Source organism: Limanda limanda, chromosome 10 (genome assembly GCF_963576545.1).
Source record: "Limanda limanda chromosome 10, fLimLim1.1, whole genome shotgun sequence".
In the NCBI taxonomy this organism is placed as follows: domain Eukaryota; kingdom Metazoa; phylum Chordata; class Actinopteri; order Pleuronectiformes; family Pleuronectidae; genus Limanda; species Limanda limanda.
In genome coordinates, this window is record NC_083645.1 from 13,335,687 (window position 1) to 13,399,959 (window position 64,273).

At 41.8% G+C, this 64,273-nt stretch overlaps 7 protein-coding genes and 1 pseudogene across 13 annotated transcripts; 4 read left to right on the forward strand and 4 right to left on the reverse strand.

Annotated features, from left to right (window-relative positions):
* Positions 1 to 10,094: 10,094 nt before the first annotated feature.
* On the reverse strand, positions 10,095 to 20,098 carry ctbp1 (C-terminal binding protein 1). Of its 4 annotated transcripts, none has more exons than XM_061079563.1 (11): positions 20,030 to 20,098; positions 18,941 to 18,989; positions 18,512 to 18,652; positions 15,264 to 15,418; positions 12,952 to 13,096; positions 12,644 to 12,850; positions 12,147 to 12,361; positions 11,369 to 11,499; positions 11,138 to 11,265; positions 10,470 to 10,593; positions 10,095 to 10,334 (listed from the first exon to the last, which is right to left on the reverse strand). In XM_061079563.1, the coding sequence occupies exons 3-11, from the start codon at positions 18,570 to 18,572 to the stop codon at positions 10,148 to 10,150; spliced, it is 1,353 nt and encodes a 450-aa protein (XP_060935546.1). In that variant the 5' UTR covers positions 18,573 to 18,652; positions 18,941 to 18,989; positions 20,030 to 20,098; the 3' UTR covers positions 10,095 to 10,147. The 4 variants fall into 4 exon arrangements, with proteins under 4 accessions (XP_060935546.1, XP_060935547.1, XP_060935545.1 ...); XM_061079564.1 differs by lacking the exon at positions 20,030 to 20,098 and adding an exon at positions 19,715 to 19,781; XM_061079562.1 differs by lacking the exon at positions 20,030 to 20,098 and adding an exon at positions 19,667 to 19,778.
* A 520-nt stretch (positions 20,099 to 20,618) lies between these two features.
* On the reverse strand, positions 20,619 to 26,125 carry LOC133011908 (protein FAM53C-like). The gene is made up of 5 exons (XM_061079838.1): positions 26,090 to 26,125; positions 23,957 to 24,206; positions 23,807 to 23,867; positions 22,898 to 23,724; positions 20,619 to 22,022 (listed from the first exon to the last, which is right to left on the reverse strand). The coding sequence occupies exons 2-5, from the start codon at positions 24,038 to 24,040 to the stop codon at positions 21,831 to 21,833; spliced, it is 1,164 nt and encodes a 387-aa protein (XP_060935821.1). The 5' UTR covers positions 24,041 to 24,206; positions 26,090 to 26,125; the 3' UTR covers positions 20,619 to 21,830.
* A 452-nt stretch (positions 26,126 to 26,577) lies between these two features.
* On the forward strand, positions 26,578 to 32,394 carry phykpl (5-phosphohydroxy-L-lysine phospho-lyase). The gene is made up of 13 exons (XM_061079069.1): positions 26,578 to 26,878; positions 26,974 to 27,092; positions 27,173 to 27,332; positions 27,996 to 28,070; positions 28,156 to 28,243; positions 28,329 to 28,445; positions 28,891 to 28,973; positions 29,066 to 29,291; positions 29,700 to 29,854; positions 31,302 to 31,391; positions 31,495 to 31,628; positions 31,772 to 31,816; positions 32,181 to 32,394. Exons 1-12 carry the CDS (start codon positions 26,820 to 26,822, stop codon positions 31,813 to 31,815), a joined length of 1,350 nt encoding a protein of 449 aa, XP_060935052.1. The 5' UTR covers positions 26,578 to 26,819; the 3' UTR covers position 31,816; positions 32,181 to 32,394.
* Positions 32,395 to 32,764: 370 nt separating this feature from the next.
* On the reverse strand, positions 32,765 to 36,405 carry hnrnpaba (heterogeneous nuclear ribonucleoprotein A/Ba). 4 transcript variants are annotated; one of them, XM_061079071.1, is made up of 9 exons: positions 36,336 to 36,405; positions 35,567 to 35,833; positions 35,022 to 35,190; positions 34,771 to 34,929; positions 34,559 to 34,687; positions 34,378 to 34,468; positions 34,091 to 34,246; positions 33,905 to 33,990; positions 32,765 to 33,463 (listed from the first exon to the last, which is right to left on the reverse strand). In XM_061079071.1, the coding sequence occupies exons 2-8, from the start codon at positions 35,815 to 35,817 to the stop codon at positions 33,920 to 33,922; spliced, it is 1,026 nt and encodes a 341-aa protein (XP_060935054.1). In that variant the 5' UTR covers positions 35,818 to 35,833; positions 36,336 to 36,405; the 3' UTR covers positions 32,765 to 33,463; positions 33,905 to 33,919. The 4 variants fall into 4 exon arrangements, with proteins under 4 accessions (XP_060935054.1, XP_060935053.1, XP_060935055.1 ...); XM_061079070.1 differs by having other exon boundaries at positions 32,765 to 33,990; XM_061079072.1 differs by lacking the exon at positions 36,336 to 36,405 and adding an exon at positions 36,283 to 36,331 and having other exon boundaries at positions 32,765 to 33,990.
* A 1,030-nt stretch (positions 36,406 to 37,435) lies between these two features.
* On the reverse strand, positions 37,436 to 39,148 carry nme5 (NME/NM23 family member 5). Its single transcript, XM_061079124.1, has 5 exons — positions 39,023 to 39,148; positions 38,367 to 38,572; positions 37,835 to 37,935; positions 37,631 to 37,749; positions 37,436 to 37,534 (listed from the first exon to the last, which is right to left on the reverse strand). Exons 1-5 carry the CDS (start codon positions 39,146 to 39,148, stop codon positions 37,436 to 37,438), a joined length of 651 nt encoding a protein of 216 aa, XP_060935107.1.
* Positions 39,149 to 40,960: 1,812 nt separating this feature from the next.
* Positions 40,961 to 45,647, forward strand: LOC133012079 (palmitoyltransferase ZDHHC7-like). The gene is made up of 5 exons (XM_061080043.1): positions 40,961 to 41,304; positions 41,547 to 41,643; positions 44,443 to 44,524; positions 44,680 to 44,810; positions 45,468 to 45,647. Exons 1-5 carry the CDS (start codon positions 40,961 to 40,963, stop codon positions 45,645 to 45,647), a joined length of 834 nt encoding a protein of 277 aa, XP_060936026.1.
* Positions 45,648 to 46,597: 950 nt separating this feature from the next.
* Positions 46,598 to 49,037, forward strand: LOC133012314 (transmembrane emp24 domain-containing protein 6-like; annotated as a pseudogene).
* Positions 49,038 to 53,527: 4,490 nt separating this feature from the next.
* Positions 53,528 to 57,933, forward strand: LOC133012286 (transmembrane emp24 domain-containing protein 6-like). The gene is made up of 4 exons (XM_061080264.1): positions 53,528 to 53,734; positions 55,195 to 55,321; positions 55,399 to 55,553; positions 57,712 to 57,933. Exons 1-4 carry the CDS (start codon positions 53,528 to 53,530, stop codon positions 57,931 to 57,933), a joined length of 711 nt encoding a protein of 236 aa, XP_060936247.1.
* Positions 57,934 to 64,273: the final 6,340 nt, after the last annotated feature.

The following is a 64,273-nucleotide window of genomic DNA, read 5'->3' on the forward strand; positions in this document are numbered from 1 at the left end:
GACAGATCCTTCGACCTTCTCTCTGAACTTGCCACTGTGACACAAAAACACACTGAAGAGAGATTTCTTGAATTCCCACAGCCAGCACAGAGCCCATGCAGCCAGCTGATGTGTGCCGCTGGAAACACATGCAGCAGTAATAATAATAACAGGCCATATGGTATTTATTGAGTCATACAGAGGCACTCTCGTTTGACATAAAGTTTACACTCAGCTGCACTCACTCCACAGACCTGTTATCGTCACTCAGCTCAGACAGACACATGCAGCAGCTTCTTTTTTTTTTTGTCGGCACATGACACAATAATACGAGGGGATGTGGAGTTGAGCCAAATGTACCCGCTGCCGCCCCATGGGCACCTTCACTGTGCAATTACAGCAGCCTCATGCAGAGATAATACACACATTAGCTCCAGCTCATATACATAGGCATGCAGGTATGCACGCACAAACACAGATTTGTGCACACAGAGGGGGGTATGTTCATTTTAACTAGGGGATAGCAGGGAGGTAATTTGCTGTATTGGCAAAGATTTTTCTGTAAAATCTTTTGTTGGGGTGTGGTGGTGGATTCAGGAGTTGTCTTTAATTACCCTTTTTTTTTAACACTCCCCTGAACAATGTGCACCGGACTGCACCATTTCTCTGTCATGCTCGGACAGACTAGACACATTTGGTCAGGCATGCATTACAACAGGAGCACAGAAACATGACTGGTGGAGGGGAAACCATGAGCGGTGGAGGCAGCAGCACCTCAGACAGAGAGAGAAGTGACGAAGGAGCATGTGCAGTTATGTGTGCATTCTTTTTATTGAAACAAAAAACAACAGTACAGTTTTGTGGTACTTGACTTGAATGGAGCCATTTGAAGCTGCTTTATACTTGATCTACTTCTAGGGCTCAACATATACACCTGAAGTTAGTGGTGATTAACTTGCAGAATTCAATTCTACATAATACTAATATTTATGTGTGTGATAGATGAAACCAGTCTCAAGCACTTGTGGTTTACATGGTATTAAGACTGAACTGCTGCAAGATTAAAATTATGTTGACATGTTAATGCATTAATCATAATAATCCCATAGATATAAGAATATATCACTCTCAAACATAATTCACACTCATTTTGCATTTAAATCTATTTTTAGGCAATATTCTATCATAGAGTAGAATCATTGAAACTGAACTTTAATGCAAAGCTGTTACTTGTAGTATTCTAAACTGTTGGTTACTTCTTCTTCTTCTACCACTGCACTGCTTTAACTCAGAGACACAAGACAGAAAAAACTGATCTGGATCTTATGATGCTAAAAGAAGTCAGCCCTCAGCGAGAGGCCGGCAGTGCAGAGAATGAATGGAGGCTCAGTGAGAGAGAGAGAGTCCTACCTGTGTTGGATCAGAGAGCGATAGAAGCCGCAGCGGAGGATACAGATCCACTCACTCCTCTCTTCCTCTCGACTTTCAGGAGCTGTCTTTTGCAGCCTTATCAGCCTTTATCCCTCTATCCTCTGTCTTTATCTCTGTCTCTTTCTCTCCTCCTCCTCCCTCCTCACTCTCTCAATGTATCTCCTCATATTACCCTCCTCTCTCTTTCTCTCGCTTTCTCCTCCCCCTCCTTCTCTTTTCTCCCCCTACCTCTCCTTGTATGGAAAGGCGGTGAGCTGCCTCTCTCCTCTCCGCCACTGTCCCCTCTTCTCTCTCCCTCACCACTTTCTCTCCCAAGTCTTTCAATGGCTGTGTAAACTTCAGCAGCTCCTTTATTGACTATAGGTTATCAACACCACATTGGCCTTTAGTAACACACAGCACTCAGTATGTCCTGGCCTCTGTTCTTTAGTGCACAATGTCAGAGGTGGGGGGTGTAGAGTTGCTGAATAATGGCAGTAAAATCAAGGGGGAGAAATGAGGAATAGGGCTTTTACGCACATGGTGGAGTTCGGGCAGAGGCAAAGGCTTTTTTTTATTATTTCTGTGGGTAATTCACTGATTGGACAATGAAGAAAATCAAAGTGGTTTAACCCACCCCGCCCCCCTTCAAATAGTTCTTCTGTCCTGTGGCAGATCCAGCTGTGATCTCAGCTGAGGAACCCCTTCTCTTCAGGTCAGAGTGTATGTGTGTGTGTGTGTGTGTGTGTTGTATGTGCGTGTGTGTGTGTGTGTGTGTGTGTGTGTGTGTGTGTGTGTGTGTGTGTGTGTGTGTGTGTGTGTGTGTGTGTGTGTGTGTGTGTGTGTGTGTGTGTGTGTGTGTGTGTGTGTGTGTGTGTGTGTGTGTGTGTGTGTGTGTGTGTGTGTGTGTGTGTGTGTGTGTCAGAGATGTGTGACCACCAGTTCCCACAGCTGGTACACACATGGTCAACCAGGGAGGTTTCTGTTACCGGCCGCAACTCACTTATCAACGTGTCAAGGCTTAGACTAAACGAAGCAGTGTTCTCATGTGCGTATGTCTGTGTGTGTGTGACAGGAAATTTAGTTACTTTACTGATTATTATCCATGGCTATGACGCAAGGAAGCAGTCAGCCTATATTTCATCAAACAACACACATGCACCGCCCGGTCCTCCCTGTGATCTGGTGTGTGTGTGTGTGGATTAGGCAGTCAGTCCTTGAAGCCTGCACCATCAACTCAACCTGGCTGACATCAACCAGACCCCGAGAGACGACTCTGAAACTGGAGAAGTGCAGACCTGTAAAGCGCCTCGGCCACGTCACTGTGTGGCTCGGCCGTGCACCTTCAAGGAACGAGTGGAGACGAAGAGGAGAGGGGGAAAGGAGGAAGAGGAGAGGTGGACGAAGTGTGGATTAGGTTACACTTTGTTCTTTGTGTCCTACAGTCATAAACAATCAAATAAACAATTATATCCTCTGTCTGTCTGTCTGTCTGTCTGTCTGTCTGTCTGTCTGTCTGTCTGTCTGTCTGTCTGTCTGTCTGTCTGTCTGTCTGTCTGTCTGTCTGTCTGTCTGTCTGTCTGTCTGTCTGTCTGTCTGTCTGTCTGTCTGTCTGTCTGTCTGTCTGTCTGTCTGTCTGTCTGTCTGTCTGTCTGTCTGTCTGTCTGTCTGTCTGTCTGTCTGTCTGTCTGTCTGTCTGTCTGTCTGTCTGTCTGTCTGTCTGTCTGTCTGTCTGTCTGTCTGTCTGTCTGTCTGTCTGTCTGTCTGTCTGTCCATCGAGCTAGTTCTAAAGTAGATTACAGAAAAGCAGACTTGCTTGCTGATTGATGACAGTGAGCTCAGTGCATCACTAGCACACTGTCAAATACACTCTCTGTGTGTGTGTGTGTGTGTGTGTGTGTGAGCACAAATCTCTCAAAATGTGAACTTACACACGTGGCTGCAAACCAGGAATCAAGTATTACTTTGATTGCACATACATTATCATACCACACTCTGCAGTGCACACACACACACACGCACACACGTACTAAGGTCACCAGATACAGCAGCAATATAGCTACAGGTTGCCTGACTGACGCAAATCTCCAAGATGGTTGAACGTTCTCTTCCTGTCAATCACACGCTCACGTCACTGTTTTACTCGAGCCAGGTGAGTGAAGCAATGAGAGGAAAACCATGAGCTAATCACAGATAGTTTGGCCGGGGGTGTACCAGCTCCGGTGTCTCGGCTTCACCGCTGCAAACTTTTTTAGAGCATTTAAGACAGACAGACGGACAGAGAAGAGGAAAGAGCAGCATTAAGAGCAGATGGATAATATTGACTGTGAACTGTGATCCAATATTAGAAAGGAGAACGGAAAAAATATACAGATGGTTTTGTAGCACAGTTGTTAAATTGTTTTTGTGTCCTATACAAGGATGAGGCAAGAGTATTCTGCATTTGTTTTTTTGTCAAAAATAAGATAAGAAAAGACTAAAATCAACAATCTGTCAGTGCATCTCTCTTATTCGTCTGATATCTCCGTTTATATACACCGGTCCACAAACAACACACAATGGTTGCATATGGGATATAGGTCAAGGGGGAGATCCAGGGATGGGGTCAGATGGGGGGAAGGAAGAGCCCCTATCCCGTCAGTACTATACTAGCTAATAAATAGGAACGTTTTCGAAGAATTTTTGATTTTCTAAGAGCTATAAATCTAACAGTCAACAATTAATGACTTAAATATGCACCTTACTGGCACAGTGCAGGGATGTTGCACATACAATTGGCCCCTCTGCGCATATTGAGCCTCTTAGCCTTCCAGTGTCTGGAATAATATTGAATCATACCGAAAGACAACTAAAGACAAATATTTACCCACTCAGCTTTGGGGTTGGCAGTGCGATCCCTCTGAGTGGGACAGGCCGTCCGTCTGGAGACTAATTCATCACACAGACATTGGAACACACACATCCTGATCTGTCAGACTGTTCCTTCTCCGCACCGAGACTCAAATCAATTTTATTATGTAGATGTTATCATCGCTGGGCCTATTCAAATGATCTTACGCAACCTTTGACCCACCTGAAGCTGTTTTCTCCCTCTTTCTGCAACCATTCACTAAAGTCAGGATACGTTACCTATGCAGGATGATGGTGATTACTGACCCAGCAGCAGTGCGGGAACCAGTGCTCTCACCTTACTGGTTTGACCACCGTCTTCCCAGAACTGCTGAAATCTCTGAGAGATTTGAGCCCACCTCATATCTCTCCTCTTGAACTAAACAAACAAATCAAATAAATGTGGCTGCACGGCATGGAGGCTGACAGGGCAGTGGCGGTGGGAGAGGTGGATGATGCTCCCCTGCACGATGGAGCACATTCCAGAATCGGTCCTGGGCAGAAATGGGCCGAAATGCATTTGAAGTGCGTGTGAATCAGGTTTGTTAAATACTGCTCACATCCTGGGCCTCCTTCAACTCTGCACAGTTCTACACACGCTGTTATGTAATACTGAACGTCGAGTGTCCCTCACATGGCTAGAACACCATGGAGCAGTATGTTCGGTGATTTGCTCTTTTGTGGACTGATCTCTCCGTCTTTTTAGTCCTGGCAATGGTCTCTAGACTCAAATACAACTACTGATGGTCCCCAGAGGATATATATAATTTCTTGTCTCTTGCACACAATGAACTTTTTGAGCAACTTAAAAAATATACTTTGATTGGAGACAAATTAGTTATATTAATGTCCAACTATTTACTTAGGTAAAGTATCTTTTTAATTATTCTTTTCTCAGTTTTCTAACGTCCTCCTCAGCTCTACGTTGTGTTGCTGCTCGTCAGCCGCTGTTGAAATGGTTCATATAAAGATGCCAGGCAGGGGTTAACTCAGTGCTTGCTTGAACCAATAAATCTGCTCAACATTAACATGTTAGCATTCGCTTTGAATGTTGGCTTGCTAGTGTTTGCTTTCACTCAAAGATTGAGATTTGCTAACTTGTTTGTCTTGTTAGGTAAATACATGGCATTAGAAGCCCAGTGACAGTCCTGTAACTGTTAACAGGGAGCTTTGATTTACTACTAAACCTTCCTTAAGAAAGAAGCAAGTTAAATGTGAACATTAATCACTCAAACTGACAAATTGCCTCACATGATGTCACTTGAGTTGGCGCTGGTCGGGCTTGAAGACTGTTGAGTTGTGAAGTTTCAAACCTCTCTAACACGCTCCCCATCTCTGCTTGAGGCCGGAGGCTCGACACTACATCAGCCACAATGAGCATATATACACCCGATCCTCGAACTGAACTGCTCGTGGTTGAGTTGCATTGTGGGTACAGTGAGTATCAGGTTTAAATAGGAAAGAATATGTGGAAAAAGACAATATCCCTAGTGCAGCTGCATCAATTTGGCTAATTTTAATTGTCCGTAATGGGTCCAGCAATGGAGAGCGGTGCTTAATGACATTAGTGGAAATTAAAGGACAGAAAATAATCACAGTTGTTGCACAATCTGAACATTCGCGACAGACGGATCTGAGGGTCCCAGCCTTCAGCCGGAGCTGCACCAGCTCGATCCAGGGAGTGGACCTCACCCCTCAGTCCCTTCACTCCATTTTAAGAGCAGACTCCTGGTTCCACGCATGTGGAAGCAATTTTGGGGCTGATAATACTCCACCCTCCCCTGCCCTGTGGGTGTACACAGAAACCCTCTTTCCCGCACTCCCCACCTCGTCCTCCCACTTGTAAAGCTGTGCCTGTTCTGGCACAGCACAACCCCCCCTGCTTTATAAGAGAGCTGACAATCTGTGGTAGAAAACTATTTAGTTAATGGTAAAAGCAGAGTAAACATAGCTCATGTCCTCAAGCTGCTGAGTGCAGTCACTGGGAACTACATAATGACAACTGGCATTAATCGTGATCAAGTCGCTGACCACGATAATCAAACAGATACTTCTTCAAATTAAACGAGCAAAGGCAGATTGCACAACACAAAGGATTCTGAGCACCAGGAGAGAGAGTGCTATCTGAGAAGTTAAAAACAGCAAAGGTTTCATTTTTTAGATTTTATTAAAATACGGTGTGGAGTTTACCATCGGAAGTTACCATCACAAACATGATTGTTTCTAATAAAAAAGTAAACAAAACAAAAATAAAGCTTAAGAGCCTAGTTACAGGAGACATTTTTTCATTGTTTGTTTTTTCTTTTTGCAGTCTGGTGAAAGAAAAAAAAAATCACAATGAGAGTGAGTGGAAAAAAAACATGTTCACATGTTGTAAAAATACATTTCCCAATTTTAACATTACACACAGTCACTTTCAAACATTCATTCATTCATTCCTTGTTAGATGGTTAGATGTCAGTGCTAAAAGAAAGCAAAACAGAAAAAGAAGTTCAGACCTGTGCACGAAGGGGGATTGGAGGGTGAGGAGTTTCCACAAGATCAAAAAAATAAAGGAAAAAACGCAGGAGGCTGTTCTACATTCTGAGGGCAGAAAACTTGGGATGAGGGACACAAGACAGAGGGCGACTGCTGGAGGATATGTGTGCATTTGAACCCTGAGAGAAATAGTGACCGATTCTCACCGGAATTTCTGTTTTTTTTTTCCTTTTCCTTTCTTTATTTTCTTTGAAAGACCACACCAGTGTCCGCGATGCCCTCCCACTATGGCAGCACTGTGAAAGACACTTAAAGTGCCACAGAGAGGTGGTGGTGTGTGTGTGAGTAGGGAGGGCCATTCTCACACCCAAGAGTGAAATATCAGCTGTGGCTTTGTGAGCATACACACTGTGCTTATCTTTTAGCCTGTGCATGTACACTACCGGGCTGACTTAACTATTAAAAGCTCAGAGACAAAAAAATTATAATAATAAACCTGAATGCACATTAAGAATTCACACTGGAGTTATGATCCGAAAATGGTCAAAACAAGGCTTAATGTGGTTCGTTGCTAAAGAGAAATGCAAGGTGCTGCGGATTGAGGCCTGTCGGGGTCTGAAGAGCTTTTTGCGGAGTGGCCGTGATCGTGGCCCGTACTTTGTGACTGGGTGCGTCTCCTGACTTCCCCTGCTGTGGTCAACTGTATTAAGGCAGTGAGTGGTTCCATGGCGACTTTCTATAACAGCTACTTTAACAGGGAGAGAATAAGTAAGGCCCAGAGGATATCACTTGGAAAGGACAGTTGGGATAAGACAAATTATATATATATATTTTCTTTTTTTAAATCACCAGGAGAGGGATCTCTTGTTTTCTCTGAAATGTCTCAGTACAACATGTAGAACACAGACAGCATATTCATAAAAACAAAATCCTACAATAAAAACAGAATGGTTTTCATAACTGTGCACTGCTGAACTGAAAAAAAATATATATATATAATCATCATCATCAACAGCAAAATTTAAGATTACTATAATGCTCATAATCCAAACTATGGGGGTTATCTTTTTTAAAAATATATACTCATCACATGACAGAGGAACCTAGCATCTCAGGACAAGGACATGCTCCATGTCTCTCAGACTCTGAGGGAAAAACTGTACATCACTGGAAACTGACACGACAAAAATGGCAACTCGAGTTGAAAACACTCTGAAGGGGGAGAAGGCCGGGGAGCAGAGGGGAAACAGCATGATGACACCAATTTTTTAAGCCAATAGGGTTTCCCCTAAAAAAAATGACCTCACATGCACTAAAGATTAGAGCAGCTCGACAATAAAGAGGGGAGGGAGGGGGTAAACAAAACAAAACAGCATCTACAACTACTGTTCTAAGAAGAACTAGCAGACCACGGTGACCGCCTTTTGTTTTTTTCTTTTTCCTCATTTTTCATTTGCCAGTAAGTTGGAGGTTGAAACACAGCAACTACAGTCTGAAGTCTAATGATGGGAAAGCGTTGTGCTGAATCTTCCACAATGAGGAAATAAAGCTAAAGGGAAATAGACACACACTGGTTTTGAAGCCTGAGTATTCAGTGACCTATAACGAACCTACAAGAGTTTGTCAATTTATTTCACGGGGCAATGCTTTTTTATTTATTGTATCATTACTGCTACAATTTCACAACCCTTCTGGTGAAGAACAATAAAGAAGTATCTAGAAAATCTGTACAAAAAAATAAAAGGGTATGCACGGTACATTCAATATCTGTTACTGAGGTACTAGAAAGGTGTTCCCTTGACACCAGGGCAACAGCGTTAAAGAGTTACTCCTAGGGACTTTTCCTTTGGAAAGACAACAGCTTGTTATCATAGCAGGGTGAGGGAACATACAAACACTCATACAAAACCACCGGCAGGCACGCAAACACACGCACACACATGCGCGCACGCCACTGTCATCAGTAAAGCCAGCATGCAACAAACGCTGTCCCCTTGCTCTCACAGGGAATCTAATCTCGACTGTCCCCTCCCGCTTAAAGGAATTGGTGGATGCATACTGGTTGATGAGCAGATGTGTGGGGTCGGTGATGACACAGGGAGAATAGTGGAGGGTGGGTGTGGGATTGCAGAGTGGTGGAGGTGGTGGGGTGCGGTGAGATCTTAAAGAATAAGGCGGTAGTCAATCCCTGGTCACCCATCCTGTGTTCTGAATGTCGGCAGTGTGTGATCATCACTAAAGCTAACTCGTAACTGTCCATCTGTCTGTTTGGGAATAGCTCTGAGCGGTTAGACAGTGCCCTCTGCTGGTGAGGCCCCTGTCATGATTCCTTTTTTGCAGCGAGAAAAAACTGCTGCATTTGATACTATATGTGAACCATGTGTTCAGACCCAGCACACAGCTGTGGCTGCTGACATGATAGAAATTCATGCCTAGGTGCAGTTTGATATGAGTCTTTCAGCCATCGGGTCAAGACAGAGGAATCCGTGGGGGACAACACCTGTAAACACAGGGCTTGAACAAGAAAACTGAGACAATGATCTGGTATCTCACTACAACAAGGCTGTTAACTAAAAACCATGATCTGAGCAGATAAAACACTTTAAAGGTCTGGGAGCTCTCTGCACTGACAGCGTTATAAATCCCCCTGCTGACCAAGCCAACGACAGAACCAGGGAAAGAGCTCAGGGTATAACTGGGCTCAGGGGTGGATTGATGCCTGATGGGGAGAGACAGGATGTACTGGTTGGGATTCTGTCTGATTTACTTAAGTAAAAATTTTCCCCCATGTCAAGAAACGTAGAGGAGGAGAGAGAAAAAAGAAAAGAAGAAAGTGAGAGCAGTAACATGAGCCATTAATGTACAAAGGGGGGGGGCTTCAAACTTTCTGCCTCTGCCTCTACTGGTCAGAGAGGGACTGGAGACTGTAAAGGTCTCATGTCAGAAATGCTTTTTTTTTTTGATTTTTTTTTGATTTTTTTTTAACGAACAAAAACATTAACACCTAGAACCACAACAGAACAACTTTTCATTAAAACAACAGCCAACTAACGAAATAATCCAATCCGTGAATCCTTGAGAACAGAGTTATTGCTGACGTTGTGAGGAGGTGATGGTGGGTCAGTGGATGACATGAGGACAGGGATGGAGGGATGGAGGGATGTGTGTGTGTTCTGGAGGGACGGGAGTGGGATGGGGGGGGAGCTGGGGATGGGTCACTCCTGGGCTGGTTATGTGATCTGAGAAACAAGACTGTGTTGATCCACGTCAGGTCAAAATGGTGCCGCCCGATGTATCCGAGGGTGGTGGGCTGTGTCTGATGTTGGGGGGTGGGGGTTGGGGGGGGTGGGGTTCCAGAGGTGACGGAATGTGCTGGCGGTGGCAGGAGGGGCTATTGGTCAGAGGGGATGTCTCTGTCGGCTTCAGCCTTGGTAGGCTGCCCTGGGGAGGGGGCATGAGGAGGGTGAGAAACAGGGGCGATGCCATGCTGCAGGGTTCCTGTCACCAGGCTCTCAACCCCTGTGCCCGCCCCCGGGAGACCCCCTGCTGCTGCAACATTGATCAGACCTGGAGGAAATCTGAAATACAGACAGAGAAGCCAAAGAATTATATGACCGCGGATTCTTGCTCCTTCCAGACTCATGTCCAACCTCATAACCTTTGTCTGGTGTCTAATCCCAGTTTCACTCATCTCCTACATCCACTCCTCTCACCTGTAAGTGGCTCCATTAAGCTCTGGGTGGACAGTGGCTGCCTCCATGTTGGGCCACTGAGACTGAGAGGCGGCCATCAGGTATTCCTTATTCACACAGTTCTTCAGACTGTCAGGGATGCGCCCTGGAGCAGGAGACACAGATCATTACTACCTCATAGAACTGGAGAAGAACATGCCACTGACGGCATCCTACTAGGGATAGACTGACCAATTTCTGGTTTAACAGAATTTGCTAATATAAAATTATTTGAAAAAAATAAAAAAGAACAGTCATATATAACACACACACACACACACAATTCTATTGTTATGGTTGATGAAGATTTGATATTCTTTGTATGATAAGTGAATATTTTTGAGATGTAAAATTGCTTTGAAACTCATTTCACTATATTGTATCCTGTAATGGAAAAATGTGTATCAATTTATACAAGAGTTTATGTAAAGATTGGTTAGTGTAAACTACAGCACACTGAGACCTATACAAAATATACATGTCACCAAAGGATTTCTCTTAAACTCATTTTGAAAACCCAACAGAAGTAGTGTTAAATGAACGTTGGCTTCGATAGCATTATTAACTTGACCTCAACACTGATACAAATCAGTTCCTTTCAGTAAATCAATAGGCTTTCTTCCGTTCAGTGAGAAGCGTGCATGCTTTACCAGTGATGGCGCGCCGCACTTCCCTGGCTGCCTCCTCGCGAGCCTCCACCGAGGCCTGCTCGCTGTACCAGGATGTGTGTGGAGTACAGATCAGGTTGGGAGCATCCTTCAGAGGCCCTGTTGAAAAACTGTTGAGGGGAAAGGCTGTTACAGAGGAGTGCTGAGGTTGTGTTATCATGCACAACAGTGACCACACGTGGTGCCGCTGTGGCCCCAGTGAATCGTGGCTACCTGAATGGTTCTGTCTCGTGGACATCCAGAGCGGCCCCTCGTATCCGGCCCTCCTTCAGGGCCTGCGTCAGTGCTTTCTCGTCAACCAGGCCGCCTCTGGACGTGTTCACCAAGAAGGCTCCCTGACGCATCTGCGGCAAAATAGTCAACAAGGTTTGTATGTGATTATCAATGTTGGACTCTACACCAGTAGCCGAGCGCTCATGCCAGTTGTTTTCTTCCGGAAGGGAGCCATGTGATAGAAGGCTGAAGGCCAAGTAGTGACAGAAAAAAATCAGTAAGAGGATGCGGGTCTATGTCATTGTTTCCCAGAATCTCAGTTTCTGCTGGTCCCGACTAAAATGCTGCTCTAGAGTTTTCAAAGTAAAGCCGTGCCAGCAGCGTTTCCAAACTTTTAGAAGCTATGAAAATCGGAAGAAGTGTGGATGCCAGATGCTTTCGTAGCAGAGTGGATGTGTTTTCATAAGTAAACATGGTAGTATGGATGTAAGCTTACTTAGCTGATTCCAGCAAAATGGTAACTATATTTATATAGAATAACAAAGTGCTGCAAGTAGATGCACTGTATGAATGTGTGTGTGAATGGATGAAAGTGAAACTGTACTGTAAAGCGCTTTGAGTGGTCATCATCAGACTAGAAAAGCGCTATATAAATACAAATCCAATACAAATCCATATTATTTCTTGTATGTATTCCACCCCTAATGCAGCTAAACCTCTGAGTGAGCAAACACGAAGCAAGAAGAAACATATTGAGTTGTGTGTGTGTTCTACTCACCTGTTTGATGGTGAAGTCATTAATGAGGTGGTGGTTGTGCTCGTTGAGGCTGCAGTGCAGAGAGACACAGTCCGAGTGGATGAGCAGGTCCTGCAGGGTGGCCATGCGTTGCAGGCCTAGTGAACGCTCCACGCCATCAGGCAGGTAGGGGTCATAGAATATCACGCCAAAGCCAAAGGCCTTGGCCCGCAGAGCCACTGCTTGGCCAACACGCCCTGCAAGACAAAAAGACACAGTAAGGTTATTAAAAGCCACTGTGGTACGGTTGTTGGAACCAAAATAGAAATCATAAATACCAAACAGCTCCCACAGCATACTGTTTGTCTGACCATCAACTCAGCTTGGATTAAACTGATCCACTGAAGAGCTTCGGCACAAAATGTTCGATCATAACTCACCAAAGACTAACGCAATCTCAAATCAAAAGCTACACGGGAATATGTGGCAATAATACTCCCAGGCTAATCAAGCCATGTGTGTCCACGCTCTTTACTCACCCAAGCCAATAATGCCCAATGTTTCTCCCCGGATACGAGCAGCTCCACCAGCCACCTCCCTGATCTGCTCCACACTGGAGGCCCGGGTTCCCTCCCTGAGGGCCTGGTGCATCCAGGTGACTCGCCTGTACAGGTTCAGGATCAGACATAGTGAGGTGTCGGCCGTCTCCTCCACTGAGGAAGCTGGCACGTTGCAGACAGCAATGCCTGCAATGAAAAGGTGAAAAAGATGAGAATCAAATACAAGACAACCGGTCACATAAGGAATCCATTGAACTACTTAGTGTGTTGCTCTGATGTGAGCTCACCTAGCTCAGCAGCTGCTTTGATGTCAACGTTGTCGAAGCCTGAGCCGATCCGGACAATTACACGTAGGCCTTTAAACTTTTCCAAATCGTCTCTGGAGAGAGTGATGGTATGGTACAGCAGAGCGGCCACTGCCTCATTTAGCACCTATAGAAGACAAATGCATTGTGAGTGATCCAAATCACAGTAAAAGTGCGCTTTACATACATTGGCTTAATATTAGTAATCTGTTGTGGAAGACTGATCTGCTTGACTGAATGAAGAAAGCTAATATTTTGAGTGAAGTGCAGATATTATTATGATAACTATTATTACGATTACTATGACGATGACGGTCATAGTCCAGGTTGCGTAGTTCCGATATCAGCATCAGAGAAGCCTCTGGTTCTGCAGAAAATGCTGGATCGGGCAACGACGAGAACACAAATCTATGATACTCCACGTCTAATGTGATAGTTTATCATTAGTAGCATCACTTCTTCTTCTGCGCTCCACTACAGCAGTGGTGCTGCCACTGGCAAGTACCGTTTTTAGAAAGGTGAGGAAGTGATTTCTTGTAGAGCAACATTAGCCCAAGCTAGCTAACATGTCAGTAATTTGGCAATATTTAACACTGGAAAATCCCACAAGTGAAACGATGACAGGTACAATACATTAGACCTTGTTTCAAGGGGTGTGTGGTCATAGATTGATTTATTTATGTTCTATTTAAGTCATGTCAAACTAGATAAATGATATTCTCTGACATTTATTCTCTGTATATATCAAATTATTTAACCTGAGCCATGCCATACAAAAATTAGCATGCCGCTAAATATGTTATACAAGTGGTTTGTTTCTATAAATTAGGGCTGCAACCACTAATCAATGTTATCGATTATAAAAATAGTTTGCAAATAATTTAGTAATCAATTCCCCGGCTCTGTTATAATGCACACACTGTGGCAGCGTCTCCTGAGCTGGGGGATGTAAACCAGCCAATCCCGTGCTTGTTTAGTTCACGTGACGTCTCCTCCCTGGACTAAATATTTGAAAACATCTCTCTCGAAACAGCAGAGACAAATCGTGTCAAGTTAGGGAACACTTTCCAATAAAGCCTTCAGAGATCGTAGCTGTTGTAAAGGTTACTTCACATGGAACAGCAAGAGAACATCACTGTGGCGTGAACCTGAAGAGAAGACGTGTTGAAGCCATTCTTCTTTTGAATTTACTGGATGACCTTCTACTACGATAGGTTCATACCACAGGGATGTTGTGTTGCATTGCCTTGTGAAATCAGCTTTGCACAAGTTTTCTTAGAGGTTTAACGTAAAACGTTCACACACTTTTAACATCTATTGCTCTCCCACTTCAACGAGGAGAAAGAGAGCAACCGTGGTCGAGAGACTGGAAGAGATGGAGCGCCAATAGCGAAAACACAAAGGAGTGAAACAAAAACACAAGCCGTAATTTTTGATTGTTGCACAGCGGTTTTGTTCTAAAGCACAAAAACAACCTGATGAAAGAGCTTTCAGTGATAACTTTTACATTAACACAAATGAATTCAGCCCATTGCAGCCGGTCTGCTGTGAGTGACAGACACACAACCAGTCACACAGACAGCTCAGCCATTTTAACTTTTCTTAAAATCAAGAATTTACAACAGCATCGTTTTGAATAAAAAGTATTTGTATGTAAGATACAAATATCATTCCGACTTGTTTCTCATTATAGAAACCTATAATTCAGCTGAATTATTGTATAATATTAATATTTTTTATTCCAGTGTTAGCCATCTACAATTTGATTCTGACTATTCATAATTCAAGTTCACGACATCTACAACACCATACTAATTAGTTCAAAATTAAATTTGAGCTATCTTAAATTGAGGCGAATTAAAGATATTTCGAACTTGAATTGTGACTAGTTCGAATTAAATCCGAACATATCCGAATCTGAAATTATCATCATAATTTAGTTGCATGTCTACAATACATATGAAAACAGCAGTGTACAAGAAAGTGAAGTTGCTTTTTCGAATAGACTGCTGGAAAGGGTCAAATGTAGTTTTGTCTTTTTATCCAATTAATAATTGATATGTAGAAAAAAGGCGACAGAATAATCGATTGTCAAAATAATCATTCGTTGCAGCCCTACTATAAATAGTCTGGTATCAGATCTGAACTCCGTACCGGTCAATACGCACAGATCCAGGTATCGGTATCTATGTCAGTATGGTCATAATGTCTAACTACCAGAAGGAATCTCTGTGTTTGTTCCTCATGGCCTGTGATTGTAAGTTTGGGTGCGTGTGCTGGTGCCTCTTCTCTACCTTCTCATGAATCTCTTGTGTGGACTGGGCATCGCAGAAGGCCACTGTGGCCACATCTTTGAGGATGGGCATTTCCACAGTGCAGTCACGTCCATCCAGCAGGGCTACCAGGGGCCGCGGGTGCATTGGCCCGTTCAGGATAGGGGGTCGGATACCTGCGTCAAGAGGGGGAAAAACAGTGCGTCGTTGTTGCATGTGAGCATTAAACATAAGTGGTTTAATATTTCCTGACAACTGCAAATCCAAGACAAAAACTGCCACTTGTAATTCAGAAGCATTTAAGTTAAGCTAGAGGTTTGTGACTAGACAGTCTGCATTTTCAACGTCTGGACTCCACCACGTGATGAAAGTCATCATACCCCCACACAAAACCCCCTTCACACATTACTACAGTTAATGGGGCTAACTGCCACACTTTTTTGGACAATAATAACTCAGACTTTTATAGCTGTCTTTTTTCCCTCCAACGCATCCACCTCCAGCAGCTGCATGAGGAAACTACCAAGATGCGTGGTGCGTACGTGCGTGTTTTCACTGAACGATATGTTCTTTGGTTACAAAAGTAATGTGTAACTAAATCTGTGATGGGGCAAGGAAGGTGTCCAGCGTCCTGGCCTATTTGTTGTTGAAATGCAGCTCTGTTTAGGAATGTGTGGAGCCAATATGCACTGTCAAGTCTTCATCAATCCATCACAGTTCTCTTGACTCGCCACATAAAGTGAAGGTTAGATTCCGGTAAATGAGGCAAAGATATTATGATCCAAGTTCTTACTCTGGGAACTTGACCGGCCTACTGTACCAGCAGAGCACACACACATATAAAAGGGGAGGGGGGGGGCTTGGACGGGAGAGGTGATGGAGTGTGGCGGCTGGGGGAGGGGTGGAGAAAACTGTAGGGTCTTGGAAAGGAGGTGGTGGGGGTTCATGCTGGGGTCTGAGTCATGACCTAAATTCTGTCTGGAAGAGTCCCTCCTTCCCATTTTTCTGATCCTCCACCTTTCTTCCAACACAAACAGATCACACTGATAACTAAATCTGCACATTCGGCTCAAGGGCATTATTGCCATTTACCATTTTGCCAAACAAAAGAAATGATGCAAATGAATACAAATCAAGGTCAGATCTCTGCCAAAACAGTTTTAAATACTGGGATATTTTAAAAATAAAGCGACACTAGTGGTTATATTAGTGTTGCCTTTCACACTTCTCCCATTCTCTCCCTCTTCCTTTACAGCAGATCTTGGCATGGACCAACCCCACACATGCACCAGTACACACTATCTTGTCCCTGCTGCGTGACAGGTGTGTGTTATGTCTCCGGGGTGGGGGAGTGTGTCTTGCTGGAACATTTCCATGGGCAGTGGGTAATGGTGAGACTGCAGAGGAGGGAAGGGAGCCGGTAGCTTTGGGTGGAAAACAAATATTTGCAAACACCTCCCCTGACGTCGGCGCATTTCCCAACGTGTGCATTAAATGCACATGGACAAACACAGACAAACATTCAGCCTGATACACGTAGTTAAATGTACAATAGATAGCCAGCGGTTTAGCATCACATTCACTGCAAATGGCTCAAGATAGCTAGCAGGCTTACTGCAACACGCTGAAAGCACAAAGAGACGCCGAGAATGTAGAAAAACCCAAAAGGGGCTCGTCACAAAGACCCTCTCCCAATAAGGACTTATGGAAATATACAAGTAGGCCTACACACAGAGTAATTTGAGTAAAGGACACTGGCATAACCAGGGCCTACAAAGCACAAGCATGGCGGCACACACAATACAATTCATTCAGTGATTCATTCATTCTCCCCCCTCCTCCCTTTCTTTCCCCTCACTCCCTCCTCCTCTTCTCTCTCCCTCTGGCCACAGTTGGAGGAATAAGAGGTGTGGGGGGAGGGGCAGCGAACGATGATAATGCAGCAAGCAGCAGTACTCCACCCAGAAGCAGCTACACACACACACTTGGTTATTCAGTTCCTTCTTTAACGCTGCTACGAGACCAGTACGCGCCGAGCGTCAAAGAGAAACTGGCCGCGCACAGCCGCACCACACCCAAACCTCATATTCCCCCTCCGCAGCTCACACATTCAAAAACACACAAGCCAGAATAGAAAACACATGAGCACCGGGCCTAACCTTGCATTCTGAAGTCTGCCAGCCTGTCTTCCTCTCTCTCTCTCTCTCTCTCGCCTTGCGCTCCCTCTACCGCTTTTTTTCACCCCTCTCTCTCTGTCAGCCTGCTCTTGGCTGGCTGGATCCCAGCTGTCATCCACGCCCAGCCCCTCCCCCACGACCAGCCTCCAATCACAAGGGGCTCCACGGCGCGCCAGCCAACCAGCACTAACCTCATTAGCATATCCGAGGCTGACGCCGAGGTCGGTTTGGGCTGTTGTCGTTTTTTAAAGAGACAGCTGGGCCGTTTCCCTGTGCCCGCGACCCTTCACCTTGTCCTCTCACCCGGCTCCCGAGACGCTCCCAGACCGTTCCCTCCATTTTAGTGCACCATTATGTCTGATTTCTCTTTTCCACCCTCTACTCCAGCTCGCAATAATGTCTCCGTAAGAAATCTTGAGTGGACCTGCCCAGATTGCATTTGCTGTTCCTGGCTAAATTAAGTTCACTTGTAATCTTCACAATGAGAGATGTTTAAGATGTGAATATTCAAATTGAACATTCCCTGCACGCATATTGAACCCAAAATAAAAAATAAATAAATCTTCTCCAATCTCAAACACGCTGAGTGGAAGTAGGAAATGCATAGCTGCATTGAAACCAGTCACTACACATGACCTCACGTCAAGAAAACCACAGACAAGTGTGTTGAGCAGAAGCATTTCATGAGCAAAAACATTAGCATTATCAAATATTCCCAAGGGGACTGGGATAATGTGTTAAAAGCAACAATCGAAGAGCAGAACTATTTTTTTTAAATCATCCCATTAGAATCTGGCAGAAACTTTGATCATCTTTCAAGTTTCAAGTCAAATCTGTCGTTGCCATGATCTGTCGGATAGTTGGCATAGTTACATGCTCAAATGTAGATCTGCAAAAATGCAGTAGCTTGCACATGTGGACAAAATGCATGCATATTTTACAATCGGGCTTAAAAGATTTCCTTCCATTTGTACAGGATGTTACAATTTGACTTATAAGGATATGGATAGCTATTATACAATAAAACTATCATACCTAACATCTAAGTATCGAAATACACTTTTTACTTCATTCAAAGGTATAAAAGCTCACCCTCACAAATGCGGTCAAGTCTCTGCCGCTTGACCTGTTTGTGTTTGTCCATCAGCGCCATAGACTAGGCAGTCCGAACCCGGGACAGAGAACTGATCCAAGTGCGATGGAGCCCCTCGAGTGACGACCGCTCAGGTTCACCTGCACACACATGGGATGAGTCAGGAGAGGAAAATATGAGACTGAACTGAATGACTTCATTTTCTGTTGAAATAGGAACTGTGGTGAAAAAACACACAATTAGACCCATAAACTGAATTAAGGGTGTTGAATATTAACATGGGCTTTTTGCAGTTTACCTGGGACAAATACATGTGGTTGGTTTTAGGTGTAATATATATTTCAAAAATTCCAGGCCAAACGTGAACAATTGCCCCTAAAACTAATTTGACATTATGAAATTCAGATATTTGTTCCAGGGACACTCACCTTAAGATTAATCCTCCTTGTGCCGGTCAGGTGGACAACTTAGTTTACACTGTAAGCAGAGGACAAAGTAGACATGTGATAATGTCGTGAAGTTTGTATCACTGCAGGTTAACTCCATGTTAACACATCTGATAACGATCTCAAACACGAATGTGGTTAACATGTGAAAAGTCACTGGAGCGCCTCACTTGTTCAAAGTTCCCTGGCACTTTGATACTTTAATGTTGTTTTCTATGTAGCATGCTATATGTGGCTGGCCATTATTGTTTTTTGTTTACCTTTGCGCTCTACACTGCGTTAGCCCGTTAGCTTAGAAGAAGCACACACACACTTAAAGTTGAGTTTGGTTCGGACGACAACTTGGCGGTGGAAACATCTCGGAGCCCCTCGCTAAGCCCACTTACCGTTAACTAACTAGCCCGAGGTGCTAGCTAGCCCCTAGCTCAGCTACCGAGAAACCGGGACTCTAGCAATGAATGGCGGACAGCTATCCCCTCAATTCAAACACTTCTTAAGTAGTTCACACCAGTTAGCACATTCAACCCACTTAATCCGCTCGCTCCGGTGTTTAGATTGAGATCCACTAGCTGTTCAATCGCGATTCGGGCTAATGCTAACTAAGTACATAGCACGACGATAGCTAGCCGCTGTTGGGCTAGCTATCCCAAACACAAACATTTAAGGACTTTAAGTAGCTCGCATTTGGACGGAGGCGCTCATTATTACCAGGCCTCGCACATGCACAGTGGTCGGCGGTGGTGGACTGGCACTAACTTGCGAGGTGTGTCGGAACGAGCCCTCCGCGGAGCCACACACATATCAGGCGTTTTGCAGTGATGCTAACGCTAAGCTAGCCAGCGCCGTTAAGTAGCGTGCCGCCGTGTGTGGGGGGGGGGGGGAGACGAGGGGTGGGGGGGCATTCCGTCCGATCTGCGATCAGCGCTGCTGCTACAACGTGAAATATCCGATCCAGCGTGTTTGGATTAATTCGGCGGGGGGCGGCGGGTCGACCCCCGCGTGGCTGCGTCCCACCGGCGCCGCTTCGAGGAGCCAGCGAGAGAATCCTGCGAGAAATAGTCGAGTATTTACCCCGAGTCAACTCCTTCCAAGAAGTGCCGAGACAGTGTGCGAGCGTCGGTGGTGTTCCCCTTCTCCCGATCGCCATGAAATTAGACAAAAGAGGAAGTGGCTCGTCGGTGGTGGTGTTGGTGGTGGGGGGGCAGGCGGCCTGTGAACGAGCATCGCTGACCTGGAAGGAGCGCCCTCGTCTCCCACGGCGGAACGCTTCTCTCGACCCGACGTGCAACTTTACCAACACAACTTTTTAAAAAACCACCGCATGTGCGATCATCAAAAACTTTTTTCCGCCAGCGAACTGTAACTTTACCCTGTATTCACCTTATCCAGTGTTCAACTATTTAACAGCATTCATCTGTTGCAGACAAATATAACTCCGCTTAATAAGCAGATGTCATAAACTCATTTTATATTAAACATAACATCCACACAAAAAGTTGCACTTCAAGTCAGAACGGATTGAATTATATCTAATTTGACCCAGTACAACACTGGAATCAGCCACTAGAGGTCACACAAGAATCTAACAATCTCATAGACTCCTGCGTTGCTCTTTCATTGCACTACAGGGATTTGCTGTAATAAATAAAAGACAAGACAATTTTTCGGAAAAAAAAAATATCATTCTCTATTAAAGTTTATTTGTACATAAATTGTGCAACAGGAATATTACCATCTGAAAACACAAGAAAGTTCGTTTCTGAAAGGCCACCAAGTCATTTGCATCACTCCCACCTTTGTCACATTCACTCAGAATTAGCTCGACGTGTACTCACTCCAGCCACTGTGCAGTACATCTCATTGTGCCCTGTTTAAGTCCAGCTGCAGCATCGATCCAGTTATTCAAATGGCGATTATAGTGCATGTACCACCACTTCAAAACTATCTGAATTAGCGCAAATGGAGTTTGCAATAATGTCTGAGTCCCAGGAACTCTGTGTTTAAAGCTTAAGGCAATGTTCAGTTTACAGTATCATCAGTATGATTGCTGACATTGTGCTAATGTCTAAACAAACTCAAAAAAGGGGGAGACATTCTTTCCCCTATCAGAAGAAAACCTTCCCTTCCATGATGTAGAGTCGCTCCAAAAGGACAAATCAATGACAGAACAGCAGTAAAAGCAGATTTTTACCCCAGGGTCTATGAGAGATTTAAGGGACTGCAGCAAGATCTTGGAATATATCCTGTTCAACCTACCACAGAGCATTTATATATGGACATAATTCCTATATTTGGGCTACTTGCATATTATTTTTTTAATTACACAGGGTATAATTAGGTTCTGCTTTACTTTATGTCCAAAATCAGAGCGCCACACACTTAAGAAGCATCTGGTGACTTGACCAGTGCTCAATTACAATCCCAAGCAATCTGCCTTCAGTGTGTGATTTATGAGCAAATGAGAAGAATGTTGTGCTTAACGCAATATATGTTATTCGATAAGGATATGCAGGGATATCAAGATGCTTACCAACAGTTAAAGCTAATTCAAGACTTTCATCAATATGAAATATTAGCCAAAAGTCTGTAAGCATGAAAACTCACTTATTTGTTCATGCACATTTCCCTATGGAGTGTTGAAAAGGCAGGCACTGGCATTTTTGTGAAATGTTTAACAGTGAACTAGTTTCAAGTGTTACAATCATTACATTGTAATTCGATATTGAAGCTAATTGCTTGGTTCAAACTCTTGATGAAAGCTTTATGAAATCAGCCCGTTCCCAAGGATTCTGCCCAAAAAGCACGCGAAGCCTACTGGTGTGCTTAACATGGTTATGGAGGCTCTAATTACACTAGGAGAACCAACAAGTGGTCAGTTTTCTTCTATAAGGTTCAAATCCAGTTCTGTGCAGTCCCTCTCAAAAACAATATTTTGTCCTCCATCTATTACGGTCCTTTTTCTTTTATCTTCTTCATCCTCCTCATCTTCTTCACTTTCACTTAGTGGCCCGATGCTGCCTCGTCCCAGGAACTCTGCAGGGGAGAAGGCTGAGCACTGCTCTGCCTGGGAAGACACTGGAATTAGACATGGGTATCATGTGACATTTCTACCATTAAACCAGGTTTTATATACATCTCATTAATGATGCCAACACTCTGAAATATGGACCGATGATGGCATAGGTGCAAAGGTTTAACTGTGTTGAACCAGAGTTTTGGGAGATACGTTGTAGCCAGAAAAAGAGTGCACGAGTGAACCAAGGCCTGTGGATTGCTTAAACTGTTTTCAGATATGACCTCCGGGTAAAATCTATAGAATTTGCTACAGAGTTGACCTCGAGTTTGCCTTTCACATAAGCACAACGCAGCGGGAGTTTTTCTGCGCAGACGCGTTCACAACAGCAACAAATCCGCTGCATTATTCAGGCGAGAGGTGGAGCGGCTGGGTGCAGCAGACAGAGGCAGGAAGTGACGTAGTAACTCTGCTGAGCTTGTGATTTTGTTTACAGAACTGACACAATCATCAGCTCTCATCACCTCAAACTCTCTTGAACTCTTCATCGGTGTCTTCTACGTGTATGACACCGCTTTTTCACCTGGAGATATTCCTTTTATCTACGTTGTTTTCATTTCTGCGTCTATCATGTGTTAGAAGCCCCCCCCACTCGCCCTCATTGAATCCAGCGGTGGATCTCCTGCTGTGTTCGCACATTGACTTCTTCTGGATTTCTACAGACTTCATACTAGGAGGTCAGGCCGATAAAGTCGGTAATATCTGCGGAGCATCTCACTCGGACATTTGCGTTCACACGTGTCACCTCTGGATAAAATATGGAGGAACTGCAGAATCCAGTGCATGTCTGAGAGCAGCTACAACGTGTGCACCAACGACTGATAGAACCTACCTACCGTGACAGCCCATTGCACTGTCTTGCTCACCTGTGTCATCTTGCTGAAGTTAAGGCCTGGCCTGGGGCAGGGGAGAACATCCGCGTCATGGCGCCTCTTTAAGCGTGGCTTGCGCATGTCACAGGGCTGCGAGTGGCACCGTGGCAGCGCTGGATGCAGGTCACGCCTATAGGAGGATGGTGTACTGCAGGCTGAAGTGGGAGACGGAGACAGGGCTGGGTGCTCCCTGCCTGAACAGCCATATGCTAGAGCAGAAGCAGGGGAGGGCTGGGGCGGCAGGAGGACAACAGAGGTGCCCTGAATGTGCACAGGGGAGAGGGAGAAGCGGCGCTGCAGCATTAAGTGAGAAATCAGGGGGGCCGGTGAAGAGGAGCAGGAGGATGGAGTAGCAAAGGAGGCAGAGCAGGCTCCTTTCAGTGTGTCACAGGGGTCCCATGGGAAGCTCCATGGTAGTGGGGAGTCAGAGGAGAGTGCTAAGCTAAAGAAGGTAGGGCTAGAAGATGAGTGGACAGAGGAAGAGGAACTGGGACCACAAAGTAGCAAAGAGCTGGCTCCAGAGCCAGAACTAGATGCTCCTCCACTTGGGCAGCCGCGTTTGACTGGGGTCCAAACCTTGGATGCACTTGGATGCCAGGTGGAGCGGCATCGAAACAGGTCTTCTGGAACGGAGAGGGACCGACAGTGGCGTTTTGGAGGTGGGGGCGGTGGCGAGTTTTGTAAAGCCTTTTCTGTAAAGGACGAAACCTCCATTCTCTGGTGACGTTCTCCAGCGTTTGAAGGAAGCCATATGGAGTCAATTCCACAGGCTTCATCTAGAAAGTTGGCTTTGGTTGATGGGTGTGTAACTGAGCGGGTTTCTGAAAGGGCCAAAAGAACAGACATGAGACAGATTTCCAAACAGACAGGTTGCAAATGCTGGACTTAAATGAATGAACTTGCCTTGTCTTGATCGACCAGCACTCCACGAGACAGTGGGACTGGAGCCCACTGCAGGTAATGACTGAAAGAGAAACATGAGAACATAGGAGATTAATGAAACCCAGTATTTTATTAAAAAGGGGACAAGATTTAGTTTTGTGTCCAACTCACCACATTCACATTGAATGAGAAAGCCTTTTGATAAGGCTCTTCCAGACTCTGCTTACGGAGCTGCTCTGTGATAAGTGTCACCATAGTTGTAGCTCTTATCCAGGGATAGACATGGATGATGCAGAGGTTTATGACGGCAGTGGAAATTTTACTAGTCAGAAACCTGGCCTGGTTTTGTGGTGTCCCCTCCACACCTCAACCAGCCAGACTGACCCGCTTGCTCACTATGCCACCGTCATCTTTATGGCACCTACGGAGACAAATGAGGGACACACACATTGCACATGAGGCATTTCAGGAAACAGAAGACTAGACATTTGACAGACAGATCCCCCACAACCTCAGATTCAAGTGTGAACTCTGCTAATGGGGACTTTCCAGCAACATGGTGTAACTGCTGTTATCTGGAAATGCTGACAGAAAAAGGATCAGAGTGGCCACATAACTGAGAGCCACCTCATTCACACTTGAAAAGGCAGAGGCATAAGTTCATGTTCACAAAAGGCAGAGAGAACACATGGATGTGAGGAGACGCAGAACAAAGAAACACTTCAAATTCCATCAGGCACATGGAACACGGGAACTTCTTACTGGGACCCCAAACATAAACTGGGGTTATTTAAAAGTAAATGCAGAGTATGGTGAAAGTGCGACAACGTTGGGGCTATACCATGGCAATCAAAGTGAGTTGGGTCCAATAAAAACAGATGACAAGAGTTGTGAGCTGGAAGAGAATGGAAGGGGGAGGGAGAGACGAAAGGGGAAAGGGGAATGGATGGGGGAAGTGTGTGTGAAAAATGAATGGGGATAGAGGTTGGAAGGAAGCCATGGTATCTTTGCAAGAGGGACAAAAGAACAGTGAGCAGGTCTCAAGGGCTTAGGTTACCAAGGAAAAGCCAAAATGGTGTGATGTGTCCGGAGAGCAGGACCACCATAGAGCCCACATGTGCATTCCATAAACACACTTTCCTTTAACATCTTAACATCTAACGCTAACTGAATCGATAGACATCTAATGATTAACCTGCTCCAGTCCATGTAAGGAATCCCTGGAATCAAACTGAAAGTAAAACACAAAGTAAAACATTAATTAAACAAAAATCTGCTGTATTAAAAAGTTACACAACCTTTTAGTCTTTGCAACTCTTTACAAGTGCAGAGGAACAAAACTCAAACCTGTATTCAATGCTGACAACGTGGAGATCAACACCAAAAACAGCATCAACTTCAAACCAGGCGTCTCAATGTGAATGTGGACGATGTGGGCAGTCAGATGTGGCGTTCAGGGCCTTCCTCCTTGTGGCGAACACGGTGCTACACTGTTAGCCTGACTCCACATGCCACAAGACAAGCTACCTCACCGGGCCAGGGGACAAACCTCATCATGTGGCAGGGGTCCCTAGTGAAAAAGAGAGCGCCCCCCCCTCACAGACAGACACGAGCAATGCTGTCAACCATCAAATCAATGCAAACTTTAAAAAAGACACACAGCTCAACCAGGAACTTCACCACACTACTACAAACTCATGATCCTCAAAACACAACAGCACACAGCACAATGTCGATTAACGCTCTTACGCTAGGCTGGTAAAGTAGTTCTGAATGAACCGAAGGATACTTACAATGCAAACCAACAAGCAAGTTCGTTACTCTCATCCCAATAAAACAGCCCACGACGTCAGTGTTAGCAAATTAAAATCTATAGCATTACCCCCCACGTTAGCTGCGGGACAACTGTCTGTCATTGGCCATGCAAGGCTACTGATCATGAGGATAGATCTAGAAGCTTAATCGGATAGCGACTGTGACTGGTGGACAGAGTTTAGAGAGTAAGCTAGCTCAGCGACACGATGCAGCCTGCGGAGCACCGGGTTATTAGCCGGCTGTGTTAGCTAGCTGATAACAAGTGCCTTAACCAACTGTAGGAGCCCCCGGGCTGGCTGCTAGCGGGGGATAGCTTGTCACTGTGGCCGGCTGTGGCCACCGATCGCTCGGCTAACACGTGTAAAGGGGCGACAGTGCGTGTGGAGGCTGGATGGATCGACCCTGGAGACGTGCGAGCCGGTTGTAGAGTTAGCTCGGTTCCGCAGCCTGTCTGCACGCTAGCATGCTGCAGCTGTCCTGGTGCATTACCTGCGTTCAGTGGTTCCTTAGCAACCGAAGCTGCACTCAGCGGAGCAGCCAGGGAGCCGGCCAGCGGGGTGTTTATAGCCGCTGGACGATACCACTACACAGGGTTTTCACAAATACATTAGCCAAGTGGAAGAAAGACTAAAATACTTGTGTGGCACCTACAATTCTTACACAGCGTCCAAATAGTTCTTTCCAATTGAAACATTTTGTTGAGCAATGCACGTTTTATGTTGTTTATCACGTGTCTGTCCCGCTATCGGTCCCACAGTTAGACTCTTCTGAATAAAGTGACAGCATGAAATCCATCCGACTAAACGCTAGCGTGTTGTTTTTTCTGATATATCAATACTTAAGAAATGCAATGCTAATGGTAACTCAGTCATACTGTTGCTGTAAGAACAAAACATAGAGCGTGCTTTAAGCGTGGTTAAGTGAACCGAGAGCTCTTCTTTACGCATGCGCAACGGGTGTCAGGAAGAGACCGTCATTCATGAAAACAATCCCATAAATAAGTGTCAGAGTTATATATCTGTTCGCTGTGATCCGAGTCCACGTGTCATCATCACCGCGACACCTGACCAGTCCGTTCAGGAAATACCGTGTAGTTGTTTATCAATTCAGAAAAAACAGAGGAAGATTATTTATATTTCTGTAAACGTCCGTCGGAATTCTGAGATAATAAAATACACCTTGCTCCGGAAAAGTCGAGAGGGAGGAAGCCCTGTGAGTTATGGCGCTGCATAAACTCAAGAAAGAAGAAACCCTCGCCCTGAGGAAGAGATTGATCGGGTATGTTGAACTGATGTTTTTCTTCACGCTGCTTTGCCGATCGACATGTTGTGTGCACACCTGACACTGACACGTATTCGTCCCCTTGATGGCAGACAGTCGATCAGACTCTTCTACTCAGACGACCCCGTGAAAATAGTCCGAGCAAGAGGACAGTATCTGTTCGATGAGAATGACAGGCGCTACCTGGACTGCATCAGTAACGTGCATCATGGTAAAACACTCCGCTTGCTTTCTGATTCATGATAAAGTTTCGACCGTTGGATAACGTGTGTGTTTATTTCCCCATCATAGTGGGCCACTGTCACCCCAGCGTCACAAAGGCTGCAGCTGCACAGATGGAGCTCCTGAACACAAACTCCAGATTCCTACACGACAACATCGTCCTGTATGCAGACCGCCTGGCTGCCACTCTGCCTGAGAAGCTGTGTGTCTTCTACTTTGTGAACTCTGGGTAAGTAGTGTGTCTTAATGTAGCCACAGATCCCACCTATTATAATACACAGCCAAAGGCTCTGGATCAGGAGGACAGATCCTAACTGGGTCCCAAGATTAAAAAAAATATTTAACCTATGTCCAAAAATAATGGCATGAAGAATACAGGTCCAGGCAATTGGCAAATGTAAAAGGCCTTTATTTTAATGGGCTTGAAAGATTAAAATACACCAAATAACCGATACGTGTTGGTGTATTTTAATGCTTCAAGCCCATTTTTCAAACCAATTTGAGTGCCTGGACCAGGATTCTTCATGCGGTTATTTTTGGATATAAGTTTTCCTCAAATTCTTTGACAAGTATTCCCTATACCAGGGGTTTGAGTAGCCCTCCTGCCACCTCTCTCTGGGTCCCACCCCCCCCAGGTCTGATCAGTCTGTGCTATGGCCTGCCTTAGACAAGGGTGTCTTGTGATTAAAAGGACAAAACACTTGTTGACGATAAGATACACAGCTGAAGATAGGTCCCTAACATCCACTTGTGTTCCCTCACATGTACTGGAGGTTGGCATCTTAACTAGTGTGAAAGATCTTCAAACACACAAGGGATCTTCACCAGCTTGGCCTGTGATCCTTAACCTGAAGCACTCACCCAGTGATCTTTACATCTGTTTTCCCGACAGTTCCGAGGCCAACGATCTCGCCCTCCGCCTGGCACAGCAGTACACCCAACACGAGGACGTCATCGTGCTTGACCAGTGAGTATTGTGTTGTAATACGACAGACTCACCCACTGACAATGCACTTGCTTATGAATTACAATGACCTCTTCTTCTACACCAGTGCATACCATGGGCATCTAATGTCCCTCATCGACATTAGCCCTTACAAGTTCCGGAAGCTGGCGGGACAGAAAGAATGGGTTCATGTGGTGTGTAAATGTATATCATCACACAAACTGATGACAACAGTGACCTCCTGCCTATATGAAAACATTTGCTTTTATCGGCATGTAGGCACCGTTACCAGACACCTACAGAGGCAACTACAGGGAGAATCACCCCAACCCAGGCCAGGCTTATGCCGATACAGTGAAGGACCTAATTGAGGATGTGCACAGGAAAGGCCGTAAGGTAAAATTTAACACATTTCCATGGAGCCTGAATGAGATAAGTAACATTCCGAACAGAGCCAGACTGATTTAGCAGCGGGTATGTGCATTTTTTTAATGATTGATTGTTATTTATTTTTTTAATTTGCGTTTGTGTATTCTTTTTATTCATAGTTATTATAATACAGTTATATGAATTGATTGTTGAACTGTAAAATACCAAGCTTAAATAACATGTCTTTGTGATAAATCATCATTGCAAATCTTTTATTTTACATATACGCAATTGTTGGTTGATATATCAGCGATCAATTTTTTTTTAGCCCTGTAATAACAGCTACCCAGCCCCAAAATATTCACGTCGTTTGTGCTCTAATTCAAAACATATTACACAAACACATAACGAAAATGCTGTATTGAACGCAATCTAAATGTAAAAATTCTTTATTTGTTACGTTTTCTGATAGATCTCTGCCTTCTTTGCTGAATCACTGCCAAGTGTTGGAGGACAAATCATCTTTCCCCAGGGATACTCAGCTAAAGTTGCAGAGTGAGAAGCAAACTTATATTCCAGTGCTCATTCTTTTTCAGCCACATGTACAATATTAGTGACACACTGCGCCTCCCTCTTATGCTCCGCAGATACGTGCACTCAGCTGGTGGAGTGGTCGTGGCAGATGAAGTCCAGACGGGTTTTGGACGAGTGGGGAGTCACTTCTGGGCTTTCCAGCTGCAGGGACCGGGCTTCTGTCCTGACATTGTGACAATGGGGAAACCAATGGGCAATGGGCATCCTCTGTCTTGTGTTGCAACCACTGTAGAGATAGCTGAAGCTTTCACAGCCAGCGGAGTGGAGTACTTCAACACGGTGACTATACAGTGAACTCATTGGCCACATTGAAAGTAGGTAAAACCTTACAGTTAAGTTACCTATTAACTTGTGGTTCTTTTTTATATAACGGGTGTCTTTATTTTTACGGCAATGAGTTGGACTCGGCCACATTGACAGTATCCTCTCAACTACGACCTTTTCACCAACAAGCAACAGAGAGATATTACACCTCACTTGCCTCATTGATTTGTTACCATTGGCACTGAATTACAGAATTACTCAGTACTGGACACCTGCACTCTTAATAAACTTTTTATAAAACCATGATTGGAGCTTATTCTCATAGTACGCATGACTGTTATTATTTAAGTGATGCAAGTTACATGATGATAGGCCCTTTTAAAGTAGAAAGGATATGATTAATTTCTGTTTAATTTCCTGCAGTTTGGAGGGAACCCAGTGTCCTGTGCAATTGGCCTGGCAGTCCTGGATGTGATAGAGGAGGAGGACCTGAGGGGAAACGCCATGAAAGTGGGATCCTACCTTAAAGAGTTGCTCGCAAAGCTGCAAACCCGACATCAAATAATTGGCGATGTCAGGTAAGTATGCTGTGACCAGTGCCCCTTGGCTCTTTAAACTCGGTCTAATGCTTTCACATAAACACTTACAGTCCCTGGGTTAGTCCACCCGGTGTTCCCACTTACAGTATCTTGACTGATTACACCTCCAGTGGATACAAGTACATCATTTTTGTAGCATTTTATGATGGGGAAGAGAATATATTATCGATAGTGACGGTGCTTACTTTCATTCTGGTGTGCTCTGAAATAGCCGCCGAGAAAATGTGGTCCCCAAAAAATAAAAACCGTGCATGTGCATATAAACTCATCAGAGAGCAAATTCCTACACCAAGTTCCAATAGTCCCAGCTGGTTCAACCATACTGCAGCAAATTGCACGTAGATATCAGTTCTCTAAATATGTCAGACTTTTTGGATCAAGGTCCATGAATCATCCCAAGAGAACTATGAAACTGTCAAAACCTTCAAAACCAGCAGTGCAAAAGAAACTATGTATCGTACATAGGGCTTCCATAAATCAGATTTCGAATTTTAGAATTTGAAGATATGAAGACATTTTGCATACACTAAATATCTAAGATACACAGACATTTAGATCAGCTAACATTACACATTATACTTAAACTTACAACAATAGAACCGGAACGCCCACCTTAAATTTTTTGGTAATCCAGAGGTTTTTCTTAATCTTGCTTGCAAAAAGATCAGGAGTGAAAAAATTATTTCTCTGGTAAAGGAAATAAAGGTGCAGCCCTGAAGACGCATGTGGATACAAAGGGCTTCTGAAAGTTGAGCCATATAACTGATGACATAACTTTATATGAAACAGGTTGTTTTGGTTTATTTGAATGAGCCGTTCTCCAAAAACCAAATCATTTAATCCAACCAGATTGTTTTTTGTTAAGTGTGTATGCATCATACCTTACAAGCAATGCTCAACTTGTCACTTCTATCGGATGTCATTCATGACGGTAATTTAATCCACCCTGCCACTCAAAATAAAACATTCCTGTACCTTTACAAATCATGTCAACTCCCTTTAATGACCCACAGGTGGACTCACTCAAGGACCTTTTCTTTTTTATTATTATGGGATACTGAGTTTCAATCGAGGATAAGCAATTTCAGCATAAGGCTGCAGCATAACAAAAATGTGGGTGTCTGGATACTTTGTCAATGTGGCCACGTGCGAGGTGTATTTATCTCCTTTCTCTACCATTATGAAGTGGTTCTCAAATGGGGGAACAAAAAATGTTTCATACTGTTAATATACAAATATATTTCTCTATTTCTGTGATTCTGTCATGCAACTAAGTATAGTGTTAAAAAAAGCTATGTCAAGTTATTCCATAAAACCCATAGAGGGCCCATAGAATATGTTCTACATTGTATGGTATCCTTGAGGAAAATTATTAATCCTCTAATGGACCGAATTGAGTCTAATGAAAATATTCTTCTTATAACAGAGGTGTGGGACTGTTTGTGGGACTGGAGCTGGTCACAGACAGAGAGCAGAAGACTCCTGCCACACAAACAGCAGCACTGGTTGTTAAGAGGTATCTGTTCATAACACTTCAATGTTGCAGATTTATTAACCTACTATAGGGAGAATGTACTTTATGTATCTCACATGCACACGGTCTCTCCCATGTGTTGTAGGTTGAAAGAAGAGGATCGAATCTGTGTTAGTACAGACGGCCCCTGGGAGAGTGTGGTAAAGTTCAAACCCCCGATGTGCTTCAGTATGGAGGATGCAGAACTGGTGGTGCAATGCATTGACCGCATCCTCACAGGTAACTTACACAAATACCACCTTAACCACACACCTGTCACCAGTTTGTAATGTACATTTAATCTCTGACTGAACACATTAGCTGTCAAAGATGTGAATTTCATATGGTGCAGACTAACTCATGAAATGTGCTTGTTCTCACAGACATCAAGGCCAATGACCTTAAACTGGAAAAGGAAGACATCTAAGGTTTGTTAAACCTGTAGAAAAACTTTTAATTGCATCAGACATCGTCAGATGGTCACATTCATAAAGGTCAGAGGTAGAGATATGAATGTTTATACTTGGAATTCCAGTAGATCAAACAAGTTCAGTCACTTCACAGAACATGTTGCTGCCTTGCACTCACACAGACCATTGTAGGGACTACATCTGTTTAATGCATCGCTGAAGTCTTAAGATGTAACAACCATCTTCTCACAGCAATTTTTTTATATAGAAAGGTTAAATCTTGAAATATAAAAGTGTTGACATAAGATGTTAATACTGATGAATAACTGCTCCGTAATTATTTTGGAGCTGTACATTAAATTTATTTTTTTTTCTCCACCAGGTCTTCAGTGCCAATTTATGGTTGGGACATTGGTGGAATGAGGACAGGTTACTTCTTGAAATCCAGCCAATTGGAGGGAGTCATCTTTAAAATGATGCTAGATGTGACACATCCCCTGGTAGATTTTATAAACATGATTCTATCTTGACACTAATGAGCTTTCATAATATTTTTAAAAAGAAAAATCAGGAAATCAATAAACAGCTTTCTTTAATTTCCCTCTCCTGACTTCTATATATTCTTTATCCACAGCACTTGTATTTAAAAAATAATCCCAGCTTATAACACTGATCAGCAACATATTCTCAATACACAATATGGTTCATATAAGCACTTACCAGACCACTATCTTTAACTCCTGGACACATTCACAAAAATGCTCAAGTATCGCAGTTTCTCATCTAGTGGGGTGGGTATTAAAACTCAGCCAGTTATCCTGTAGGCAGTGACGCCCTCTCCCACAGCTTCTCAAAGACGCATCCGCAGAGGTATTAACATTACTCAAGACAAAACAAGCAAGCCATTTAAAACAGTACAAAACATTTAACATTAACTTTACAAATAATAACAAAAAGATTCAAGTGTAATAGAAACCAAAAGTTTATTTCTACCAATTTGCCCAAGACACTAGAGGAATGAGTTTCCAGTGAGAGAGGGAATACCCTCTTACATTAACAGGCTTGCGTTCAGTTGAATAACACTAGTAAAGCCACTTAAAATTGCAAACATGGTGGGGGAAGAGTCTCCTTAAAAGCCAAAAAAAAAGAAGATGCTGGTTGTCTTCGTCTACTATTCCATCTGCAAACATTCACTTGACAATGAACCCTTTGATTAATTTAAATCCCTTATTTTAACCTCACCCCACATATGAAGCCATGCAACTTGCATCCAACACTCAGCACGGGAGAAAGTAACTAAAGAGCTAGAAACACCAAAAAAAATAAAATAAAAAAAGCAAACTTGTTTTATTGTGAGCTTTAAAAGCTCTTGCTCCTGCTCATCTGTAAATCCAGTAGACATGTAAAAATACAACCATACAATACATTAGATTCAAAAGGGTACCAAAAAGTACAGTAAAAATAACACTTCCATCACTGGAAATGTAAATGGACACAAAACAATATAAAATAAAAAGTGGAAAAGTGACATTTGCTTCCCCAGTTCCTCACTTGATCTGTACAAATGGAGCATGAGTCCAAATTTCTGCCAACTCCAAAGGAAAAGCCAGAGCCCATGTTCGCTGTGGTCAGACCATGGATCTCTCTTTCTTATTTACTTTAGACCTTAAGAGAAAAACATGGTGCTTAACGTTACTTAGAATAAACCAAATATGGCATGCTGTTACACAAAGACAAACAGGTGCATGAATGAGTTTGACAAGTCAGTGAATGAACAGACACACTTGGGGAGGGGGGGGGACACGACCGCTAGCTATTACATGAAGCACCCATGTGGAAAAGGTGAAACGGTCCTTATTTCTGTTCTCAACCACCACCAACTCAACCCTTAGTGATCAAGTAGTGTTTGTAGAGATGCATCTTAAGATGGCTGACAGGTGGAATGAATCCATCTTTAATGATCACAGACCCCCACAACACGGCCTACCCTAACCCCACCACAATGCTCGAATGGATTTAGAGTAGATGGAGATCTTTGGGATCAAAAAGGCACCAATGGTTACATCTATGTTCTCATACTACCACGGATGATGCAAAAATGCATACCTGCACTACGTGTGATCAGTATGGCTTGTAGCTACTCTGGTGGCCTCCACGTCTTGGAGTTTTCCCATAGCTTGTATTGCCCTGGTCTGGAGGACAAGAGAAAAAGGGACTGAGTTCTTCTGTACAACAAGGAGGACCAAGAAAATAAAGTTTCTTTTTCGTTCCCTGGGGGCACTTATCGCTTACTGTAATCGTAGCCACCCCCATAGCCGTAATAACCAGCAGAGTAGTCATAGTTGCCATAGCCGCCATATCCGTATCCTTGCTGTCCATAACCATAGTTCTGGTTGTATCCCTGGTTCCAGTAGTTATTGTAGCCTTGATTCCAGTTCTGGCCCTGGCCTAGAAACAGCAGACGAAGCCATTGTCACAACTCTGAAGTATACCAGACAATTAATTCACCCAAATAGGATTCTACCACTGAATGTGGGTAAATAGACAGACTCTGATGGTATGTATATATAATCACTTACCTCCACGGGGCCTGCCACGTCCAACATATCCACGAGAACCGTACTGCTGCTGCTGGTAGACCTCTTTGGGCTGGGCTACTTTCACTTCGCACTGGAACAACAAACAAGCAATAAGAGATTTTCAAAAGAGCATATTATAATAAAATGTCATCACTATGCAAAATGCATGCTATTCCATTACCTTGCTTCCACCAACGTTATGGTACTTCTTCTCCATGACTTTGAGGGGAGCCTCTTCCTTATATGTGATGAACACGAATCCCCTCCTCTTTTCTGTCTTTGGATCTTGGGGAAGCTCAATGGTCTCGATCTAAACAGGAAAACAAACAATTTAAGGGGCCAGTATCATAAAAGCCATTCAGATACTTGAGTAACAGACAGACAAACTCTTACCTCTCCAAACGTTCCAAAGTACTCCTGGATGACTTCCTTTGAGGTATCAGGGTTGAGGCCTCCCACGAAGATTTTCTTGATCGGGTCCTTCTTCATGGCCATGGCCCTCTTTGGGTCGATCTGTCGGCCATCTAACCTGTGCTCCTTCTGTTCAAGAACCTGAAGGAAAAATAGCAGAAAATAGTGAGAACCGCCCAGTTTGTATACACTAGCAACCACTTGGCTCTGGATCAAACTGCTTCCTCACTCACCTTATCTACACTGACTGCCTCTTTGAAGAGAATGAAGCCGAAGCCTCTTGACCGCCCTGTCTGCTGGTCCATCTTTATGGTGCAGTCGGTCACTTCGCCGAACTTGGAGAAGTAATCTTTTAGATCCTTCTTGCTCGTGTCCCAGCTGAGGCCACCAACAAACATTTTCCTAAACGCACAAATAAGGAAAGGGGACGCATTTAGTGTAACGGGCAACACTGCTCCTCCAACTTTACATATGGCTGTGGGGGGTGGGGTGGTGGCCGGCCGGAGGGGGGTGTAAATGTACACACTGTTCCAGAACATCTGTTGACCCCCATGACATGGGACGGCACGCAACAATTGCGATAGCTTGTGGCTATTTTACAACATTAATAAAATGTGGGAAAAAAATGCTGTGCGAGCCATGTGCATAATTCCCCATTAGCGGATACATTAGATTTCTTCTTCATCGCCCATCCCCCCTCCACTCTGCACATGGCGCCAACAAAGGCCGGCTGAACAAAGAGACATGGAGCCGGATCCACCAGAGGTTTAACACTCACCCGGCATCCTCCTCTCCTTTGCTGGCGTCGATCTGTCCGCCCTCGTTGCCTCCGTTCTGCGAGTCCCCGTCCGCCTCCGCCTCGGCCTCCGGGTCGGCTTCGGGCCCGGCCGCCTCCTCCTCCTCGCACTCGTTCACGGCGCTGTCGTCGTTCCCCCCCTCCTCCTCGCCGAGGCCGGCTCCGTTGAAATCATCGTCGACTTCGTGGCCGTTTTCCGATGTTTCCATGTACTGCTGCTCGGTCTCAGACATGGTTGAGCTATTAAACCTAGAAGACAGGAAACAAAACACACGTCAGCTTGCAAGGTTATAGAAACCCCGGTGGTTATGTAACCGGTCGGGCCGTGCGTGCCTCTCGCCATTTACATGGAGCCAATGCATGCATTTCCCACCATTTTGACCGGTACACTAGCTCCGTGCAGCCGCAGAGAGACCCGTCTGCGTGCGGGCTAATGGCTCCGGAGAACCGGCTACAAAGTCAACATGGAGGCCACCTATCTAACGAAATACATTTCTGCTGGAGCCAGAGATTAGAAAAACGCCCAGCGCCTGTGCCTCACTGATAAAGCGAGCCCCGGCTGTACGACTCGAATCCGCGGTTACGTAATGCAGAGGCCGAGCCGCCAGGGCTGCTTCTCCTGCTGTTTACACACACGCACTGGATCCGACGCCATTAACACCAGTAACCCGAGGGTCGGCGGCCGGGCGGGTACTTACGCGACACCACAGAGAAACAAACCGAGGCTAAAGCAGAAGGAAAAGCCGCTTACTGGTCACACAGCCGGAGAGCTCTCTTCAAGATGGATTCTCCCACTCGACGACAACTCGTGGTTGGTTTTCTAGAACCGGTAGAAAAAAAGCCCACTTTTCTGCAGAGGCGGCCTCTGATTGGCTGATCGCAGCGGTCACTCTCGGTGGTGGCCAATCGCGGGCGCGGTGCTTTCTTTCTTTTTTTTACGCAGGAGCTGGTCACGCCCTCCTCCTCACACCGGAAGCGACCGGGAGCACACGTTCAGATCCGAATGATTCCTCCGCCAACGTTGCGTCGAATAATGTTTCTCTCAGCTTTTGAGTGGCTCGGATCGCAGGCCAATCTGGATCTGACGAATCTGCAGCAACACCCAACACGAGCACATTGTATGGAAGGCGTACACAGTCTGGATTATTGTGATTATGCTTATAGTGTGCGCTTATGAATATGCTATCCAGTGACAGTATACGTTTATGAAATATTCTGAACATGGGTTGAACGAAGAAACAGAAACCATGAAATAAAATAAAATTAATACACTTTTAAGTACAACGGGTCCAGACTAAACGCTTTTTGGTTAGTTTGCATCTACTTTAATTGAGAGGATCAAAAGCTGTTGATTCAACAAGTAATGAGGCAAATTTTGCTGTGGTGCACTGTAATGTATTGTTGCTGTTATTAGGACATGATAAGAAATACTTTTAATGATCCTCCAGAGGAGGAAATTCAATATTGGCACAGCACCACACAGGCGGAAATGTAGAAAGAACAGAAATAGAAATACTTAATACCATTACAACACATACAAAAGTGTCTTCATTGTCCCTTTCAGGGAAATTGATTTGCAGCCGGGATCATACAAACAGACGAAACCCAAACGATGGAAACACACAAACCCTACACAATGGTGGACAAACTGACAATTTGAGTTATGTAATTTATTGAAAGAATTAGGACCATTTATGTAAATCTGCTGAATATTAATTCTCATTATGAATCAAATCAAACTCCTTATATATTTTTTTTCATAACACAGTTTCTTTAAGCTGAAAATACATTTTATTTGTATTTCTTAAGTGAAAGACTGAAGACATTTGTTAGAATGTATACAATCTGATGTTATGTTTTCTTCTCTTTCTTCTTGTCTTCTACAGCTGCTCCATCATATATTTGAGGCCTGTTGGGACAGTTTTTGATCAGCCAGTCAGCTAGCCAAACCTATAGCAAACAACGAAATCAACAACAATAATTAATGGCTTATAAATACATCTATCCATTCATACACCTCAAAAATATTGTGCACTGAACACTTACACAGGGGTTGAGTGGCTTGTGCTTGCAGAGCTGAGTGAGCCCTCGAACCAGAGTTGGGGTCACATGCTTGCTCAGGTATTCTTCGGTTTCTTCTCTCGGAGGAAAGGGCTCAATAACAGCTGCAGAGAGAAAGAACAAAATCATATGCGCTCAATAGCACATTTCTATGTGAGCAACAGTATGCGTGATATGTGTATAACTTACAGTTTGGGAACATGAATTTGATCTCCCTCTCAGCTGCATAAAAAGAGTCACTGCCGTGGAGTGCGTTCTTCAGGTCACAAGTGCCATATCTTGCTCTGAGGCTGGGGGGAGAAAACACACCTTCAGAAGTGAACTCCTGCTTAAGTTGTCTTGATCACAAACTGTTACCTTTCTACATTGAATAAAAGACCACCATTATCATATCAAATCAAATAAATAAATAAGACATGGTTAACTATGTTCTATCCCAGGAGTTTACAAGTGTTGTGAAACCACAATATGTGCTGACATAGTCATATAGTGTAAGTACTGAACTTGTCATGGCAGTTTAATTAATGTTTATATTTCCCCCAAGTATAGTGACGGCTGGGAGCCTTGTTTCTAATGAAACATTTACTGCTATTTGGATGGATCAACTTTGCTTGTGTGTACATTCATTCAACATGTGGTTCATTGTAGTACATTTTAAGCATACAAATCCTGACAACAGAACAATAGTCTGAATCAACACCTAAAAAGTTCACAAACTGACCATTCTGGGTGAGTTTCTCGAGCCTGGGGGCTGTTGACAGGCCCCATGAGACTCCTCCAGTAGGCAACAGCATTGCTGCGGGCCAGCGTCAGGGCGATGATGGGGCCAGAGCTCATGAAGGCAGCCAACTTGGGAAAGAGGAACTTCCCAAACTGGTCTACGTAGAAGTCGCTGCATTGCTCTGGACTTAGCTGCAGCTTCCGCTTCTGCAGCAGACATTGAATATTGAACATTTCACAGAGATGTGTGGAGAGAGTTGAGTCAAGTTATTCAAACCTCCTCGAGGAGTAAGAGCAATATGTATGGACGTAGGTGAGGTGACGTGCAAGCAGGCATTTAAAGGGATGCAATAATCTTAGAATACACGTGGCTGGAGGATGCTGCACCCTAAGAAAATACTACTCCTTATCAATTTATTTTAATGTTATGCTGCATGTGTTTTTGAAGTGTGACCATTATATGTGCCGCCAGCGCTCCCTGGTGGACACATTATGCAACTATTGAAGTGTTTCTCTATTTCCTCAACTACCCGTCAGTGAGACTTCACGTACATTTGAGAAGCCGCTCGCCCGTTCATGTAGGAGCATCTGAAACTGTAGCTACAGATGTACCACCTGTTCAATAATGTCCATAACAAATGTAAAAACCAAACCGACCTGCAACACAGTGAATCCCGATTTGAGGATAACATCTTCGATCTCCTCACTTCTGTGGATGGCGTCTGGTTTAATGAGAGCCAGGGTTCTCTCTACGTAAATGCGAGGATATGAGTTCGGTTCCATATTTAACAATTAAGTTCATTAAGCTGGTAAACTTAAAATTGGGAAAAGGTGGTGAACGACTAAAGACTTTAAACTGCCCCCCCGATCCTAATGTCTCCTTTCCTAAGTTCCTATTATCCTATGTTCCTTTCATGTGCTAAGCACCGGTCCATGACAGGGCTCAGAAACAAACTCTTTATGATCAAAGAATACAGTTGGCATGAAAGCTTCTTCAGCGAATTTCAACCTTCAATTCTTTACTGGTCATAAGATATTCAGGATCGAGTCTTTTACCCAGATCTTGATGCTTGGGCCAGTGGCGGCACACAGCCATTAGCGGTTGGGGCTGAAGCAGAGGGCATTGATCATGTCACCACTGTCCAGGGTGTACAGGTGCTTGCCCTCATTCAGGTCCCACAGGATGGCCTGGCCTTCCTGAACAGAGAGACAAAAGGTTTCCTTAAATAAAATGTCTATGCAAAATATATAGCTAGTATCTAGAATATCTACATAATCTTACCTAACCAGTCAGGCCGTTCGTGCTTCGCCATTTACATGGTGCATATACATGCATTTCCCACCATTTTGACTGGTACAATCGCACGTCCACAAAAGGAATCATCTGCATCCGGGGAGGAAATGGCACCAGAGAACAGTCTACAAACTCAACATGGTGGCCACTCATCATCCAAAATACATTTCTGCTGGAGCCACAGATTAGAAGAACCCGCAGCGGGTTTGCCACACTGATAAACCAAACCCTCACTGTATTCTATGACTCAACGATGACTCTCACCCTGGTCTTTACGTTGAATGATGCCCTCATCTCTCTATCATCGAGAACATATATGAACAAAGTCATGTGACTGACCTTAGGAGTCTTGGCTCGCCGCCCATACAGCTCCCCAGTGAGCACCCCTCCTACCCTGGCCCGAACGCCTCAGCCTGCTCTAAACGACATGAGATGGTGACTGTCATCATTTGGTCTCATGGATCCATAGTTAGAGTCCTAACTTCTGATCTATTTTCGACATCACTCAGACCGCCACCACGGTCTTTACCTTGGATGACTAGTACCATCAGTTTCAAGAGGAACAGAGGACTCTACCGCCTCACATCATGGCTCAGCAGCTGAAAGCACTAACGCAGCGAAGTGACCAAACTTCTGGCCACTCAAGCTGTTTTTCTCTTTCACAGCAAATTACATCTGCAGCTATCTACAATAGATCAGCAGTAATTCTCTCTGTCAAGGAAGTCAGGTTTTTTGATTGTTTTGAAACTAGGTGGATGAATTGGTTATGGACCAAGGAAGAACTCCAGACAAATGGGCACATTCAGAAATCTTTTTGCTCTTTAACATTGGGAGATAGGGCATTTTTTACTGCAATATCAGGAATTCATACACGGATTTTGAATAAATAATCACGCATATTTTGGTAAATTATTTGTGACATGTTGGAAGCAAAACAATTAATTTATCAATTGAAGAAAATAGAAGGGTGTAAACCTAAACTAATCCATGCTCGTAATATTGCAGAGCTCGTGTCCTTTGCTGCTGTTTAAATTTATCTTGCGTCATGGAAAGGTAAACTCTTTCAAACTAACTGAGTAATTTGAAAGGCATTATACATTATTATAAATTATTTAATGTTAAACCTCTGACAAGCAATATCATTGTAATGTCAATTAAACTGCAGTTGATATACTTTATTTAGCAACCAATGAATACAAACAACGACAGGGTAGTAAATAAAAAAAGTTTGGGTTTGGCAAAAATGTTGATTAATACAGTTGTAATCAAGATTTGTCTTGTGTTACTTCCTGCAGGGCACAATGTCCTCAAGCCACCGTCTGAGGGACATGGATCAACAGCAACCCCTGCTGGACAGGCAGGAGGAGGTTGAGAGAAGTTTCCACAGCGAGGTTAAGCAGCTCTGGTTCATCCAGGACTGCTGCGGCATGGTGTGTGCCTTCATCACCTGGTTCCTGGTCTTCTTCGCCGACTTTGTGGTCACCTTCGTTAATCCTCTCTTTCCACCCCCCTGTTCTCAGGGAGCTGTTCCAAAAGGAAACGCCAATAAGAAATACCTGGAGAGTCTGCAACTGAAGCCAGGAAATGTAATCTACAAATGTCCAAAATGCTGCAGCATCAAACCTGAGAGGGCTCATCACTGCAGGTAGTGTGACCCGATGTTTTTTCTTACCTGCTGAATACAGTTACTTTGAGCTGTCTGAGACAGCTGGTGAGCTCATTGACATATATGCCAATTTAACAAAAACGTAAATAAACAATTTGTTATGCCGGGGCAGGTTATTCGACCATGTGTGCCAACTTTGGGGTTGGTTTTTGTCTGTTTGTGGTTATTTTGTGTCACTTTGAGCGCAGAAAGTAAGTGATGGTGCCATGCTCTTCTTCTATTATCTGTGAGCGCTGCATCCGAAAGATGGACCACCACTGTCCCTGGGTCAACAACTGTGTCGGAGAGAAGAACCAGCGCTTCTTCGTCCTGTTCACTGTTAAGTTCATTTTTAAGTCCAGGTTGTTTGACCTTCTTTTGCAGACACTTCTAGAAAGGAAAACTGGGAAAGCGTATGTTATGAAAAAGCACTGAAAATTTAGTAATGTAAAATATGGGGTGCCGTTTGTCAAGCAGCTCACGCTGAAAATAACAGCAACATTTTGTCACATTTAGCTTCAAACAATGTTTAAAAAACTGGTGTGAATTTTTGAGAGTCACTTTTTTGCACATTTACAACAATATTTGTCAACTTGGAGATATTTTAAATATTTAAATCCAAATGTTAAATGTAACACTTAAATGTTAAATGTTAAATCTAAATGCTAAATCTAAATCTAAATGTTAAATTTAAATCTAAATGTTAAATTTAAATATAAATGTTAAATATAAATATAAATGTTAAATTTAAATTTAAATATAAATGTTAAATATAAATGTTAAATTTAAATCTAATTATTAAATTTAAATCTAAATGTTAAATCTGAATCTAAATATAAATGTTAAATCTAAATGTTAAATCTAAATATAAATGTTAAATCTAAATTTAAATCTAAATGTTTAATCTAAATGTTAAATATAAATATAAATGTTAAATATAAATGTTTCGGGTGAAACTAAATATTTAGCTAAAATGAGATGCGGGTTGTGGGCAGGGCGCCACAGAGCAGGGAAGCGGAGGCTGAGCGGCTGCGGGGACAGTCACCCTACTCGCGGAAGTGGGCGACTGTGCATCGATACAGAGACATAACAGGATCGATCCATGTTTTCTGCTCCGTTCATTGTCTTAGCGATGTGCTGCCGCTGAATAATTATAACCAGCGCTGCTCCAGCATCAGAACAGACGCTCATTAAAGGTCCGGTCGCCCTGTGTGTGTCGGAGTCTGCTTCCGCCTCACTTCCCTCTGTCCCCCGCTCGCTTTACACTTTAACAATAAACACCAGCGCTGATCACAAGTTATTAGGACACGTAGAGGACTGATTTTTACTTTGTGTTTGTTTGAGCTCATGAAACACATGTTTAAACACCGTGTGCACGTAGTCCCCGCTCCACACAACACGAGCAGAACGTGACGCGCACAGTAAGGACTGACAGCGTTAAAGTGACGGAGCGATCCGAAGTCATGATCGGTCATCATCGGATAATAACTAAAAAATACATGTGATTATCAGTTTTAGTGAAGAGGAACAGAGACAAGCATACACCCCCCCAACACACACACACACGCACACACTCCCCCCCCCCCCCACACACACACAGTCTCCCATGACAGACCCTGCAGTCAGTATCTCATTATTATGAGATAGTATGAGATCATAACATCAGTCCCTTAGGTGTCCTAATAACTTGTGATCAGCGCTGGTGTTTATTGTTAAAGTGTAAAGTGAGCGGGGGACAGAGGGACGTGAGGCGGAAGCAGACACAGACACACACAGGACTTCGCTAAGACAATGAACGGAGCAGAAAACATGGATCGATCCTGTTATGTCTCTGTATCGATGCACAGTCGCCCACTTCCGAGTAGGGCGACTGTCCCCGCAGCTGCTCAGCCTCCGCTTCCCTGCTCTGTGGCGCCCTGCCCACAACCCGTATCTCATAATAATGACTTAATATGTCATTATTATGAGATACCCGGATGTACATTGTCTTAAACTTTCTCGGGATCTCGCAAAAGTCATTTTGCTGTCCTCATTTCCCCCCGTGTCCCCTGGTGGGCTCCGTAATAAACACACTCTGACTTCCTCGAGCTTTTATTTTGTTACTACTTCCTGTAACCGGCATTTGAATTTGCATATTAGCTAAATATTTAGTTTCACCCGAAACATTTAGATTTAATATTTATATTTATATTTAGATTTAACATTTAGATTTAAATTTAACATTTAGATTTAAATTTAACATTTAGATTAAACATTTAGATTTAAATTTAGATTTAACATTTATATTTAGATTTAACATTTAGATTTAACATTTATATTTAGATTCAGATTTAACATTTAGATTTAAATTTAACAATTAGATTTACATTTAAATTTAGATTTAACATTTAGATTTAAATTTAACATTTATATTTATATTTAACATTTATATTTAAATTTATCATTTAGATTTAAATTTAACATTTAGATTTAGCATTTAGATTTAACATTTAACATTTAAGTGTAACATTTAACATATGGATTTAAATATTTAAAATATCTCTAAGTTGACAAATATTGTTGTAAATGTGCAAAAAAGTGACTCTCAAAAATTCACACCAGTTTTTTAAACATGGTTTGAAGCTAAATGTGACAAAATGTTGCTGTTATTTTCAGTGTGAGCTGCTTGACAAACGGCACCCCATAGTAAAATGGCAGATTTCCAGAGGATTTTAGGCACCTATTTGCTTCAGATATTCATGTTTTCAGTGAGGTCAGCAGCTTGAAAGAAACTAAGAGAGCAGCTCTTTGACCAAAAATGTATCAGTGGAAGATAAATAGCAGAGAGTGTACATTTTAGAGTGTGTAGATGCTGGCGACGATTTTAAAATGAAAATTAAAACATGGCTGGATAGTTCTTTTCAGCCTGAATGTTTTTTATCTTTTTCTGTCTATATTCAGTCTCCTGAGTGGCCGACCTAAACTCTCTGAGACCAGTGACTCCTCTCTGATGGATTAAAGAAGAGATGTTGGTGACAGATTTGTGTGTAGACAAAGAGTAGACTGTGTTTTTAGTGCTGTTGTATTTGTATGAATAGTTAGAAAGATAATCAGAGCTTCGATGTTTAGTAAGAATCTGCACAGCAGATCTTACTGCAGATGTATATTGCTGTAATCTCTGGTCACGCTCTGGCTCTCTGTGGATACCACTTCATCACGTGCATCAGAGTCCAGTGGAGAGGTTACCATCCCTATTTCACTCAGTGTGGTTTTCTCTAATGAAAACAGAGTGTCATAATGCTGTTTACACACATTTGTGGTTGGTGAATACAATGTGATGTGGAGTCTGTTAAGAGAACTGTTACAGCAGCCTGCTTTTGTTTTGTCTTTTCACAGAGTGCAGCAATTTCTCTCCTCCAGCGACGATGATGCTGTTGATCTTCCTCTGCATGGAAGGCCTCCTCTTCCTCACTTTCACAGCCATCATGTTCTGCACTCAGCTCCACTCCATCTGCAACTATGAGACGGTGAGGACTTATGTCTTACATTGTGTTTGTTATGGTGAGGTTTTAGTTCTCTGTGTGTAATGAGCAGCTTTTAATCTATAATGTGGCTTTTATGTGTATGTTTACAACTCAATCACAACTGCGCTTTCTAGAAATAATGCTTCAGCAGATATTCATACACAAAACCTTTTCTTTATGTACTAACATTTAGTCGTTTAAGAAAAGTGACCAGGATGTGCTGACTGATTGGGACATTTTACACTATTAAAACCAACTTCACCACTGCTGTCTTTGCCAAGGTGGTCACAGAAGACCGACATAAGATGTAAATAGGTCATCAGATTGACTTTTAAATTATATATTTATGAATATAAGTTAAGGTGATTGAATCATATTTTGTTCATAATTTAACTTGTTACACAGAATCAAAGTTTGGCTCCATTAAAACTTGATTAACATTGGTAACTCTTTGCTATGAAGATTCTCACTCAAAGGGCAGTGTGTATATTCCTTTTTTCTCTGAATACCTTCTCACAGCACATGTAGATAAACCAGCCAGGCTCCCAGACAGTAACCCACCGATGTGTAGTCTGTCTGCTCTGCTCATCATAGTGATCCTCCAGATTCATATTCTTTGTGTAATTAGTTTTGTTTGCTTTGTGTGTCTTTATCTGTAAGGAGATTGAGCGTTTGAGGAACGAGAAGCCAACATGGGAGCGTCGGACTTGCTGGGCAGGCCTGAGGTCGGTGTTTGGAGGTCGGCCCTCCCTGCTCTGGATGAGCCCCTTCGCTGGACTCAGACTATCAAGCTTTGTACCTAAACGCACCTGGAGGGGTGGGGCAGAGTTCTCAGTCTGACGCAACGTTATTCAAACACCCCACAGAGGTTGTACCTCCTTGTGGTGGTGGTGTCGGTGGTGTATCAAAACCAGCCACTGCAGTCAAGGAGCTGCAGAAAGTCTAGCTGGGCTTGTGGAGCACTCCACTCCTCTGTGTTGTCCCTCGAGCTTGAGGCTGTTTCTGAGCCAGAGGAAACTGGTTCAGTGTCTCTAAGCAAAAGCTGAGGCTCCATATCTATCGCTTGTTTTCTGACCCTGTGAATAAGAAAGGTGGGGGAACATCATCCCAGCTAGGGGCAAAAAATATCTCTCCACCTACTCACAGGCAAATGATGCAGGATATGTGGAGAATCTTTGTTGCTTCCACATGAATCATTCAAGCTTATGTGAGTAAATCAAATTTGGACACTAAAGGTTTTTTAAATCATAGATTAGTTTTGTCAAACTGTTGGGAACCACTCTAAAGCATGTTTTTGTGTGTATGTAATAGTTGATCTTCACTATAATGAAATGTAAAAAGCATGACAAATCTAATGAAACCACCATTTGAGTAGTTGCTGGAAATAAATCGTAAATCATGTTATTTCTCATCTTAATGAATATTGTTGTTAAAAAAAATAAAGTTGTTTTTAGTTTGGGATTTTTAATGGGACATTTTTATTTCTCTTCAGATTCATCCAACCTTCAAGGTTCTGTAAAATGATAAATACCTGTACCCAGTGCTTATCCTGTGTCTCTGTTTAGATCCTTGGAGATGATTAGATCAGATTGTACCATTTTTTTTCTACTTTTTAACTGTTCTGATTGGCTCTTACTTCAGCCCTTCATAGTGTTATTTCTCTCTATCAGTGCTGACTCCAGCTGTGAAGGCAGCCCAGTTTTCCCACTGATGGAGGCGACACTTTTGTCCCAGTTAATCATTTCTAAACTCCATGCTGCCACACACACTCACTCTATCTCCACATTTCAATGAGTGAAGTCTCCAGTTTTTCAGACATGTTGTGGAGGATTCCCTTTTTGTTTTTTATTCTGGTGTTGTGGGCTCCAGTTCACAGTGGGCCCATGACAAACCTACATCCCAACATGACAGACCAGGAGCTGTTCTGGGGCGCCGACCAGTACGACTTCTCTGTGGTGCTCCAGGCTTCTGGGTTGGAGTGTTTCTGGCACTTTGCTCACAGTGGAGAACGATTCTACCTCAGCTACATGGTGAGATGAAAGGCAGAGGCCTCCACATGGTTTTCTCGGCAACAGGAAATTACTTATTTCAAATATGATTTAGACACATTTCTGTTCAGTTCAACTATAAGATCCTTCAAATGTGAATATAGTATGATTCTATATACCATACAATGCAGGTGCATTTTTTTTATATAGAACAAAATATGTTCAAATGTTTATATTTACATATAATCATGACGTATTCATATCTAACGTCAAATTTTTTTGTACATAATGTATTTCTGTGGAAAGAATTGTGGTGAGTGATGTTTAAGTACTTTTAGTAGTAAGTAGTAGTAATTAATTTTTTCTACTTTTACTACGACTTGTAGAGTATTCTTCCACACAGTAAAGTAGTATATGTTAAGCTCTCTTATAATACCCAATCCTACTTAACAGAATTTAAAAAAGGTATATATGTCATATATACTGTACCTCCAATAAATTAAATACATTTTCATGTGATAAGGAATTCTGAAGATAAAATTAAATTCTCTACCACAAGATGGTGCAAGTGCTGTGAAGGTCTTTATGTCTCTACACATTGTAATGTAGTAAAATACTTCTGTCTGTGTTCTGTATTCTTGAAATATAACGATTACCAAAAATATGCCCAAGCATTTTAACACTTGCATTTCAGACATAATAATGTGGTGTAAACATTAAGCACCAAACGGAGAGCTCATTGGGTCAGGGAAAGGAAAAGCGTGCATCATGCACACATGCTCACCACATTTACATTTGGCCTAATGGCAGCATCAAATGAATAATCAGGAGTTCACTATCCTCAGAAACCTGCAAAATAAAATAAGATTAAAGTTTCCATCCTCTCCTGTTGTGTGAATTTTAATTGATTGTTGATGGAGATAAACAGCCTGAACAATGTTTCTTTCCTTCAGTGATGTGAGGGATATTCCCTTCTCTTCTTGTTGCTCCTCACATATCTGATGTTTTCAATCATTTCATTAGGTTTTAATGTTGTGATGCCATCATTCCAGCTCAGCAAAGTGTAAAAACTTTTTGTTTGATTTTCTACATGTCTTCTTTCTGTTTTGTGTGTGTAGGTCCAGTGGGTGACGGGAGTCGGCCATGACAGACACCTGTCCGTCACAGTAAAACGCCCCTGGTGGTCTGTTAGTGTCAAATATTGATGATGTGAAGGGTCAGATTAACTTCAAGGCTGAGGAAACAGGTCTGTCTGTCCATCGGGGCACCAGTATGTCCCTCTGTCCCTCTGTTCATACATCTGTCACAACAACAAAATATTGCTAAAATCTCACCACAAGACTACATTAAAAAAAGAAATGGTTGACTTTAAAACAAAGAAGCTCAATAACATAGATTAAAGAAAAAGAAGGGCTAACTGACGAATGGATACTGGACTTTGTACTTTGTTTGGAAAAAAAATTGCGTAAAAAAACCTCCACATTCACAAACTTCCTGGCTTCAGATAACATTTTTAAATTGTACCCACCCCTCCATAGGCATAGTGATGAGTACATAGTGATAGTGAATTTTCATTTCTGGGGGAACTATCCCTTTAGGTTGAACTGCATTTTTTATAATGTGTGCACTTACAGTATATTGTCACTTCTCCTTCCCTCCAGGTTTCTATCAAATGTGTTTCAGCAACTTCCACAACCGCTTCGGCAGCATGCAGGTCTTCCTCAGCTTTGGTGTTTACTACGACGGCCATCAGGACCCTGCCAGGAGCAAAGAAGAGGAAAAGAAGAAGACAGAAGAAGTCAGCCAAGAACTGAACAACACACTGAGCATCATAGAGGTAACACAGAACTGTTATAGTTGTAATGGTTTTAGGGCTTCCCAGGGGTGTTATAGTCAGGAGAATGCTAATAGACCAGTAGAAGTGAATGGGGTAATAAAGGCAGCAGTAACATTAGTATTTTCAAGAAGTATCTGGTACTTTTAGATACAGACCTGTGTGTTGCTGCTGTTGCAGGATGCGACTCACAAAGTGGAGAACCACATCTTCCACGTGTTCCGCTACTACAGCTTTGGTCGCATGCGGAAGAGCTCTGACTACTACCTGCTGCTGTCCAACTCACAGTACATCACCTGGTGGTCGACAGCCCTCAGCATCCTCATCGTCACCTCCGGGTATCTGCAGCTCCTCTTCCTCAAAAGACTCTTTGTCAGCAAGACCGAGGACGAGAAGCCGCGCTGCTGAAAAACTCCATGTCACAGTTCACAGTCAGAAATACCAACAGATCTGAATTCCAAACACATGGTGTACCTGGATCCACTTATTAAACTAAAAGGCTCTGGAAGCCATTTTTCTTTTTGGTGTTGTATTTTTGTCCTTGAACTTCTATACACAATATAATGAAACATTTAGATAATAACATGAACAGTTTGAGATGTTTTCCTCATGCCACTAAAACCACCAGCAGGTGTAGTCTAATCAAAGCAGCTCCTTTCAGGGAACCACTAGAATCAGTTCAATAATATGATGCAATAAAGGATTTGAACCAAAACGTGACTGAACGGTCTTCATCCCTGGTTTTGAGAACCTGAAGTGCTGTTACTACTATTTGTAATTCTTGATTTTTGCAGGTGACCATATGATTTCGGGCCTGTTCCCTTTCCTTTGGTGTGTCCTTGTTGTTCTGAGCATGTAAAAGGTCTCTTAATTCACTAAGAGCAAAGTCCTTGGAAAAGGGAGAAATCTCTGTTCCTGTGGAGCCTTGTAATGCTTTTTTCTGCATTCCTGACATGTGACCCGGAAGTGAAAGTAAATATTTTAAATCAAAGCTAAGAGAATACAATAAATACTTAAATTACTGATTGTGTCAATAAATCTTTACTTTAGTAACATAAATAAATGGCTTATTTGTTCATTTATTTTCATTTGCACATAGAATACCTGGCAAAGCACGTATTAGTAGCCAAATGAATATTTATTGAAAAAGTCTGTGTCCTCTCCAAAGTGACGAAAGGGTCAAAAGTGAAAAAATATTTCACCGCACATTATAAAATACAAAAGGTAAAGAGAAATGAAATTGACACAAACTCTGATTAATCAAATACATAACATACAAACTTTCCTGATTATTAATGACATATAGTTGAAGAGGTGCAGTAATAACATTTATAGTTACCACCTTATGGACAGACTTGTGTTGACCACAATATAACTGTGGTTGATTAATTCACTCAGATTTGAGTTACTTATTCTCTTAGTATCTTGAGTACTTTTATTATTTTATATTTTTTATCTCTATAGTTCCACTCTACATTTTACAGAAAATGTCCTTCTAGATGTATTTGATAGTTTCAGTTATTAGTTACCTACCAGATGAATATTTTACACACTTCAGATATTTATGAGTTGTTAGCAGCTCCAACAAATTATTCCATATTTCATGATCCAAAATCTCATCAATGTTACAGTAATAGAGAAAAAAAGGAAAATATATCTGTTAATCGCAACTTAGTTTTTCCCTCTTTCATTAATAAGCTGATGATCCCTCAGTTGTGTCTGACATGTTATCTATAAAATGATATATTTCAAATGAACAGTGAAATCGTTTTTTTGCTGATATTAATCTTCTTATACTCAAGTATTTAAAAACCAGTTAAACAATTGAAACTGTTTTTGTTTTTTATTTAGGTTTGTAGACATTTGGTAACCTGATAAGCTGTTGGCCTGCATGTGAGGTAGGTTAACTAGAACTTTAACTTAACAATAAAAGTTTTAATGACACAATGTTGGATATTTATAATCACCTCAATTCCAATCAAAATCGAAGGCTTCTCTCCAAAGGCTTGTATCGATATTTTTGATATCTGTGTGATTGTTGTTGTTATGGAAATTCTAACTGTCGGCTATTCCTTGTATGTAATGTTTTTCTACTCAATGAAATGTACTTAGCCTTCTGTGCATGAAACTCCCCTGACCTTGAGCAAGATATCTGCGCCCAGAAGCCCTGGCGCTGATCCAGTGCTGATTGCGTAGTGTGGGAGCTGGGGGAGGGATCTTGAATGAAAGGTTTTAATCTTTTCTGAGGATAGTGGTATGACCAGAATATCATAAATATCAAAAAGAGTGAACTGTTCTTTGTCAGACTTCTGCATCGCACTGTGATGTTGAGAGCTCTGTCCTATTCAGAATATAGACTCTGATAGATTCTTGATTATATCCTTGGATAGACTTTTTAGCTTTTTTTGCTATATACTCTGTTGTATTTCCTGCTACAATTAATTCACAAAAGACATTTCGATCTAAGAATTCTTATATAATTTCTCTCACCAAGAATTTCTTCCACATTTGTCACCCACTCTGACACGCAGACATGAAACCTGGCCATGCTTCGACAGCAGGGCACCGTCGCTGGTGTGGTGATAAACAAAGTAAATGGATGATTTATTGAAATCAAACCATATCACACCTTTGAATTCAGTTGTTGAGTTAGGATTAGAATGTCCCCGAGAGTTGAATTGAGCATAAGGAACTAACAATTTCTTTCACATACATCCCTGTGCTGGTGTAGTCCCACTACCAGTCTCCATTAAACTCCATTCAAATAAATGCAAGGGTTATGATTTTTTACATAAGGTGGTTTTAAGTTTTTTTCTTTATCCTGCTTCTGTCCACAAGCACGTTTGCCTGGCAAAGACCTGCCCATAGACAAACCCAAATATAAACAAAAGCACAATTTTTACCATTAAATTTAAGGCTGCAACAGCAGCTCAAACATGCAACTCTTGAACCAAGACTCTCAAACTGTTTTAACTTCCATTTTTACTGCAAAGACAGTGTAGGCTATAACAAAGTACAAGACAAGACAATAAAACAAATACCAGAATAAACACTTTCAGTTTCACCTTGACACCCACAGTAAACAAGCACAGTAAAAACCTTATAAACTCACTCGGCCTGTTTCTGTGGAATGTGAACGGTGCACTCCCACAGTCACTTTCGGTCAGCCACGGAGTTTATGAGAAACCACCGCCCATTTTGTTCCTCCAGGCGGGAGCTTTGTGTCACTCTGTGATGTCCTGATTGGCAGCAGATCATACCTTCAATAACAGAAAGAGACAGACTGCAGTCAGGGTGCCACACATATAAGCAGTACACACAACAGTATACTCACAGTATAAAACCACATTAGATACGGACAAACGCATTTCCTCAAAACTCAATCTAATATACATGGTATCTTTGAAAATTCTTTTGAAGATGAAAATGTGTCTACAGATCTGTACATGTGTAAACAAATGTTAATGTGTACATAGATCTTTAAATGTTAACAGAGTGTTTTAGCTCTTTCCCATTTAAACTTGTTTATTTGTACTGATTGATTTGAATAATCTTTTTATTTTATTTATTTTGCCTCTCAGATTTTTTTTTCAGCTTTACATAGAGCATATTGAAAAAATCTTGGGCTTATGCATGGGCATCTCCTGGATGGCGGCTGATGCGAAAGCCAAAAAGATGCGCTGTTGACACCTCGCAGAAAGAGTCAAGGATCTAGAACATTATTGGTTAACCAATACATTTGGTTATCAAAATAAAATATTAAATCATAACTTTAATTGATTAAAGTTACCTCGGGGGACCACCCTTCAAAGGAAGGGTAAAGATAGCCAATTTATTGATTAAGTCTCATAAAAGTACTAACTACAAATTTGGAACTGATTAACAATTAAATTAATAACTATAACCAAAATTACCATATAGATAGTTAGCTAAGTTGAAGGATGTTGAGTTCTTGACAGTGTAAAGGTTGGCCAAATTCACTTATGCAACATGAATAAAAAACAATTGTTAGGAATAGAGTAAAGTATAAAAACACAAATTACTAACGGTGTAACTACTATCCAAATCCGAATCCAAGGTGTGTCTCAGATCATATACCTGTCAGTGCCTGGACTATTTTAAGAGCTGTTTTTATTGAATCCTAATATTCCGTTTCATTGTTAGTATCTTGTTAGACTTGTTTCTCGTCAGAGGTATCTGCCAACGAAAGCCATTTCTTCAGAAACACACCGAGCCTCAGCAGCAGGATCCCAGCCAGTGTCTCACCCACATTTCGCCTCGCATTTCCCCGTCCTCTTTGGTGCTTTACAATAGTGTTCCATGACCTCCGCTATTCATAGTTCTTAAGGTGATTAGAAGTCTTGAATGTAAACAGATCTTGTTTTAGGGCACTTGCAGATATAATCTATTCTGTGGTTTCTTTTGGGAGAACATTGGTGATTAAATAAATGATTGAGTACTGAATAGGAGGACTGTTTTTTTGCTTTCTACATGAGAAAGAATTTATGAAGAAAGTGACATGGGTGTAAACAGTCGATAGGTGTAACATTATGTTATTTCCCTTGTTACTAAATCCAAATAAATGACTCTGTCTGTAAACACTTTGTGACTTCATATATGGGTCTGAGCTGAACTGAAGATTTGAATCTTTAAAAACAACTTACAAATATATAGTTTCTTTAAAAAAAAAAGGCACTAAGAAAGCACTGAGTGAGCCTCATGGACCATGGCAAAGCGTAACTGATTAATTCTGTCCAAATACAAGTGATGATTTTGATCAATTTAGACTGATATGTTATCAAACATACATTGTTGGGAGAGTTTGTAATCGTGGTTAATAATTTCCCTTCACCCTAGAAAGGAGAACGCAGCGTCCTTCTCCTCCTCAGACTGCAGCCATGCTGCTGAACACTCTGCTTATGGTAATACTGAGCTCTCAGTGCATCTGGGCCAGAAAGTCTGAACCCTCCCTCAGCGAGGGGGACACCGTCGGATTGTTCAGGGGAGCAGACAAATATGACTTTGCAATTGAGGTTTCTGCTGCAGGGATGGAGTGTTTCTGGCACTTTGCCCACCAGAGTGGAAGCTTCTACTTCACATATATGGTGAGGATTTTCACAGTAAACTGGATTTCATCTGTCTGCAGAGATACATACGTCTTTAATCGTATGTGCTGTAATAAAATAAATGTACAACAGGAGATGTGCCTGTGCATTTTTGCATTTAGGGCTTATCTCATTGACTCTCAAGGTGACTAAGGTGACTTCTAAACATGTGATTGTTACAGAATGAGAGAGAGAGAAAAAAAGTTTCTGATAAAAATGTGATAAAAATTCATGGCAGCCCAGGTGGAGATTTATGATGAAACTAAAAGGTTTCTAAGCAATGTTATGTGACTAATTTGTGGTGGCCCACAAAGTAAATGGCAACCATCTGCATGACCTCATATATCCATTTAAGGTTCTGCTTCTGAGCCTCACTGTTGTGTCTTTGGTAAGAAACATAGACAAAATGATATAATGTGTCCAATGTTGAGTAATTACCAGAAAACTGTAGCAGTGATAAAACTGTGTCTAGTTTGATCACATTAAAGATTAAGATTAAGATTAAGATACATTTATTTGTCCCAAACGGTGCACTATGTAAGTTTTGTCTGCTGCCTGGTTGGAAGCATGTGGGGGTGATGGTCCCTTGTCGAGAGCTTCAGCCATTGTTGCATTTACAAGAAAGATGTGAGACATAATTGCAACTCGTGACATGACAAGATGGCCAGGCTAACTTGGTTAGCCTGCTAACTTCAATAGTTACAATCCAAGAGTTGGGATTAATGTTGTTTTCCACCTATGTGGAAAAGCTCTTTATGAACAAAGGATTGATGTTTGATGCAGAACTCACAAAGCTCATGGTAGATTGGTAAGTAAACAACTGTTAACACAAAAACTGGCTCTGTAGCAAGAAAAAAAAAAAAAAACCTATACTTATAGCTTCTTTAACATGATGAGCCACAATGATGAGAATGGTGACCTGATTCCTCGTCATGGTCCTTCACACTTCACCCTGACCTGACTTTATCATCTGAAGTAGATCTTTCACTTGTTTTTATTAAATCATATCAGCAATTCCACCCTTCCTAAAACATTCGTAGGATTAAATTTGCCTCACCGATAAAATTATCGTTTTATTATGTTTTTAAAATTTCTATTCAAACCTTCTTTTCACAAATGTATTTACAAAGAAGACAGAAAAGGCAGATGAACAGCATGAGGCAACATGTAAGGAGACGTGACATCAAACACCTCATCACTCGAATGTTTGTTAGATCTGCTTAAATCTTCTCCAGAGTGTCGCCCCTGTCAGACACAGCCTCAATACGTGGAGCTGTTGGAAGCAGTGGAATATGAAGCACCTCTTCAAATCGAGATTTTCACAATTAGTAGATTAGATATATAGTAAGAAGCAGTTACTTCATCAACAGCCTTCTTGTCAATCCCAGACATGTGAGTTTGTCTCTGCAGGTATTCATTTTGTCTTATGAGAGTCTTAGCGTGTATCTCTGAACTCACAGGTACAGTGGGTGACAGGGATGGCCAACAATCACCGGCTGTTTGTGACGGTCAACTCACCAGAGGGCGCTCTGGTGGCGTCACACAACGAAGCCGTTGGTCAATTGAATTTCCAGACTGAGTTGACAGGTAGAATCAATCTCCACCATCCATTATATACTCTACTGTATATTTCCTCTAAAGTTACCGTAGTCTCCTTCTGACAGGTTTTTACCGAATGTGTCTTGGGAACCACAACAACCAATTTGGAGGAATCAGGGTCTTTCTGAGCTTCGGTGTCATCTACGAAGGATCGGAGGAATCAAAGAGAGATCTGGAGGAAGGGCACAAAGTCCTCAACAGCACTTTGACTGCTATTGAGGTATGAGTCTCAATTCAAGTCTGTATGGGTATTTTAGGCTTAATTGTGGCTTGCTTTATACACTGAAATTCTGAGATTTACAGTACCTAGTGACAGTCAACACAAAAGTGAAAAGGCAAAACTAATAGTTTCTCAGCAGAGGGCAACATTAAACTGCATCATTATGGGGTGCCGTTTGTCAAGCAGCTCACGCTGAAAATAACAGCAACATTTTGTCACATTTAGCTTCAAACCATGTTTAAAAAACTGGTGTGAATTTTTGAGAGTCACTTTTTTGCACATTTACAACAATATTTGTCAACTTAGAGATATTTTAAATATTTAAATCCATATGTTAAATGTTACACTTAAATGTTAAATGTTAAATCTAAATGCTAAATCTAAATCTAAATGTTAAATTTAAATCTAAATGTTAAATTTAAATCTAAATGTTAAATCTAAATTTAAATGTTAAATTTAAATTTAAATATAAATGTTAAATCTAAATGTTAAATTTAAATCTAATTGTTAAATTTAAATCTAAATGTTAAATCTGAAATGAACGGAGCAGAAAACATGGATCGATCCTGTTATGTCTCTGTATCGATGCACAGTCGCCCACTTCCGCGAGTAGGATGGCTGTCCCCGCAGCCGCTCAGCCTCGACTTCCCTGCTCTGTGGCGCCCTGCCCACAACCCGTATCTCATAATAATGACTTAATATGTCATTATTATGAGATACCCGGATGTACATTGTCCTAAACTTTCTCGGGATCTCGCAAAAGTCATTTTGCTGTCCTCATTTCCCCCCGTGTCCCCTGGGGGGCTCCGTAATAAACACACTCTGACTTCCTCGAGCTTTTATTTTGTTACTACTTCCTGTAACCGGCATTTGAATTTGCATATTAGCTAAATATTTAGTTTCACCCGAAACATTTAGATTTAACATTTATATTTATATTTAGATTTAACATTTAGATTTAAATTTAACATTTACATTTAAATTTAACATTTAGATTAAACATTTAGATTTAAATTTAGATTTAACATTTATAGTTAGATTTAACATTTAGATTTAACATTTAGATTTAGATTCAGATTTAACATTTAGATTTAAATTTAACAATTAGATTTAAATTTAACATTTATATTTAACATTTATATTTAAATTTAAATTTAACATTTATATTTATATTTAACATTTAGATTTAAATTTAAATTTAACATTTAGATTTAAATTTAACATTTAGATTTAGATTTAGCATTTAGATTTAACATTTAACATTTAAGTGTTACATTTAACATTTGGATTTAAATATTTAAAATATCTCCAAGTTGACAAATATTGTTGTAAATGTGCAAAAAAGTGACTCTCAAAAATTCACACCAGTTTTTTAAACATGGTTTGAAGCTAAATGTGACAAAATGTTGCTGTTATTTTCAGCGTGAGCTGCTTGACAAACGGCACCCCATACATCATATGCTTAAGAGAGATCCTGAGATTTCCTGCCAACATGAATCCTGCTCTGATGGGAGCTTTTTAGTTCAGACATCAGAAAGTAAATGTGATGCAGGGTTGCACAGGTGCAGTGTTCCAATGCAGGGAGGGAAGATAAAAGCTGGCACACGCAGAGAAAGCAAGTCATTACTTTCCCTTTCCCTTTTATTTGGTCTCTTCATATTTACACATTTTAGATGTATGTATAGATATGGACATTTTGGGTTGGCAATAAAGCTGAATTGAATTGATTGAAATAGTAGAATGGGTAGCAAATAGTGGGTCAGTTGTGTAAAGCAGGTATGGGAGAGTGAAGGGTGTGTTGAAGGCAGACAAAAAGGAAAAATTACTCTTTGGGAGGGAAGAAAAAACTGTTGCACCATTCTTGTTTTATTTTGTAGGATTTTCTTTATTTGTGAAATAAGAGGTAAATAAATGAAACAGTCTTTGAGCATTTTGTAGAGGAAATCTCTGCTAAAAGCTCAAATATATCTGACCAGGTGGGCTTCTGCTTTTCTTTAAGAGACAAAACAAATTATGAATACTTTTAGTAATCCAATAGTTAAGTTATCCAAAGGAATTCTGTTTCTGCTTTGATAAACCTGAAAGTTTTTTATACATGTCGCACTAAATATCACAGATATATGTGATATTTAACTAATAAATACACTGTCTGTTTCAGGAGAGTGTACAGAGGCTCCAGAATGAGATATTTCACATGTGGCATCATTACAATTTTGCTCGCATGAGGAAAGGGAAGGATCACTACGTCCTCCTGTCCAACCTCAGCTACGTCAACTGGTGGTCGGCAACCCAAAGTCTCATCATCCTCCTGTCTGGATACCTGCAGCTCCTTTTCCTCAAGAGACTCTTCCACACAGACATCAGCAGGCCGAGATGCTGAGAAATCTCCAACTAGTGCTGACAAAGACCGAACTAGTGGAGGGGACTGACATGTGATATCAAGGATATTGAATAAATGCTCAAACAGCTTGCCATAAAATCCACCACAAAGATGGAAGAGAAGCTTCTGTATCTTGTTTTTGCCCATCCAGTCTAGCTTCACTAGCATGTTACCAAAGTTTTTCACTTCATATTATCTTTCTGTGGCCCACAGTGCACACAGTCTATCAAACATTTAACATTTTAACATTTTAAAAGTTACATTTTTTCAACATTCTCAAGGTAAATTCCAAACCGGAAAAAATGAGGAGTTTGACTCATACGTACAAAGAGCTTTGTGGAAAACAGGGTACTGTCACCTTCTCTCAACTACTGTAAACTTAACCAAATGCTAAAATGTTATTATGATTATGTTGGAAAACAGTTTTTGGAATTTCAATGGCAGCTGCTGGTCTTGTTTTTCATTCCATATCTGACTGATGTTCTGGTTGGTTACCACCATACCTGCAGAAAAATGTAATCAGACCCTGTGTTTTTTTGTTGTTGTGTGTTATAGCTTGATGGAAAAATTCACTCTGTTATGTTCAGAATTGGACATAAATGTGAGTTGAAACCAATTGGAAAGAGAGTGGATCCTCATTTTGTTTATTTGTTCCTTGCCCAGCTCTCACAATACTCTCAACATGAAAAGCCGGTTTAGCAAACATGGCATCATAGATGCCACTGAAACTCAAAAAATACTTTCGTTTTTCCTAAGCTCCACACTTGAACCCAGACAGTTCGCTTGTCAACATCCACTCACAGGTAAATCTATTTATTTATGTATCATCTCTGAACAAACTGCTCTGCTATGAGATATTGTAAAAAACTGTCAAACTTTGCATGGGCTAAAAACTAGTTTGGCAGACATCCTTTTTATCCGCTTAGTGACAATCCATGTATCTGATAATCCACATTGTTTCAAATTGTTTATTTTGCTTAAGAGGAAACATCATTTTCTCAAAGCAAGAATGAACATTTAGAAAATGGGCAGTCTATCTTTAAACTATAGTCAAGTACCCATGTGAACACTGAAACAGCTTTTGCTTAGTGTAACCATCTCTTCTAAAGACAAAAGCCTCCATCCTCATTCTGTGAAAAAATACTTTCCAAACTTTATGTACAGCTAACAAAGCTACAACAGAAAATCCATATTACAGCAGTTTCAGACAGCTGTTACAAGCAGAGGTGCTTTTCTTTTTTTCTTCAAGTGAATGCAATACGCTTCCGTAGTATCCCCCCCAAGATATTGCAATGTAACTTTAGTACACTCGCTCCCCTTGTATTTTAATTTTCCTCCAGAAATAGCTTAATCACTAAACTTAACCAAGTTATTTTGTTGCTTAAATAGGAAAACAAACCGCATTGAAGAGTAAATAATATAAAGTAACATTTTAAAATTCATTACTCACAATAAGTTGTTGGAAAAGAGTCAGAAATATAACTGCAAATCAGTTATTATATTCATTAATCATGCTCTTGTTTATTTGTTTAGTTTAGTTCTCTTTAAATTGAACACCACCAACCAGCTCACAACCCAAAACTGTTACTTTGAAGGAAAGATGTCTCTGGTTCCATCTCTGGATTCCTTAAATTTTCATTGTACAAATTGGATAAAGAAACAAGTTGAGTCGGATGTTCACTGAATGTATGAACAGATTGTATCTCTTCATTTGATGCCAACATTTTCAACAGTGCAGGCAAACATTAACTGTGTTTAGTCAATCACCCACCCATCAACATTCAGTTGTATTTGTACATGAAAGAAAATGAAATTAGGAAATAACTCCTTTTTCTATATGCAATCTAAACAACTGCAGAGGTTTTATACTTCATACACTGACCAAACGTGGCTGTTGCCAAAGTGCACCACTGCACAATCTCGATTCTTACCACATGATCTCAACTCTTGTTCTAATGGTCTAAACAATCCTCTGCTATTCCAACTTTTCATTTCAAACATTAGGGTTAGGGGTTATGCTTATGAATGACAAAGACCGATTTCTATCATTCGTTTCAAAGCTTAGGTCAGTTACATTTGTTAAATGCATGTTCTTTTGTGAAATTTAGTGAAGTCTCACTAGATTCAGTTCATTGTGGTAAAGTTCTCTTCACTGAGGTATCCTTATATATCATTTCAAGCTAGCTCCCTCTCTGTCTCAACAGCTGATCATGGACCAGCTAGAACTTCTAACGTCTATCTTCTCTGTATGCAAAAACATCTATGGAATGGTTGAAAATATGAAGACCAACAAGGAGCGCTGTCAACGAGTTGCCCAAAGAGTCAAAGCCCTGGAAGAAATGGTTCTGTCCATCAAACAAGAGGAGCCGGGCCAAATGTCTTCCGCTGTGGTCAAGGCTCTGAATGACCTCATGATCATTCTGACTTCCACCAAAGACCTGATAATGAAATACTCCCAAACTAAGGCTTTCTCGGGCTTTGTGAAATCCAAAAGCCATGAAGAACAGTTCAACAAGATGAATGAAAGTCTCACTGATAACTTCCAGGTCCTGTTCGGGGTTCTGCAGGTTGAACAACGAAACATGCTGCGCAATGTCGCTGAGTGTCTTTCAGGAATGCGACACAATGAAGAGCTACCTCCCACTAGCCCCACAGCCCTGATGCCTTGCCCCATGCCTACAGCACCCATGCCTCTTACCCTGCATCACCCTTACCCCACACCATTTATGCATCTCCCAATGCCAGTGCTTCACCCCACATCTCCAACACATAACTTTGCGGGCCCCAGTCCAGGGTTAATTTCCGCAACTACCTGGCCTAGGCAATGCATCATGCCCTGCATGCCAGTATGTAGGCCACAAACCCCATGTCTTTTAGCTGAACCATGGCCCCCATCCCTCTATCCACCACTTTCATCCCCCAGTGTGTCCCTGCTACAATGTCCTCCTTCAATGCCACAGCCCCCGTGGCCCCAATACTTCTCATCAGACCATTTGCCATCATGACCGATTCACCCAAAAAAACATCCAATGCAACGTGTTTAGTAAAATCTTTTTTGCGTTAAAACAAGAGAAGAATGTTCTGTGACGTATAAGTAGAAAGAGGGAAAGAACCCAGGAAAATTAGACAAATCTATGAAATGTGACAGGTAGTTTGGCAAAGAGTGGATTAGGTCAACACCTAAATGCTGCGTGTATGGCCACTGTTTTAGAAAAAGGATCTGATAAGCACATGGGGTTGGGGTTATGTTTGAAAATACAGTGTAGCGTTTCTTCCAAAAATGCTGTGCAGATAAATACTGAAAATGTATTCTAAAGAATGTTTGCCAAGACCAATGTCGCACTAGATTCAGTCATGGTGAGTCATTGATTAATCAACTAATATACATGTACATTGAGAAAGGTTTAAGGTTGTTGGTTTTTTAAACCCCAGAGTCCTGATAAGTCTTGATCACAATAAAACAATATAATAATTATTTTCTGAACTCTAGACTATAGAACTGAACAACCTGCATAGTACATACAGGTTTTTAGCACCTTGGGTGTTAATATGGGTACATTTAGTTTAATTTAATACATTCACTCTTTTTATGATTTTTTGATAATAACTTTATTGCATTCTGTGCTATATAGTAATTATTATGCAATTGGGAAGTAATTAATAAAAAATACAGTGACTAATTACTATTTCACATATCAATCACTTTGAATTTTCATGTGTATACAAAATGTAAATTATTATTGTCCTTTTGATGAGCCTGAGATATGATGTCATGTGAGCTGTCCAAAGATCTGATGTATGTTTCCGAACTATATCCCAAGACTGCACATGTATTAACTCTGAATGACTTCTTTTCACATAACTGTTAAATAGAAAATTGTCTGCCTTGTGGGAAATCTGAAAATACAAGAGGCTGGAACACCAAATTTGTCTTTGTGTATTTTAATAGGGGCTTTCTGCAGAAGGGATCAACACAGAGAGTCACAGGGATCTCAGAGTGTTGATGGAGAACAGTCAAATGCAAATATCTTATATAGGAAGAGGCTGTTTGTCTGAGCCAGTTCAGATTGGTTCTGTAGGCGCAGGTTGAGACAGGAATTAAGAAATGATTTGCGTTTCCTTTGAAGATAAAGCAGACGGAAATTAGGTTCTTGGACAGTCATTAAGTATTCAAAAGGTCATAAAGGTTTCAGGTCAAAAACAGTTCAGGTTATAAAAGTCTCAGACAGGTAATTTGGTTTCAGGTCACAAACAGTTCAGGTCATAAAAGTCTCAGACAGGTTAATTTTTAACTACAAAATCGTTTTTTCACCACACTTATTTTTTTCCCACTACACTGCTCACAGTGATAGCAGTCTTTTTTAAACCTGGGTCCATGCCAAAAATCTACAGACACATACAAAACCACAAGGTGTTTGCTTAAATATAAGAAAACAACTTGTTTTAAGGAATAGCTGGACTCAACGTGCTGAGACACAGCAAAAGTAAAAATATGATTTATTTTCAATAATCACAAATGTGCTGACAGAATGCAGGAACCGGCCTGGCTATCAACAGCAGTGAGTGCTGTAAGGTTAGGACTTCTCAGAGGCTGAGATGCTGAGTCAGTTCCACATGCAGGTACAGAGTCCAGGGCAGAGTATGACTGGGTGGTTGGACAACCTTAGAGATGCAGGTATCCTGAAGCTCCGCCCAGTCAAGCACAGACACAAACAGGATGAGCATTTGAAGAGAGAACACAAATGCAGGCCTAGAAAACAAATCCAGATTAATCAAAAAAGTCCATACAGTTAACTAACTGAACAGTTGCACTTTTTGGTACTAAAAGTGACAAAAAAGAAGTATCTTAAATTTACAACTCTGTTTGTATTGTTACAATATCGATAGTATAGGAAGATGAGCAATGTTTCATTTCCCAAAGAGTTTCCTGGACTGAGATATAATCAATCATCTGCTGCCAAAAGTCTGCCAGATGACGTCACTGCTGGACTTTTACCAGCTCCCTGGCTGTGTGCGAGAACTACAACATGCACTTCCACATTTTTGCAGATGGGGTGAGGCGCAGCGATCCTGAAAATGGAGATGACAAACTTGTGAGCTCACTCAAACTTGTGAGCTCACATATTTGTATGATTGATTTTATTAACTAATATTAATTGATGAAGAAGCAGCCATGTGCGGGTATATAGTAAATTGTCGATGTGATGAAAACCAGTGTGATGCATGGTTGTGCATTTGAATCGTTGACTGCTGAATCGTAATCAAATCGTGAGGATAGTGAAGGTGCACACCTTTAGTGACACACAGTCATCACAGTCCCGTCAGACAGCCAGCACCTCCTAGCGCCTGTCCCAGTTGTGGTGGTTTTTCTTCTCCTGTGTGGAGGTGAGGGGATAGAACTTCTCCAGTTATTGACTTGCATAGAGAAATGCTATGTTTAAACATGTAGATTAGCTTGTTGGTTGAATTTAGGAGAAATCTACAGCTGATGCAAACAGACAGAGAGGAAAACATACACCATCTTAATGTATATTTTTTGAAGTTTTATTTCCATCACAGTGAAAGAAGCCATGGAAGCAAAATAGACCAAAATCAAAAAATGTACCAGTACTTGAAAAAAAAAGTTTTTGCCTGTAGTTTCCTGCCTTAAGCAGTAACTGCATCATCATCAGCTCCTTATCTGATTAAATTTGGACACTGATAAAAAGAATGGATCTCAGAGAAGTACAACTTGGCTCCCTTCATTCTTATCAGATAGCTGTTGAATCAGATCGTTCCCAAACGTCACAACACTGTTACCCACAAAGTCCACAGTGAGTCACTGATACTATCTACATATGATTTAAAAGAAATCATAAATTCACTGATAGCATAATCTTACTTACAGTATAATAGTCAACAAATCATTTAAAATTATTTCAGAATGTATTCAATTATCAATTAAATTATGATGTTGAATAATGAATTCAATATCAATATTTATTCATCTATCATGAACAGCGACAAGAGGATAATAGCATTTATGAAGCACTCGTACCTAATGATCAGGAACCGGAACACAAGAATCTAATAATGAGCCAGCTGAAACATAATTTCGTACATTTACATTTACAAGGTTGTAAACACATAAATCATGTTCAAATGATGAGACATGTGTCAGACAGACGCAAAAATAAACAAACAAAAAAGGCTTGTCAGGTAAATATAGCAGTACTCTCTGGTTGGATTGTATAATTCTGATTCCACTCTTTGTAGTATTTCTTCCTGCTCAGCGATCTTGTTCTCCTGTTCTGCCAGCCTCTTCTCCTGCTTTGCCAGCTTTATCTCCTGCTCGTCAAGC

What these genes read in the sequence shown, in the direction of transcription:
- ctbp1 (XM_061079563.1), bottom strand. Translation starts at nt 18,572, where the DNA reads ATGGCGCTGATGGACAAACACAAACAGGTCAAGCGGCAGAGACTTGAC. An exon ending in CACGAGACAGAACCATTCAG is followed by an intron (nt 11,266 to 11,368) that starts GTAGCCACGATT and finishes TCCCCTCAACAG; the next exon opens with TTTTTCAACAGGGCCTCTGA. An exon ending in AGTGCGGCGCGCCATCACTG is followed by an intron (nt 10,594 to 11,137) that starts GTAAAGCATGCA and finishes CTCCTGCTCCAG; the next exon opens with GGCGCATCCCTGACAGTCTG.
- LOC133011908 (XM_061079838.1), bottom strand. Translation starts at nt 24,040, where the DNA reads ATGGTGACACTTATCACAGAGCAGCTCCGTAAGCAGAGTCTGGAAGAG. An exon ending in TGCTGGTCGATCAAGACAAG is followed by an intron (nt 23,725 to 23,806) that starts GCAAGTTCATTC and finishes TGGCCCTTTCAG; the next exon opens with AAACCCGCTCAGTTACACAC. An exon ending in ACTTCAGCAAGATGACACAG is followed by an intron (nt 22,023 to 22,897) that starts GTGAGCAAGACA and finishes GTGTCTTCCCAG; the next exon opens with GCAGAGCAGTGCTCAGCCTT.
- phykpl (XM_061079069.1), top strand. Translation starts at nt 26,820, where the DNA reads ATGGCGCTGCATAAACTCAAGAAAGAAGAAACCCTCGCCCTGAGGAAG. An exon ending in AGAAAGAATGGGTTCATGTG is followed by an intron (nt 28,244 to 28,328) that starts GTGTGTAAATGT and finishes ATCGGCATGTAG; the next exon opens with GCACCGTTACCAGACACCTA. An exon ending in GCAGCACTGGTTGTTAAGAG is followed by an intron (nt 31,392 to 31,494) that starts GTATCTGTTCAT and finishes CATGTGTTGTAG; the next exon opens with GTTGAAAGAAGAGGATCGAA.
- hnrnpaba (XM_061079071.1), bottom strand. Translation starts at nt 35,817, where the DNA reads ATGTCTGAGACCGAGCAGCAGTACATGGAAACATCGGAAAACGGCCAC. An exon ending in AGGCAGTCAGTGTAGATAAG is followed by an intron (nt 34,930 to 35,021) that starts GTGAGTGAGGAA and finishes TTTTTCCTTCAG; the next exon opens with GTTCTTGAACAGAAGGAGCA. An exon ending in TGGGGGTGGCTACGATTACA is followed by an intron (nt 33,991 to 34,090) that starts GTAAGCGATAAG and finishes CTTGTCCTCCAG; the next exon opens with ACCAGGGCAATACAAGCTAT.
- nme5 (XM_061079124.1), bottom strand. Translation starts at nt 39,148, where the DNA reads ATGGAACCGAACTCATATCCTCGCATTTACGTAGAGAGAACCCTGGCT. An exon ending in CGGGATTCACTGTGTTGCAG is followed by an intron (nt 38,573 to 39,022) that starts GTCGGTTTGGTT and finishes TGTCTGCTGCAG; the next exon opens with AAGCGGAAGCTGCAGCTAAG. An exon ending in CGAGAAACTCACCCAGAATG is followed by an intron (nt 37,936 to 38,366) that starts GTCAGTTTGTGA and finishes TTCTCCCCCCAG; the next exon opens with CCTCAGAGCAAGATATGGCA.
- LOC133012079 (XM_061080043.1), top strand. Translation starts at nt 40,961, where the DNA reads ATGTCCTCAAGCCACCGTCTGAGGGACATGGATCAACAGCAACCCCTG. An exon ending in GCTTCTTCGTCCTGTTCACT is followed by an intron (nt 41,644 to 44,442) that starts GTTAAGTTCATT and finishes ATCTTACTGCAG; the next exon opens with ATGTATATTGCTGTAATCTC. An exon ending in CCATCTGCAACTATGAGACG is followed by an intron (nt 44,811 to 45,467) that starts GTGAGGACTTAT and finishes TTTATCTGTAAG; the next exon opens with GAGATTGAGCGTTTGAGGAA.
- LOC133012286 (XM_061080264.1), top strand. Translation starts at nt 53,528, where the DNA reads ATGCTGCTGAACACTCTGCTTATGGTAATACTGAGCTCTCAGTGCATC. An exon ending in GCTTCTACTTCACATATATG is followed by an intron (nt 53,735 to 55,194) that starts GTGAGGATTTTC and finishes CTGAACTCACAG; the next exon opens with GTACAGTGGGTGACAGGGAT. An exon ending in TTTCCAGACTGAGTTGACAG is followed by an intron (nt 55,322 to 55,398) that starts GTAGAATCAATC and finishes TCCTTCTGACAG; the next exon opens with GTTTTTACCGAATGTGTCTT.